General features: G+C 43.4%; 1 protein-coding gene across 1 annotated transcript; it reads left to right on the top strand.

Annotated features, from left to right (window-relative positions):
* Positions 1–8,908: 8,908 nt before the first annotated feature.
* On the top strand, positions 8,909–40,308 carry LARP6 (La ribonucleoprotein 6, translational regulator). Its single transcript, XM_019662387.1, has 3 exons — positions 8,909–9,406; positions 30,408–30,618; positions 34,259–40,308. The coding sequence occupies exons 1-3, from the start codon at positions 9,207–9,209 to the stop codon at positions 35,324–35,326; spliced, it is 1,479 nt and encodes a 492-aa protein (XP_019517932.1). The 5' UTR covers positions 8,909–9,206; the 3' UTR covers positions 35,327–40,308.
* Positions 40,309–69,392: the final 29,084 nt, after the last annotated feature.

The following is a 69,392-nucleotide window of genomic DNA, read 5'->3' as shown; positions in this document are numbered from 1 at the left end:
CCATGGAGGCAATATAACCTAATAATATTAGGTGATTAGGGGTATGCAGATTACCAACCATGGTTGCAGTCTTACTGTTTAAAAATTTCTTATCTGGACATTCAGAAAATAGATGCTGAATTCAACTTTATACATTCAATTCTGAAATACTTCGACATCATTCAATTATTTCTCCATTCAATAAATATTTAATAAATACTTGATATGTACGAGGCCTATGGGGGATACAGTGGGATTAAAGTAATGAGAAAGACAGACATATCCCTTCCCTCATGGAGTTCATTATTATTGGGAAATTTAGACATTAAACAGAGTAAAAAATACAAGTATGATGGGTGTTGCAAAAGGGTAACCACAGGAAGCTATGAAAGTATTTCTCGATCAAGTGCAGCTATATAATATTGGGTAACTATTTGTTTTAGGGTTTTACCCTGTGCCTTGCAACTATACAAGCAAATATCCAATTCGGTGCTTCCTTTCCTTGAGGGTAACCAGCTCATCCTAGTCTGTCCAGGACTTTTTGGGTTTTGCACTAAAAGTCTCCTGTCAGAGAAAGCCCTCAATCCTGAGGAAACCAGGATGGGTTGGTTAAACTTCTTGCCTCAGGGAAAGTTTGGAGCAGAGTTCTTTGGCTTTTATTCTCAAATCCTGAGTCTTTTAGGAAAGCTGACATGAATCCTTAAAAAAAGTCAACATCATGAAACAACAACAACCTAAAAAAGAGGAGGAAATGTTCTAGATTAAAATAGACGAGGGAGATATAAAGAGAACTGCAATGTGTGACTCTTAGTTGGATCCCAGTTTTTGTTTTTAAGCATTAAAAATGATTGGAATAGAACATTTGAGGGGAATTTGAATATGAACTATATATTAGATGATTTTGTGGAACTACAGATAACATTGTTAGCTGTGGCCATGCTGTTGTGGTTAGTGGGCAAATACCCTTATTTTTAGAAGACTTAGGCTAGAGAACTTAGAGGTAAGGAAACAATGATGGAAAAATTTAAAAAATTTTTTAATCCAATAGCATGTATAAGGATGCTCATTTTATTATTGTTTCAACATTTTTATATCCATGAAAATAAAATTTGGGGAAAGAAGTCAGCAACCATGGAGTGGAATAGGGTTTGAAATGAAAGCAACCTCTCCCTAAACCAGAAAATGATTCCTCCAGAATGAAAGCAAGAGAAGAAAGGAGGAAAATGACTGCACGTCAGTGGTGTTGACTCCGGCACAGAAAGCCTAGCAAAGATCTGCATGCCCCAAACTTGGCATTGGAGCAGCAAGCTTGGCATTGGAACAGCCAAGAAGCCCCGGACTGATGATATGGACATCACGGTAGATAGAGTCCTGGGTAAACAGATAACTGGTGACCAGGTGCCTGGAATTTTGATCCAAGTCCAAGTTACGGGTTGAACCCAAACTAAAACTGAGATTCAGTTTCCATCACACCAAAGAGTTACATTGTCTCTACAGCTGAGTTTATGGACTTCATTTAATATCCTATACATTAAATTGGTCCACCAGAAAGGTCTACCTGAGTAAGTGACATTTGGGCTGAAAACCTAGAAGATTTGTAGGAGTTGGCCAGGTGAAAGGGGGGAGAATTAGCATTTTAAGCATCGGAAACAGCCTGTTTAAAGGATAGGAAGCTAAAGAGAATGGTGTCTTGGCGTAAACTGAGAGAATTTCCACATGGCTGGAGCAGAGAGAATGAGGGCCAGGGTGACATGAGATGAGCGAGGAAAGGTGGCCAGTGGCCAGATGTGCTAGACCTTCCAAAGTGAGCAAAGGAAATGCCCCTTACCCCCCTGACCCCCTCCCCTCAGGAACTCTAGGTCCTTCCCTCTCAATACCCTGCCCCATCCCAGTGCCCATGCCTCAGGGCCCCTCCAAGGTTTTGGTCTGGGCTACAGATTAGCAGTTACTCTAATTAGGCTCCAAGTTTTTCCTGCAAAAGGGATGATAAATGAAAAGAAGCTGAACCTTCTGAGTCTGTTACCCATGTTTTAGGGGTCCCTCCACCGGCCCCCTCTCACCCACTAATTCCATTAATACCTGATCCTAGTTGCCACCCCCTATACACTCCCCAGGTATCAGTGGGCATTCCCTGGGTGTCTCACATGTGTTCGCAGACAAGTCTCGCTAGTCTTCACCTGGTGCTTGCAGGTTGTCCCTCCTCTGCTGTCACACCACCTCTCTGCTAGACAGTGCCCTGTCGTTTGGGCACAGCTGTGTCCACCAGGAACCTCAGGCTCCCCCTGCAGCTGAGCAGGAGCACATGGGGTGCCAAAGCTGTGAGCTGTTGTTCTGTGCAGTGATGAGAATGCCTCTCCCTTGGTGTGTATGCTCAATTAGTGGGGTCCCAAACTCATAATCCTTCTGCCTAGATAGTTTATGTGGGTTATAGGGACACACTTCTTTCAGTTTTACTGTGCACACTTCCAGCTTTCCCTGAGACTCAGATATATAACCACAGGACATAAACAGGGCTTGGGCATTGGAGCTTTGGCCCATGTATCAGACACTAAGCTGTCCCTCAAATCACTCCTCCTTTCTGACACTGGAGGCTTTGTTAGTGAGTCGGGCTGGTGGTGCCTGGCTGCTTCTTCCCCGGGGTGACTCTTCTTCTGGGAGGAGCTTCAATGCCTCCTGTAGAGATCTCTGGGCTGCTCACTGGTTCTCCAAATGTGCTAGACCCATCTGAACCCCAGCAGAGGCCATAGCTTAGGCTCTTGGAACTCACATGTTTTGTCTGACTCCCAGTAGCTCAGGATGCTGGAGAAAGGGACAGGGTCTTGTTTGCTCCTTGCAGCCCTGAAAAGTGGCATGGTCCCAGCACATAGGAGGTGCTCAACTTATCATATTTTTACTGAAAGACCATCCCATACCCTAGGTCACTGGTCACCAAGCTTCAGCTTGATGGAAATCACTTAGGATGTTGTTAAAACTCAGATTTCTAGGCCCCATCCCCAGGGATCTGATTCGTTAGGTCCAAGGACCCAGAAGACTGTGTTTCAATAAGATGCCAGGCAATTCTGATACACATGGTTCTTGAATCTCCTTTTGCCTCTATCTCAGGCAGGCCTGACCCATGGACACTATTAGCCTGTGAGCTCCTTTGTGAGAATTAAAAATAGGCCCCCTTCCCCTTCTAGTTGCACCAAGTCCAAGGCCAGGGCAAGGACTTGGTGAGCAGAGTTTAAGCTGTGATTTCAGACCCCATCCCCTTTGCTAAGGAACCTTGTGTGTGCACACCCTCCATAACTGCTTGCAGCAGCCTGGTCTAAAGCCTGTCCTGTTAAGGGATGGTGCAGCTGAGAAACTCATCTTTAAGTCACCCAATCTCAGTAAATTCCAGGAAAACTGTGCTGGTTACTAGCTCCTGGATATCAGGTGAGGCAGTAACCAGTCTCCAGATCTCTTGGGAGGGGTCTGGAGAATATGAGCTTGAAATATCTAACCTTTCAAAGGTTCTTAACCCTTGCCACATGTTGAAATCACTTTGGAAGCTTTGAAAGACTCTGATGCCTGGGTTTTACCCCCAGAGCTTAATTGAGTTGGGGTGCAGCCTGGGCATCAGAATATTTAAAAGCTCCCAGGTGATTCTAGTGTGCAGACTCTCTGACCAAATCCAGCCCTCACCCTGATCAGAAGCATGAGCTGCTGCTGTGTTTCTTCCTAGGGATTGGAGGACCAGGGTGGGCTCACCTTTCTGACTGGAGAATGTAGCTGGCTCTCTTGTTCTGTGCGGTCCAGCTTCGTGCAAGTTCTTCCTGCTTTTCCTCGGTAAATGAACGAGAACCTTTGTGTGTGCTTCCTGGCATTTCTGCCAGTCACCTTTACCCCGGCAGTGTCTGAACATTCCCCTATACCTAGCCCTCCACTCCCTTCCCTCCCCACAAATGAAATCCAACTATTTTAACATCATACTCCCCTTTGGTTTGATAAAGTAGTCTTCCACAAGGCATAAGTGGCAGGCAACGCTTAAATACTCTCTCTGAAGTATGTGCCAGCACAATCCGTTAATATACCACAAAGAAGTTAATGTTATAATAGCAACGTGTTGTTTTCAGATGGTGGGAACTCAACTTGGGATATTGTTGCTTTTCTGGTGGAAGGGAACCTCAAACTTAGGGGCATGGGAAACAGTAGCTGAGAGCCTTTTCGGAAGTCCCCGCTGTTTTTGCCACTTGCAACAATGGTTGACTTCCGTTAATAATGCTGGTGATGCTATTCTTGCAAAAGGGTTAGAAGAAGGAATACAGAATCTAATTTTCCTATTAGAACACAAGTTCCTAGAAAGACCATATTCTATTCCTTTTTTATCTTGCATCATTCTTACCACATAATTGGTGTACTTTCATCATGTAATGAATGTTATTGAGTTGTCAAATTTTAAAAATTCAAATTCAGCACTAATTTACTGAGTGGCTACTTAGTCCTGGGCCCTGAACTAGGTGCTTCCATATGTTATTTCTTTTCTTTCTTTTTTTTTTAAGTTTATTGGGGTGACAACAGTTAGTAAAGTTACATAGGTTTTCACATGTACTATTTTGTAATACATCATCTATATATCACATTGTGTGTTCACCACCCAGAGTCAGTCAGTTCTCCTTTCATCACCATATATTTAACCCCTTTTACCCTCATCTACCACTCCCCTTCCTCCTTACCCTCTGATAACCACTAAACTATTGTCTCTATATGTTATTTCATTCAATCTTAACTAAATCCTCAGGTGTTAGTTAAGATACAGGTCAAGCTACTATAAGAAAGACATCTCAAGATATAGGATTAAACAAGGTGTGAGCTTCTTTTTTTCCCAGATGATGGACCACTAAACAAATCCAAAGCTTGTTTATTGGCTCTTCCAACTTTAACATGTGGCTTCCATCTTTGGCTCCAACTTGCCTGCTCTAGCCAACAGGTAGAGGAAAAAGGCCAGGGAAGCACATCCACATTTTTAGATGCACAACCCAGGAAACATTTTACTCACGTCTTATTGGCCAGAATTTAATCACATGGTTATAACAATATGCAAAGTGTGCTGGGAAATGTAATCTCTAATTAGATGGATATGTATTCATCTAAAACTGGGGATCAATATTATTAAACAAGGGAAAATATATATTGATGGACAAGTCTCATAAAACACCTCATGCCTATGAATGAGTATCTTAATTTTTATTGAAGCTGGAAATGAACTCTAGGAAGATGCTGATTTGCTGCTCTGTTTTGTCAATGTATTCAGAATTAAGTTGGCTCTGAAAGGCTACCTCAACTTATGAGAGGTTTGGCATATAGAAGAAAAACAACAACAAAAACCAATTTCTTAATTGCCAATGGAGGAAAACACATATCAGTAACTAGAATGTTTGTGTTCCCCATTCAGGCTAAGATTTTCCCAGAATGTAGTTGCTTAGAACACCACATCACAGTATATACTAGCATATACTAAGCATCTAATCTGGGCCAGGTACCGTGCTAGACATTTTCCACTAATGATCTAATTTGATCTATATCCCCAACTTGATGAGGTAAGTATTATTTGGACCATTTTACAGATAAGAAAACTAAACAGCAGAGAGGTTATATAGCTAAGATATGGCAAGGCTGGTGTCTGAACCCAGGTCTATTTGATACCAGAGCAAGTGCTTTTTCCGCTATGCTCTACTGCTTTTGTGGGAGTTTTTCTAGTAAGCTTCAAGATATCCTTGGTGATATTTACACTGCCTTTGCCTCTTTGTACAGATTTCTGCTATAGCATTTGCTGCAGTAGACAGTCTTATGGTTGAAGTCTATCTTTTCCAGGCTCCATCCATCTCCTCATGTCTTAGTCATTTTACAAAATTGAGGCCAGCACAGGGCCCGGCATTTGTTACATGATTAAACAAGTGATTAAATGAGTAAGTAAATTCCCCTTTCACCTGCAGTTAAACCAGACTCTTTACTGAACCCCTACCCCATATCATCAATTCTTGCCTTCAACATTTAGCCCACTCCAAATTTTATCACATTAATATCTTATTCTAAATTCTTGATTTCCAACTCTAATTCCAGGGACATTCAAATATATTGCCAACTGATTCTGAAACAACATTTTATACACTGGAAAGATCTTCTATGGTTGATTTTTACTTCAACCTAACCTCAGTCTATCTTGATGCCTTGTCAATGTGTTAGTTTTGTTTCATCCTCAGAATTGATGAAAAAAAAAAACCTATTTCCCATTTCAAGTTTACTAAAAAAATGAGCCCTCAAGATTCTGGGGAAAGGGAGTGATGCCAGCTCCAAACTGAGGTCATGATTTTGTTAAAGAAGATGTTGCTAATCATCTCAATGCTGATGCAAACTCCCTGCAATGATGCTCAACACAGCCTGGGTGGGTCTGGTCTCATTCTCCAGCCACAGCTCTGTGAAGGAAGGAGCTGGAGACCAGAAGGAGCCCTTTAAAAGGCCTGGTTCCTTCACCAGTGACACAAATGATGGAGTATGTAAGTAGAACTAATCAAATCAAATCAAATGTGAAGTTGTCTTAAAAATTCCATGCAAATTTTGCATTTGATCACAGTATATTCCAAGTTGTTAAATATACATATTCATATAAAATATAAAAAGTATAAAAGTACATACGAGGTGTGATAAAAAGCTATGGTGAATGCTGCTGCTGAGTGCCGTTCAAAAGAAAGGCAGGAATCTTCAATATGGGAAGCGGCATGTCGAACCTTAGTAACTGTGTGACAAGTTTCAACTTGTTGGGTGCAGTCAGTCGGGTGTGAGCTACAGTTGAGAGAAGGTGTATTCTAAAGTGTGCCATAAATCATGGATCATGAACAATGCTAAAATTTTGCTTCAAAGTGCAAAAAAGTGCTAAAGAAACACACAAAATGTTTAAATTAGTTAATGGCGATGCTGCAGTGACCATGATCTGGTGACTTCTGGCTCTTCCCAAAAGTCAAAATGACCATGAAAGAAAAACGTTTTGAATAGATTTAGAACACTGAGGCAGCTATGACAGCACAACTAAAGACACTCACAAAAGAGGACTTCCAGAACTGCTTCAGAAAGTGGCAAGAATGATGGGATTGAGTGTGTTTGAAGCAAGGGGGAGTATTTTGAGGATTAATGGCCACATGTCTTTTACAATAATAATTTCTTAAAATTTAAAAATATTCACTGTATTTTTTTTTATCACACCTCATGTGGAGCCCTGGAGAAAGGGGTTTGCTCTCTTGGGGGTACCCATTCCCTAACAGGAGGTACTCAGGGCTGGGTGATGTCTGACATCCTCTCTAGATCCAAGGTTCTTTTATGAAGAGTCAGGAATAAGTAATGTCAGAATCAATACAGGCAAATATATTTGAATCTAAGAGCATATAAACGATTTTTATTTTTCAAAACCCTAACCAAACAAAACCCTTCTTCAGACCAGATTCATTCGCCAACTGGTCGTTCTCAAGCTATGAGGGCTTAGGAATCTATATTTTCAGAAAAGTCCTCAGGGAACTCTTACGATCAGGCAATTGGAAGCCCCGAGATAGCATAGGCATGAATTCTTCATAAACTTTAAAACCTGTTACAAATGTGAGCCATTATTGTGGGTAAGGATTATAATCCCTCTTGTCTTTGCCACACAAGATGGTTTAAATGAAAGAATGTGTGTTGCTTTGTGACGTTCAGGAACTAAAGTGCTCAGATCTGCCGTCATGGAGGGGGCTGCAAATCTCTCTCCTCTCGATCCTTGCAGGGGTGGACCAGGTAACTAGAGGTTCTATAAACTCTATAGCCCTGGAGAGAGGCACAGATGGCTTGGAAAAGATCCTCTCCACTTCTTCCGTCTTCCTTCAGTAGTTCAGACCCAGGGCCGTGAGCTATCCTCATGCAGAACATCAAGCGCCTCTCTCTCTTTCTTCATTTATTCATTCGTAGGCCTCTTCTGTCAAAAGACAGATCTGACAAAGAAATGGTCACAGATTCCAGTCAAACCTTAATAAGAAGGGCTGTCCCTCCTGCATCCCTGGGTCTCTCCTGGCCCCAGCCCAGACACCCAGGGCCCCGTGTGTGGTGTTGTTTTACTAGGCCACTGCTTTCCAAGAGAGCCCATTTCTTGAACCTCTCCTGACTTGCTTCCCTATATCAAATGCATTGGTCCAGGGTTTTGTTCTTTTGGAGTCCTAGTGTGGCGAATTAATATGATAAATTATGTTTAAGGCACTAAAGTAAGAGTTTCCTGAAAGCAGATTCAGGCTTTATTCATTTCTATGCCTCTGTCCCTAGTTCTGAGTCACATTTGAAGGGTTGAGATGGAACTAATTAAAACTAAATGTGGAAAGGTGGCAGGGCTTTCCAACATACTGGCATTTCAATAGCTCCCTTTATTCATTCAACAAGTGTTTGAATGCTTACTATGTGCAGGGTATATTCTAAGAAGCAATATAGGGCAGTGGCTTTCAAACTTGAGTAAACTTCAGCATCACTCAGAGGGCTTGTTAAAAGGCAAAGTTCTGAATCCTAGATTCTGATTCAGGAGGTCTGGCTGGGTCCTGGGAATTGGCTTTTCTAAACAGTTCCTAAGTAAGGCTGATGTTGCTGATCTGGGAGCCACACTTTGAGAACCATTGGTATAGGGCATGGCAGAGACCAAGTCCCGGACCTCGCAGGACGCAGTCTTGGGTGGTTACACCAAAGAGACGAACCGTGGAGCTGTCAGTCATCTTGGCAGGTCAGCGGAAAAGGCATTTCAAGAGGCACCTAAGCCCCCTAAGCTCTGTCTGAGCCTGCCATCCCCTTAGTCATCTACAAACTGAGAGGTCCGATGTGCTGCGCCCCTCCACTCCCCGGGGCAGCGGTTTAGGGAGCGGGCGGGAGGCCGGGGCCCTGACTCCTCCCCTCCGGTTCGGGCCCCGCGAGCGGAGGGCGCGCACGGGAAGGCTCCGGGGTCCAGGGGATCGTTCGGGACAGGCGCCTGGGGGAGGAAAGCAGAGGAAGTTGCCCTCCCTCTTTGCGGCCCCGCCTACGCTGGCTCTCTGCTGGCGGCCGGGGCGGTGGCGGCTGCGGCTGCGGCGCGGGGCGGGGCGGGGCTCCGCGACCCCCGTCCCTCCCGGCCGCCTCCGCTCCCTCGGTCGCAGACGCAGCCGCCCGCCTGGCTCGGCCTCGCGGCGCGGGGGTTCGGCGCCACCGCAGTCCCGGCCGGCCCGCGAGCCATGGCCCAGCCCGGCGAGGAGGCTCTGCCCGGGCCTGAGACTGCGGTGCAGATCCGCGTCGCCATCCAGGAGGCCGAGGACACGGAGGAGCTGGAGGACGAGGAGGAGGGCGCGGAGGCGCAGCGCGTGGGGGACCCGGCTCGGTATCTCAGCCCGGGCTGGGGCAGCGCCAGCGAGGAGGAGCCGAGCCGCGGGCACAGGTAGGCGCGGCAGCGCGCCGGGGCCGAGTGGGAGTCGCCGACCCCGGAGTCCAGGCGAACGGGAGCTCGGGGACGAGAACTCAGCGGGCGGAGGGCTTTGAGGCAGCCCCGCCGCCGGGTCACCGCTCAGGGCGGTCGCACGGTGTCAGAACCGGCTTGTGTCGGTCGTTGGTGATCCAGTCTGCAGCTTTGTAACCCGACCAAGGGGCTGGCGGTGGGGTTCTGAGGGGCCTGGACGTGGACATGCTCCGGGACCCGGGAGGAAGCCCTTCCTGGGCCATCCTCGTCCTGTCCTCCCCAGGAGAAGCCCCTCCTGTGAGCTCACCCGAAGACCCTCCAAAAGCACAGCCCAGCTCGGGCTCTTCACCTCCGAGGCTGCTCCCCCCAGAAATCACCCCCCGGGAGAGGTCTCACCTAGACCTCACTGCCCTTTCTACTTATCCAAATGGCTTCGCTCAGTCTCTGGGTGGGGGCAGGCCAGGCACAGCTGACAGTTGCTGCTGGGGGATCCCAGGAGGGGTGATTTCATGGTGTAAAGACTCTCCTTGCCCTGACTTGGAATCAGTTCCAGGCTTGCTGCCTGCATCCTCCCCTGCTGGGGGATTCCCATTTTCAAGCAGCCTTCTCCATCCAGTTTCTAGGTTTGCATCATCAGCTTGCTGCCTTGGCCTTGGGTTCCTGGATGATGGGTTGACTGGAGCTGGTATGGCACAAGAAGTCACCTGCCTCACCTTGCCTCTGGGCTTTGAGCTTGGTCATCAGCTGGAGATTTTAGTCTGTGTCCACTGAGGCCCAGGCCTTTCAGGACTATGTTTTGTTTCTGCTGTTGAAAGGAGATACAGTATGGATTATACATGGGGATGAGAGTAGGGCAATGGCAGAACTTGCAAATTCTGGGAAAGGCCAATAGGCACGTATGAAGAGCCCTGTTCTGGGACCCTGCACATGCTTTTAGCTGTCTGGGCTCTGCAGGATTATTCTGTGGCAGACATATATCCTCTTCATTGGGAGAATACGCAACTCAGGGCATAAGGAGACTGGGGCCAGAGCCATTCCCCATCACTGGCTGACACTTTCCCAATGGAAAGGGTCTGGCTTTAGGGACCCAGAGATTCAGGGCAGTTCAGTGGAGGCAGAGGTATTCCAGGAGGAAAATCCGGCTCAACAGTTTAGACTAAGAAAGCTGGGCCACAGCAGATGACACGAGATATATTAGCACTTTATATACTGAAAAACCTCATTCATTCATTCAGCTCTACCAAATATTGAGAGTATATAAATAATGAATCCATAGTCACTGACATCTCACAGTCTTGAGGAGAAGGCAGCCAGGAGAAAGCAGCCACTTAGATAATTTCAGAGGTCATGTATAATAGCCTCAAGTGGTTTATGCTTCTGACTTTTTCTTTTTTTTGCCTGTAACTGACAAAAAGCTGTCCCCTGTCCTGGAGGCTAAGTTTTGAAACTGTACCATTACCAGGGATTAAAGCTCTACTTATTTCTTGGGCCTGGAAAGATCCCTTATGAGATCTAGGAGAACGTGATCCTTGGTTCCGGTAGGCCTCTTGTCCTCACCACCCCTGCACCCCACTCTTTCCCTCCAGAGCCACCCTTCTTTCTCAGTTCCAGTGGTTTTGAGTCTCATGGAGCATTCAGTCTGAAGCATTTCCTACTGTCCACTGGCATAGAGTTGACCCCAGAAAATCCCTGGGGCTCTTTAGGGTAGTGGAGCCAACACAGTCCAGAGGGCAGACATCCAGAGCACAAGGAGATCCAGCCAAGAACAGGATTCACAATGTCCCCTGTTTGGGCCCAGCCTGGCACGGGTGCAGCCACCATCCTGAGTGAACACTTCTGGGCTCCCAGAACCTGCAGGAGAAGAATGCCCAGGTTTCTAAATCTGCTGGGTGAGCATGGCGCCCACCCACATCATCCCCTCAGCCCATTGCTTCTTTCCCTGGCTGTCCTACCAGTTCATACTCCCACAGAACCGAGCCCCGCTAGGTCCCTGAACACAGGGTGCAGTTTGTGTCCACATGCCTTTGCACTTGAACTTCTGAGTCCCTCTGACTGACTGATTGCTAGTCACCTGAAAACTTCACTGCCTCTTCCCCACCACCCCCTTCCTACGCCAAAGCTGCATTTGTTTCCTCTCCGTTGTGTTGCTGTAGCCTTCTGTCCATTTTATACCTAGCACTTACCCACAATTGTAATTCTAGAGGTCTGTGTGCTTCACCAATGTATGAACCCCGGGAATTCGGGGTCTGCATTGCCCTTTTCTCATTGTATCCTCAGCACCCGGCACGTAGTGGGTGCTGTATAAATATTTGTCGAATGAATGCATGTCTCTATCATCACACTCACTCCATGGAGTTAAAATATCTGTGTTTCTCCTCCACTAGACTGTGAAATCCTTGAAGGCGGCAATCTTGCCTAAATCCTTTCTATATCTCCAGTACCCAGCCCAATACCTGGTTTATACCTGGGGGAAAGGGATAAATGGAAATAAGAAAAAATCGTTGTAACCTCCAAATGTCCATTAGTCTTCTCACATCTTGTTCACTAAAAAGGTGTCTTTCTTTTCAGTCTTACCCTTTCAACATAAAAATTTCAAACATAACATGTGAAAGAGTAGTACTGTTAGCATTCAAATTAGATTCAACAATTGTTAATATTTTGCCATATTTGTTTGATGGACATATAATGTGTATGGTTTTCCCTGAACCATTTGAAAGTATCTTGTACGTAAGACACCCTAAGTACTTCATTTTGTAATACTTCATTCATGTTGACATTCTCCTATAAAACCGTAACTCTATTATTGCAATTTAAAAAATTAACAATAATGTCCTTAAATAATCCGATAGCCAAGTCCCACATTCAGGTTTCTCACAATTGTCCTGTACTGTGTTTTACAACTAATTCTTTTCCCCCATAAACCAGAATCCAATCCAGGTAGAGGCATTTGCCTGTTGTATCTCTTTAGAATCTTTTAATCTAGAACATTACCTTTTTTTTAATGCTTTGCTATCTTGGAACTAAGAAGCCAGATGTCTTTTTTTTTAAGATTTTTTAAATTGGGGAATTGTGGGGGAGGGGAAGAGCGTTGGGGAATTGGGGAAGGGGAACAGACAAGTTGCTGTCCTTTTGTTCTTCAGTCTAATTGTGGAGGACACTGTTTCACTGGCCGATGTTGATATTGTGATCATTGCGCTCTTCCCGACTGAGGCAGTCGGTCGCCGACCATTGGACGGCCGCTCATGGTGGCTCATGGCAGCTCATGGTAGCCCAGCTTCAGGTCGAGCTGTTGTTCACCATCTTAGCTGCAGAGGGCACAGCATCACTGGCCCATGTTAGAACCAAACCGGTGGCCCTGCTGCTCAGAACTTACACTTCCAAGCCAATTCTTAACCAACTGAGCCACTCAGCTGGCCCAAGAAGCCAGATGTCTTATTGGATGTTACACACAGTTTGAGTTGATCTGGTTATGTTCTTATCATCTAGTTTACCTTATTCCTTTGTCCCTGTTTAGAGCTACAGGCTTGATTAGATTTAGATTAAACATTTTCTCATGAGCACTTCATTGGTGATGCCAGGAACTTTTCATTGCATCACCTGAGGCAGCATCCACCATTAGTGATGTTAAATTTGACCCCTTGATTAAGGTGATCTTACCATTGCAATTAGCAAGTAATATGTGTGGGCTTCTTGTGAATATTCTTTCACCAGCAACCTTTCCCATAATTGTTTTAGCATCTGCTGATGATCTTTGCTTGAGTCAGTTCATTGGGGATTCCAAATAGGTGGTTTTGTAATTTTATCATTCTTTGTATGTTTATTAGCTGGCATTCCTCTATAAAAGAGAGCTTTGCCTCATCAACAAGAGTTCCTCCTAATGAGGCAAGTGGAAATGGTTAATTATTTTCCCTTTCTTTGAGTACTTCCTTGCTTTCTGATACTAGATATTCTAGGCCTAATTTGTACGTTTCCTACTTCAGTCATGAGATCTAGCCATTTCCACAGAAATCCCTGTTTTTTTCAAATACTAGTGGGAAGGTATTTAGAAACCAAGACCTGGAATTAAGGGTGCTGATTTCTACTGGGGTATCATTTCTTTTAGGCCCTTTCAATAGACAGAGCTAAGAAATATGTTTTCTAAAAAAAAAATTATGTTGATAATTCCAATAAAAATTTAATATTATAGGGCTTTTGTTTTACTTCTTTTATTTTTCACACTGGAAATATTGATTCCTAATAACATGAACTTATTTACTTGTTTGCTTTGTCTTAGAATGTATAAAAATTACTATAATACTAAATATTAGTACAAATAATAAAACCACTGAGCACACCTGCTTTTCATTTAACAAACAGAACCATCTAAGTTTCTTTCTCTCCATGATGTTTAGAACATTGCACAAGCTATCATTTCCCTGTTCTGGATGATGATAATGAAAGCCTCCATTTATCAATGCCAGTTTTGTGCCATACATGGAACTAAGTACTTTGTATACTTTACCTGTGCTCCACACCATGAACCATTCTTTAGATGGGCAGAGACAGCTGCTAGTTGTACTCCTTCTCCAGACTTTAGGAAATACACCAGAATGTCATGTCAGAAGACAGGTCACCATCTCTGTCATAAATATGTAATGGGCCACACAGAACACAGGATGTGGCCTCTTACTAGTGCATCCAAATGTAGTTGTTCCCAAGATGTTTCTTCCAAAGTTGGAAACATACTTGTATATGTTTTCTGTCTCTATGGAGAACATTTATCTTTTGAATATGCCCTCATATTTTTATATTGCATTATCAGTTTGGTTGCCTTTTTGAACCTTTACAGAGTCATTATCTTTTCCTAGCAGCGAGGCAAAAGAAACTTCACATAGATTCTGGTACTCTAGTGTTTTTCATAAGTGGTATTTTCTCTTTTCTGTTCAATATCCTTCTTGTTGCTGTCCAGCATTTTCCTGGTCTTGGTGGCCAAAGCATCATATTAGGCCATCTGCAAGGATAGGTGAATCCAAGAAACCTTTCCTGTGTTGAAAGTCACAGCAGGGAGCTAGCTCATTACTCCACCATGTCAGCCTGGGCATTTTCCTTCTGTAAGGTGTTATTTGAATAACCACTCAATGAACATATGTGTATCCAGATTAGCTTGAGATTTTATGAGAAAAGCAGCCTTGGAGATTTTATGCTGCACTTGTTTCTCCAAATTATTTACAAATAAGATAAATATTTCAACACTGGTCTGTGGAGCTCAGTCAACAGTTTTGAAATATGGCTCCTTATTTACACCCTTTGTCTCCATTTCTAGCAGGTTTACAGCTATAACAGAACTCATCACCGCTCTACACTTGCAATGCTTTATTTAAAATGAAGTAATAATGTACATGTAAAAGTTAAATGTAAAACTTTTCAAAGCCCTCTTGAAAGGCCACTAACAAAACATACCTTCTGTCTCAAAGAATCCTGAGAGGTGTAATTTTTTTCCCTGCGGAAATGATTCACTTTACATTGGTGACACTTTTTAAATTCCTACAGTGTGCCAGGCTCTAGATTGGTGCTAGAATGAAAGAAAACAGTATGAATCCTACTGTCCAGGCACTTAGGGTTCAGGGCACTAAAGAGACGTGCACACAAGTAGTTCCAATACAAGTATAGACAAGTAATTCCAATACAAGTAAGGCACAGAATAGAAGAGGCTTAACTCAAAATACAACTGGAGTGGGATGGGGGCGAGGGGAGGTGGCAGGAGGTGTGAAGACAGAACCCTAGAAGGCTCTGGATGGGAACTATGCAAAGGAAGCAAGAGTGGAAAGGGGATGCTAATATCTGAGAGATAATTTCAGCTCTTCCTTTAGAACAATTGCCCAGCCTGTCTGCCTGACAATGAAAAGTAGCAGCCAACCTACTGTTTACTTCCAAGGGGAAGAAGAAGAAACAAGATTATTTTCTAAAGGAGGTGAATGAACTACCTGCAATGTAAAGCCTCCTCCATATAACGCCCCTACTTATTGATCCCCTGCCTGTTCACTCTGAAGTGAAGCCTGCCAGTTGGCGGGCTATATACACCCATGTATATAGACCCACCTAGGAAGAAAACCAGTAGGAGTATACAGCTGCAGAGGGAACCCACATGACCCACCAGGAAAAAGCAACCCAGACTTCCATTCTTCAAAATGAATAGCTGTGGAGGCTAACGCCCCACTTCTTAAGTGTGGGCTGTGTAGAGTGACTTCCTTCCAAAGTATACAGTATGGAAAGGGAGAAGAAGGAGTCACTTTACAGTGGAGGCAGACTACCTCAGCCAGGTGAGCAGGGTCACGTCCACAGTAATCACTCATGTTGATAGTATGGGCCCTTGGTATGAGGTGATGAGAATGGAAATTTACTTCCGTTGTCCTCCCCAAAACCCATATCCCCAGTCTAAACATGAGAAAAATACCAGATGAATCCCAAATGAGGGGTATTCTACTACATACCTGAGTAGTTCCCTTCAGCACTGCCAAGGCCATCAAAAACAAGTAAAGTCTGAGAAAGGATCACAGCCAAGAGGAGCCTGGGGAGACATGATGACTAAATGTAATATGTCATCCTGGATGGGATCCTGAAACAGAAAAAGGACATTAGGTCAAAATTAAGAAAACCTGAATAAAGTATAGATTTTAGCTAATAATAATGTATCAGTGTTTATTAAATTATTGTGCTAATGTAAGCTATTAATAATAGAAGAAGCCTTGTGTGGGGTATATGAGAACTCTGTAGTATTTTCACAATTTTTCTGTAAATCTAAAACTATTCTAAAATAAGTTTATTTTTTAAAATGCTTATAAAGAAAAGGATGAATTTTTTTACCAGTCACATGAAGAGAATCAATGACATGAACGTTAAATGGAAGAAGTGACCCCAGAGAATACAGAGGTGACACTGTTGGAAACAAAAAGACTGAAAATATATAGTCTAGTTAGTACCCTGAGAGACAATTTAAAATATCGCATTCACAAAGCAAGAGCCAGATGCTATTAAAAAGGAACAATCTGAAGAAATAGAATAGTTTTCAGAGAAAAAATAAATACTACTTACTGAAATTAAAAAATTCACTAGGAAAGGTTTGAAGATAATGTCAAAGACATCTCTTACCATGTAAATCAAAGACAAATGGGAAGACAGGCTATATGAGAGAAAAGATAGGAGACATAGAGGATCAGTCAAGGTGGTTAGTCAACTAGTAGGACTTTAAGACAGAAATGTCATCTTAGCAAATGCCTTCACCCTGCAGTAAGCAGTGTTTAAATAGCCATAAAGATACATGCAACTGATTGACTTTCACTATCTATCTATAGACAAAACATGGAAATTTAGTTACAGAATAGAACGTAAATATTATGAACCATTACAAAATGAAATAAAGGTAGATCTAATAGAATCTGGAAGGTCGGAAGTGGAAGAAGAGGCGAAGGAAAAGATAGGGTATTGATATGCATATCCTATATAGGAGGAATTGAGAAACAGTATTTAATGTTGATGGAATGAGAAACAGAATTTTAGTTGTATTATTTAAAAACACAATTAGAAGGCTAATAGAAAAACCAAAAATAATGTAAAGTTTTAAAACTTGGAAGAAGAGTTTTGGGGAATGAATGACCCCAAATCGGCATATAGTAGGACATGAATACAGTCTAAAATGGGCAAAGAGAAATAGAGCTATAAACATATTTTATAGATGATAAAGCAACTCTCATAGAACTAAATGGTTGAATAGAGGTTACCTCTAGGGAGGAAAGGTGGAACAGGGAATTGTTTTCTTTATAATTTTTCTTCTCTACTATTTTATTTTAGTTTTTGCTATGGAAATGTATTGCTTTAATTTTGAAGATTCATTTTTGATGAGCTATTAATATGTCCAAGGGATAAGTAAATGAGAACAGTTGGAATGGGAAAGAGAACAGATGGGAGACACTGCAGAATAAAATCAACACTTTTTAACTGACTTGATAACTGACTTGATGTGGGCCTGAAAGATGCATCTTAGGTTTTGAGCCTAAGTACAGAGATGAGTGAATAGGAAAAGAAGTTGGGGCAGTTTGAGAAGGATGGTATATGGTTTTTACAGGACTGTTGTAATTGACAAAAAGTGGCCAATATTTATGTTTAAAGGATATAAAATTCTTTAATGTCTGTAAAGGATACAGGGTCTGTTTTGTTCAAAGACTGTTGTGTAAACCAGGAAACAGTGCAGCATGCTCCCAGATACAAAATAGGCTTTCCTGCTCTTCCAAGATTCCCGTTTGGAGATGCACAGTTGCCTCTGACATCCCCCATGCAGAGGGAGGAGTCCCCGGGGTGCAAGAAGCTCACCTCTGCACTCACAGAGAGGTGTTAGATCACCTCCCCAGAGCTGCCCACCTGTTCTAGAACCTCTGGCTATCTGGCCTATCTGTTCACTGGGTGCAAATAACTGATACACCCAACTTACCACCCAACACGTTATGTACTGTTGACTGTGAGACTGTGAAAGGAAGATGAACTTCCCAGATAGAATGTCTCTTGGTAGGTCAGTCTCTGCAGAAGCTGATAGTTTGATTCTGGACATAATTGAATTGGAAGTAGTATCATACTATCCAAGTGGAAACATCAGGCAGGCACAGGGCACTTAGTAATTGAGGACTAGAGCTCAGGAATGAGAAAAGGATGAAGGGGTGAGAGAGGAGAGGCAGATTTGAATTGGATGAGCTAGCCAGGGGCTGAAGTGTAGAGGTTGCCGGGGGATAGAGTCAAGGAGAGATTCTTGGGAAATACCTACATTTAGAAATGGGAGAAGACAGAGGAGACAGAAAGGGCAGTTAAATGGGAAGAAGAATCAGAAAAGAACAAGGCATATAATCCCAGGGGGAACAGTATCAAGCAGAAGGCGGTCAGCTGTGTCGCATTCTGCATCGGGGGCAAGAGAACCAAGATGGAAAAAAAGCACCTGGATTTGGCAATTGGGATCTTTGGTGGATATCCAAACACAGAACAAGCTTGGGGAGTAGGAGGGTAGGGCACAGGGGAGGGCTGCGCAAGTCTGATTGGATGAACTTCACTTTCTCAATCAAGTCTGAAATAGAATCATCTGCAGGGAGTAGGGTCTTCCCATGGCAGATCTTGGGAAGAGCAGGAGGCGCTGGAATTAGCACTGGAGGGTTGAAAAATTACATCTCCTTCCTTCCATTATGTTTTATTTGTTTACAAGTACAGTTTTTATAATAGCATCAACCGCTCTAGTTTGGGAGTAGGACGAACTGATCTGTGGGTCCCTTCAATGGTCTGGTCCCCTCTGATATAATAGCCACTTGTAGTAAGTTAGGCCAGTTTGCTAATACCCGAGCCCACCCCAAATTCTTCATTGGTCATTATTACGCACCTCACCACATCCTCTGCTTTTATTGTCATCCTTCTCAGCTGGGCTCAGAATTTCCTGTGCATTTGTAGTTATTTTATCTGGTGTATCAGCCTGTTTTCACTATTTAGGGTATAAAATTTCTCTAATTGAAATTTTTTGTCCATCTTTTTTTTTATTAGTTTCAGGTGTACAAAACAATGTAATGGTTAGACATTTACACCCCTCACCAAGTGATAACCCCACTTCCAGTCTCCTACCCTTCGACATCATATAGAGCTGTTACAGTACCATTGACTATATTCCCTATGCTGTACTTTACATCCTTTGACTAATATATATATATATATGTATATATATATAGATATTTATATATTTATATATTTACTGGGGATGCCAAAAAAATGTATACACATTTTAAGAGATGTTATCTATGCTCAAGCAGTTGTTCGCTGTAATCAGAAGTATGAATGCTGATGGGAACCACTTTGAACACCTCTTGTAATTGCAGAAGTCAAACGTGACTTGTATTCATCTTTTGTTAACAGTATATATTAAGTATTACAAATAATACAGTTTTTTCCTTTCTTAAAATGTGTATACATTTTTTGGCACCTTCTGTGTGTGTGTGTGTGTGTGTGTGTGTATGTATATATATATATTTAATTATATTTGACATTCAATATTATTTTATATCAGTTTCAGCAGTGATTAGGCATTTATATAATTTATGAAGTGATTCCCCCCAACTCCAGCACCCATCTGACACCATACATAGTCTTTGCAACATTATTGATTATATTCTCCATACTGCAAATCACATCCCTGTGACTATTTTGTGACTGCCAATTTGTACTTCCTAATCCCTTCACCTTTCTCACCCATCCCCCAGCCCCTTTTCCATCTAGCAACCATTGGTTTTTTTCTCTGTATCTGAGTTTATTTCTGCTTTGTTTGTTCATTTATTCTGTTCTTTAGATTCCACATGTACGTGAGATCATATGGTATTTGTCTTTCTCCGTCTGACTTATTTCACTGAGCATAATATCCTGTAGGTCCATCCATGTGTTGCAAATGCTATGATTTCATTTTTATGGCCAAGTAATACTCCATTGTATATATATACCACAATTTCTTTATTCAGTCATCTGTTGATGGGCATTTTGGTTGTTTCCATATCTTGGTTATTGTGAACAGTGCTTCAGTAAACATAGGGGTGCATATATTTTTTTGAATTAGTGTTTTGGATTTCTTTAGATAAATACCCAGGAGTAGAATTGCTGGGTCGTAAGGTAGTTTTATTTTTAATTTTTTGAGGAACTTCTCCATACTGTTATCCTTATTGGCTGCACCAATTTGCAATTCCACCAACAGTGCACAAGGGTTCCCTTTTCTCCACAACCTTGCTAACACTTGTTTGTTGATTTATTGATGATGGTCATTCTGACAGGAGTGAGGTGTTATCTCATTGTGGCTTTAATTTGCATTTCTCTGATGATTAGTGATGTTGAACATCTTTTCATATGTCTATTGGCCATCTTTTCATATGTCTGGAGAAATGTCCGTTCAGGTCCTCTGCCCATTTTGTAATTGGATTATTTGATTTGTTGGTGTTAAGTTGTATGAGTCCTTTATAAATTTTGGATATTAACCCCTTATCAGATATATCACTGGCAAATATCTCTCCCATTCAGTAGGATGTTTTTTCATCTTATTGATAGTTTGCTTTGCTGTGAAAAAACTTTTTAGTTTGATGTAGTCCCATTTGTTTATTTTTTCTTTTGTTTCCCTTGCCCAAAGAAATATATCAGTAAATATATACGAAGGGTATTGTCTGAGAGTTTACTGCCTATGTTTTCTTCTAGGAGTTTTATGGTTTCAGGTCTTACATTTAAGTCTTTAATCCATTTTGAGTTTATTCTTGTATATGGCATAAGAAGGTGATCTAGTTTCATTTTATTGCATGTACCTGTCCAGTTTCCCCAGCACCATTTATTGAGTAGACTGTCTTTACCTCAGTGTAAATTCTTGCTTCCTTTGTCATAGATTAAATGACCATATAGGCGTGGATTTATTTATGGCTGTCTATTCTGTTCCATTGATCTATGTGTCTGTTTTATGCCAATACCATGCTGTTTTGATTACTATGGCCTTGTAGTAGTTTGATATCAGGTAGCGTAATACCTCAAACTTTGTTCTTCTTTCTCAGGATTGCCATGGCTATTCAGAATTTTTTATGGTTCCATATAAATTTTAGGATTGTTTCTTCTAGTTCTGTGAAAATTGCCATTGGTATTTTAATAGGGATTGCATTGAATCTATATATTGTTTTGGGTAGTATGGCCATTTTTACTATATTAATTCTATCCATGAGCATGGTATATGTTTCTATTTATTTATATCTTCTTTAACTTCTCTCTTCAATGTCTTATAATTTTCTGAGAATGGGTCTTTTACTTCCTTGGTTAAATTTATTCCTAAATTTTTTGGTTTTTTTGATGCAATTGTAAATGGAATTGTTTTCTTAATTTCTTGATTGGTAGTTCATGATTGGTGTGTAAAAATGCAACCGATTCCTGAATATTAATTTTTTATCCTGCTACTTTACTAAATTCATTTATCAGTTCTAATAATTTTCTTGGTGGAATCTTTGGAATTCTCCATATATCTCCATAATTTCATCTGCAAAGAATGACAATTTTACTTCTTTCTTTCCAATATGGATACCTTTAATTTCTTTTGCTTGTCTGATTGCTGTGCCTAGGACTTCCAGTACTATGTTGAATAAAAGTGGTGAAAGTGGATATTCTTGTCTTGTTCCTGATCTTAAGGGGAATGCTTTAAAATTTTCCCCATTAAGTATAATATTAGCTGTGGATTTGTCATATGGCCTTTATTATGTTGAGATATGTTCCATCTATTCCCACTCTGCTGAGTTTTTATCATAAATGCATGCTGGATTTTGTCAAATGCATTTTCCACATCTATTGATACGACCATATGATTTTTATGTTTCATTTTGTTAATGTGGTGTATCACATTAATTGATTTGTGGATATCAAACCAACCTTGCATACTAAGAATGAATCCCACTTGATCATGGTGTATGATATTTTTAATATATTGCTGAATTCAGTTTGCTAATATTTTGTTGAGGATTTTTGCATCTATGTTCATCAGAAATATCAGCCTATAGTTTTCTTTTTTTGTAATGTCTTTGTCTGGTTTTGGAATCAGGGTAATAAAATGGTGGCCTCATAAAATGAGCTCGGGAGCCTTTCTTTCTCTTGGAATTTGTTGAAATATTTTGAGGAGAATAGGTGTTAATTTTTTTTTTGTATGTTTGGTAAAATTCACCTGTGAAGCCATCTAGTCCAGGACTTTTGTTTGTTGGGAGCTTGTTGATTACTAATTTGGTTTCATTGGTAGTAATTGGTCTGTTCAGATTTTCGGTTTCATCTTGATTCAGCCTTGGAAGGTTTTATGCTTTTAGCAATTTGTCCATTTCTTCCAGATTGTCCAATTTGTTGGTGTATAGATGGTTGTAGTACTTTCTTTAAATTTTTTGTATTTCTGTGGTGTCATTGTCACTTCTCCTCTTTCATTTCTGATTTTATTTATTTGGGTCCTCTCTTTTTTTCTTGATGAGTTTGGTTAAAGGTTTGTCAGTTTTGCTTATCTTTTCAAAAAAACAGCTCTCGATGTCATTGATCTTGTGTATTGTTTTTTAGTCTCTATTTCATTTATGTCTACTCTGATCTTTAGTATTTCCTTCCTTGTATTCACTTTGGGCTTTGTTGGCTGTTCTTTTTCCAGTTCCCTTAGGTGTAAAGTTAGACTGTTTATTTGAGACTTTTCTTGTTTCTTTAAGTTAGCCTGCATTGATATACATTTCCCTCTTGCGACTGCTTTCGCTGTGTCCCATAGATTTTGGGTCATTGTGTTTTCATTTTCGCTTGTCTCAGGTATCTTTTGATTCCTCCTTGATCTTATTGTTGACTCATTCATTTTTATTAGAATGTTGTTTCACCTCCATGTGTTTGTTTTATGTGTTTTTCAGCATTTTTCTTGTAATTGATATCTGGTTTCATACCATGTGGTCAGAGAGGACACTTGATATGATGATTTCAGTGTTCTTAAATTTATTGAGACTTATTTTGTGGCCTATCATATGGAAAATGTTCCATGTGCACATGAAAAGAATGTATATTCTGCTGTTTTGGGGTAAAATTCTTGAAGAATATCAATTAAATACATCTGATCTAGTGTGACATTTAAGGCTGCTGTTTCTGTGTTTATTTTCTGTCTGGAGGATCTGTCCATTGTTGTTAGTGGGGTGTTGAAGTCCCCTACTGTGATTTGTTACTGTTGTTCTCTGCCTTTATTCGGTCAATATTTGCTTTATATATTTAGATGCTCCTATGTTGGATGGATAAATATTTACTAGGGTGATTGCGTTTTGTCTGATCCCTTTATAATTATGTAATGTCCTTCTTTGTCTCTTACTATGGTCTTCATTTTAAAGTCTACTTTATCCAATGTAAGTATTGCTACTCCAGCTTTTTTCTCGTTTTCTTTTTGTGAAATACCTTTTTCCATCAATTTACTTTCAGTCTGTATGTGTCTTTCAATCTGAGGTTGGTCTCTTGTAGACAGCATATATGTGGGTCTTATTTTCTTACCCATTCAGCTACCCTATATCTTTTGACGGGAGCATTTAATCCATTTACATTTAAAGTGATTATTGATAGGTACATAGTTATTGCCGTTTTATTATTCATATTTTTTTATCTTCATTTGTTTTCTCCTTTCTTCTGCTTAAAGGAGTCCTTTTAACATTTCTTGTAGTACTGGCTTGGTGGTAATGAATTCCTTTAGCTCTTTCATGTCTGGGAAGCTCATTATCTCTCCTTCAATTTTAAATGATAGGCTTGCTGGATAGAGTAGTTTTGGTTGTAGGTCCTTCCTTTGCATTACTTTGAATATTTCCTGCTGCTCCCTTCTGGCCTGAGAAGTTTCTTTTGAGAAATCAGTTGAGTCTTATGGGAGCTCACTTGTAAGTAACTAGTTGTCTTTCTCTTGCTGCTTTTAGGATTCTCTCTTTGTCTTTAACCTTTGCCATTTTAATTATGATGTGCCTTGGTGTGGGCCTCTTTGGGTTCATCTTGTTTGGGACTATCTGCAGTTTCTTGATTTATATGCCTATTTCCTTTACCAGGATAGGGAAGTTTTCAGTCATTATTTTTTCAAATAGGTTCTCGATCCCTTGCTCCCTCTCTCCTCCTTCTGGTACTCCTGTGATGTAAATGTTGTTACAATTGATATTGTCCCACAGGTTCCTTAAACTAAGTATTTTTTTTATTCTTTTTGTTGTTCCAATTGGGTGTTTTCTACTACCTTGTCTTCTAAATTGCTGATTCAATCCTGTGCTCCATCTAATCTACTGTTGATTCATTCTAGTGTATGCTTCATCTCAGTTATTGTATTCTTTATTTCTGGCTGGTTCTTTTTTATGGTTTCTGTGTTTTGTTTTGTTTTGTTTTGTTGAAGATTTTTATTGGGGAATTGGGGGAAGGGGAACAGAAAAGTTGCTGTCCTTTTGTTCTTCAGTCTAGTTGTGGAGGACGTTGCTTCACTGGCCCAAGTTGGCACCATCATTGCGCTCTTCCCGGGTGAGGCAGATCAGTCGCCGGCTTCTGGACCGCTGCTCACTGCGGCTGCTGGCCGCTCACGCTGGCTGCTGGCTACACACGGTAGCCCATGGCAACCCACTGCAGCAGGGGCTGCAGCCTACGCTGTCGCCGGCGACTCATGGCAGCCCAGCTCCAGGTTGAGCTGTTGTTCAGCATCTTAGCTGTAGAGGGCAGTGTCACTGGCCCCCATGTGGGATCCGAACCGGGGTCCTTTGGCATCCCAAGCCAGCTCTTAACCACCGCGCCACTTGGCCAGCCCTCTGTGTTCTTCTTTATACTTATTATCTCTTTGTTGAAGTTCTCACTAATTTCCTTAAGCATTCTTACAACCACTGTTTTAAACTCTATCTCTGGCTGGTTGGTTGCCTCCATTTCATTTAGTTCTATTTCTGGAGGTTTCTCCTGTTCTTTCATTGGGGACATGTTTCTTTGTTTCCTCATTCTGGCTGCCTCTGTGTGTTTGCTACTCTGTATTAAGTAGATCTCCTATGTCTCTCAGTCTTTGCTGGGTGGCCTTATGTAGTATATGTCCTATGTGGCCCAATGGCACGGTCTCCCTAATATCTTGTGCATGTGTTCCAGGAGTGTCTCTTGAGTGTGTTGTATGTGTTCTTCTGTTGTAGTTGAGCCTTAATTGTTTTTGGCGCATCAGTTGGTGGGATTGACTCCCACACTGACTGACTGAGAAGATTGGCTACATCCACAGTGTATGAGCTGCCATGTGGGAGCTGACCCATCAGAGGAGGATTTGCCCCCATGGGCTCTTTTGCATTTTGAGACTACCCTTTTAGTGTACCGCTTATGGGGCTAACCAGGTAGTGCTCTGGTGTTGTCTGATGCTGGCCTCTAGATTTGTTATTTCTGGTGTTCCTTGGGAGAGGCTCCTGTGCAGGCCAATTTTAGCCTTGTCTGTAACCAGCCCGTGGCTACCTGGTAGGAGCCACAAAGCTATATGTGGTTGGCTGCTGGACATGGAGGCGTATGGGGGTCTCTTCAATGTGAACCAAGGCCAGCTGCCACCAGTATTGGGCCTGAGGCAGCTTAGGAGAGGGCCCAGAGCCCCCTAGGCCTATTGCCAGCTGCTGGCTCAGTCGTTGAAAGAGCCTCCTTAGGTGCACGGACCAGGTTGGTTGACCCAGTGTCGAGAGTGCCCTTGGCTATGCAGTACTAGCTGGGTGGTGTGGGCTTCAATGGAGTCATGAGATGTGACCAGTAGTTTTTACAAAGTGAATGCAGTTTTGATTCTTGCACCAGTGCTGGGCCTGTGACCACTTTGCAAAAATGCCCTGAGAACACTGTGGACAGCCACTGCTCGCCTCAGGCCCGCAGGTCCCTGAGAACTGCCCAAGAGAATCTGTTGCCCACATTTTGGGTCACTGCCCACCACCAAAAGTTCTCTAGCTGCCACAGGCCATCCACTGTTGTAAAAGGCTTCCACAGCTTGTGGGGAGAGGCCTTCTGCTCAATAGTCATGAGTGTCCCAGATGATTCAGTACTAGTTGTGCAGGGCAGGGACCCAGGGCATCACTAAGGTAGTATGCACATGCAGATTTTATCAGACCAATGAGGTCTCAGATTTCGTCTTCTGAGGGAGGGTTCAACGTAGAAAAGATGGCGCCCTCCTATAAACTACACATGAGTAAGGCTCTACACAGGGATAATGGCTCCGGTCCCTCCAGCCCTCACCCTGAAGTCACACAACTCAGTCTTTCCCTGTATGTCTCTAGCACCTCTTAAATTGCTGTCCTGCTACCAGAGACCAGGTGAGTGTTTGCAGGCAAGTGAGTCTGTGTGCAAGCTCTTTAAGAGGACTTCTGGGTTTCCAGCCACGTTCTGTCTCACTGGGACAGGCAGACAAAGTCCTTGCTGATTTTCACTGCCAGATGTGGGAACTCCTCTTCCCAGTACAGGACCCCTGGGCTGAGGAGCCCAGTGTGGGACTGGGACCCCTCCCTCTTCCAGGGGGACCTCCACCACCAAGGTGTCCCTCCTGATGTTCAGCCACTATCTGTGGGTTTTCTTTCGGTCAGCTCCTTTCACGTCTCCACCCCTCCTACTGGTCTCGATATGGCCTCTTCTTTTTATCCTCAGTTATAGGGGTTCTGTTCAGCTAGTCTTCAGATGATTCTTGAGCTTGATTGTTCTATAATGTATTTGTAATTTGGGTGTGATCCTGGAACTTAGTAGGAGTAGCATTTACCTAACCTGCCATCATGGACCTTCTCCCACTCTGTGTCTTTTGATTGAAACATTTAATCCATTTATACTTAAAGTAATTGTTGACAGGGCCGGCTGACTGGCGCATTGGTTAAGAGCTGGCTTGGGACGCCAGAGGGCCCTGGTTCGGATCCCACATTTGAGGGCCAGTGACACTGCCCTCTGCAGCTAAGATGCTGAACAACAGCTCAACCTGGAGCTGGGCTGCCGTGAGTCACCAGCGACAGCGTAGGCTGCAACCCCTGCTGCAGTGGGTTGCCATGGGCTACCGTGTGTAGCCAGCAGCCAGCGTGAGCGACCAGCAGCCACTGTGAGCGGCCTCCAGAAGCTGGCGACTGATCTGCCTCGCCCGGGAAGAGCACAATGATGGTGCCAACTTGGGCCAGTGAAGCGACGTCCTCCACAACTAGACTGAAGAACAAAAGGACAGCAACTTGTCTGTTCCCCTTCCCCCAATTCCCCAGCACTGTTCCCATCCCTCCAATTCCCCAATAAAAATCTTTAAAAAATAAAATAAATAAATTGTTGAGAGATATGCAGTTATTGCCATTTTATTATTCATATTTTTAATCTTTTTTTTTCATCTTAAGTCCCTCTAAGATTCCTTGTAATACTGGTTTGGTAGTGATGAGCTCCTTTAGATTTTTCTTGTCTGGGAAACTCTTTATCTATCCTTTAATTCTAAATGATAGCTTTACTAGGTAGAGTAGTCTTGGTTGTAGGTCCTTGCTTTTCATCACTTTAAATATTTTGTGCCAGTCCCTTCTGGCCTGCAAAGTTGAGAAATCAACTGATAGTCTTTTGAGAGCTCCCTTATAGGTAACTAACTGATTTTCTCTTGCTGCTTTTAAGATTCTTTCTTTGTTTTTAACCTTTGACATTTTAATTATAATGTGTCTTGGTGTGGGCCTCTTTGGGTTCATCTTGTTTGGGACTCTGTGCTTTCTGGGCTTGTGTATCTATTTCCTTTGCCAGGTTAGGGAAGTTTTCAGTCATTATTTCTTCAAATAGGTTTTCAATTCTTTGCTCTCTCTCTCTCTTCTCCTTCTGGCACCCCAGTGATGTGAATGATGGTGTGCTTGATGTTGTTCCAGAGGCCCCTTAAACTCTCCTTATATTTTTGGATTCATTTTTCTTTTAGCTGTTCTGTTTGGGTGTTTCCTGCTACCTTATCTTCTGAATTGCTGATTCAGCCCTCTGCTTCTCTAATCTGTTGATTCTCTCTAATGTAGTCTTCATTTCAGATATTGTATTCTTTATTTCCAACTGGTTCTTTTTTGTTTACTGTTTCCATTTTTATGTTTCCTATCTCTTGTTGAAGTTCTCCCTGAGATCATTGAGCAACACTTATAAACAGTGTTTTGAATTCTGCATCTGGTATATTGTTTGTTTCCATTTGGTTTAGTTATTTTTTATGGAATTTGTTCTGTTCTTGTATTTGGGACATGTTTTTTTGTCTCCCCATTTTGGCTGCCTTCCTGTGTTTGTCTCTATGTATTAGGTTGGACTGCTATGTTTCCAGGTCTTAGTAGAGCGGCCTTATGTAGAAGGTGTCCTTTGGGACTCAGTCATGCAGTTTCCATGGTTACCTGAGCCACACACTCCAGGTGTGTCACTTGTGTGGGTTGTTTGTGCCCTCCTGTTGTAGTTGAGCCTAGTTTGCTGTTTGCACGTCACTGGGAGGGATTGGTCTGCAGGCTGATTGGTTGTGAGGTTGTGATTGGTTGTGACAACAGTGGAAGAGCTGTGATGCAGGAGCTGACCCTACACAGCAGGATTTGCTTTAGCAGGGCTCTGGTGCCTGCCCAGTCTGCCCTTTGGATGTGTCGTCCCTGGAGGTGGACGGGTGATGCTTTGGCTGGGTTCAAAGCTGCCCACTGAGTGTGACAGCCCTGGGGCCACCTGGGAGGGACCCCACTGCAGGCTAAGTTTATCTATGTTGTAGCATGGGTCAGAATTTTTTTCATTGAGGCTGAAATATATTTCGCTGTATGTATATACCACATCTTGTTTATCCATTTATTCATTCTCGGACCCTTGAGTTGCTTCTACCTTCTGGCTATGGGGATAATGCTGCTGTGAACTTTCTGAGCCTTTGGGGAGCCAGGCAAATTCTCCCAACAGAGTAGAAGCATACTGATGTTTTAGGTGGACTAGAAGCAGTGATCTAGATGTTTCTCTACTCAGAACATGTTAATGGAAGCTCTGGGTCTGATGGGCATGTTATTAGACATCAAGCTGCCACATAGGAAAACAGCTATTTCTTTTTCCTAGGAGTAATTTTTAACCAATCTTTTTTTTTGAATAATAAACAGTACTTGTATAATACATAATTTAATTTGAGAATTAAGTATACAAGAGAGAACTCAGCTTTGATAACTTCTAATAATGATGTCGATTTTGATGTGGATAATCATAAATTCCCTAAATATTTATGCTTTTGAAGTTTTTATGATCTCTTTGTGAAAGATTGGCCTTCCTAAAGCTTTGCCCAGAATTTCTTTGGCTTGTTTTCATGTCCTATTATTCTCAGGGAGGGGACATCCATCTAGGTGGAGCTGCTGGTGGGAGTGCATTTTATTCAGAAGACCATGGTGAAGAGGATTGTTTCCAGATTCCATGGCAGGGTCCCAGCCAAACCTGGAATGTATTATTTGTACCAGCTTTAGAGACAGAAAAGTTGAGTTTGAATCCTAGGTCTGCCTCTTATGAGTGAGAAAATGAATGTATCTGTCACTTACTGAGCTCCAAGGGTATGCCAGGCACTTTTCCGGATATTCCGTGTATTAACTCATTTAATATTCACAGCAGTCCTATCAAGAGAGAGACTACCATGACTTCCAGTTTATAAATAATGGAACTGAGGTGTGGCAGTGGAGTTCCTTTCCTCAGTTGATCCCGTTAATAAATGGTGGTGTCAGTATTCGAATCCAGGTTATCTAACTCTAGAATTGGGACTCTTAGTTGCCTCACTAAACTGTCTTCTAGAAATCAGGATATACAGAGTTGAGTGGGGAAGGGAGAACAATAGTGTATATGAAAATCATCCTACCAGTGTCAGAGCATCATGTAAATGTTGGTAGAGAGTGTTGTTATTTTAGTGATTCTCCCTCCTTGTTAAAGACGAAAGCTTGATATTTTAGCTCTTTGGAGGCAAAACCTATCCTCTTATGGTCATGCGATCACCACCTCTGAGGAGTCCAGCTCAGGTGTGACCCAGGGCAGATTCCTGGGACCCGCTGTAACAAAGTACCACAAACTGGAGGGCCTAGAACAACAGAAATTTATTGCCTTACAGTTCTGGAGGCCAGAGGTTCTGGAAATCAAGCTGTGAGCAGGGACGTGCTCCCTCTCAAGGTGCTAGGGAAGGATCTGTTCTAGTTCTGTCCCCTAACTTCTGGTGGTTTGCTGGCAATCTTTGATGTTCCTTGACTACTGTATCACTCCATCTCTGCCTTCATCGTCACATGGCGTTCTCCCTGTGTGCCTGTGTCTCCAGATTTCTCCTTTTAAAGACACCCATCATGTTGGATTAGGGCCCACCCTACTCTGGTATGACTTCATCTTTAACTAATGACATCTGTAAGATTCTGTTTCCAAAAAGGATCATATTCTGAGGTGGGGGAGGGTTGTTACTTTAACATACGTATCCTGGCAGGTGGAAACAATTCAGCACATAACACCCAGTGTCTCCCTCTGGTCTCAGTGGTGCCACAACAAGTGGGGGCGAGAATGAGCGTGAGGACCTGGAGCAGGAGTGGAAGCCCCCGGATGAGGAGTTAATCAAGAAACTGGTAGATCAGATCGAGTTCTACTTTTCTGATGAAAACCTGGAGAAGGACGCCTTCCTGCTAAAGCACGTGAGGAGGAACAAGTTAGGATATGTGAGCGTCAAGCTACTCACATCCTTCAAAAAGGTGAGGTTTCATTCTCAGAAGCGACCTCAAGGGTGTTTTGAGTTGTGGGTATAAATACTTTTCACCCCCTTGAAACCTAATGACTCATTATTTTTTACTTCCTCTGAGGCCTGAAGAAGAGAAAAATTATCAAGAGAAGTGATTTAGGATTGTTATTTGGAATAGTGTCCCACACTATTAAAAGGGTCCTGGGTGTTGGGACAGATCTCAGCTGGCAGCAGTAATGAAATGACATGGCTTATTCGTAGTAAAGTTCAGGCACTCATGGCAGGTGAGTGGGTGGCCAGGAGGAATCTGTGCCTGGACAGGGGGACTCAGTGGCCTTGTGAGACACCTACCAGACCTAGCATGATAGGAAAGCCAAGCTTTTCATTTGTCAAGTTCAATAAATAAAAGGAGGAAGGCATGCTCAGAACTCTCGAGATGAGCCTGCTCCAAGATGACCTCAGTCTTTGTTTTGCTGTGTTATGTCAACCTCCTCATCTGTAGATGAGATATGAGATATCTAATGATTGCTGCCATCTGGGTATCAGGCCACATGTCCCTGCTGTTTACACATCCAGCAACTGGACTGTGTTTGTCCTGCTTCTCCAAGAGCTGACAGGCCCGCTGGTGTAAGAACTCTGTGTCTCTCTCGGGGGAAGTGTGCCTACTAGGATGGAAAAGCACTACGCGGCCTTTTGCATCACGAGATGTGTAATGAATGGGGCCTGGCTAAGTTGCCTGTCCACTTTGTCAGGGAGCACTAAGGAGAGCTGTTCTCCCAGAGCTCTTCCCTGCCTTGCCTCCTGGTAACTCTGCCCTCTTCCATTGCTCTCTTCATTCAGTCGTCAAACATATTCATCCTGTATGCTGAGTACTATGTTAGGCACAGGATCTATTAAATGAACTTGGCATTTCCCCTGTCCTTGTAAAGTCCAGTGAAGGAGAGAGATCAGTATGACCATAGACAGTACCACAAAAGAAAGAATAAAGTACTGTTGGGGGTGAGTTGATCGGAGCAACTAACCCTGCCTGGAGAATTGAGAAGTATCCCCAGAAGTGGTGATGTTGAAGTAGGGTCTTGGGGGATGAGTAGGAGTTTTCAAGGTATAGGAGAGGAGAAGGGACATTTCGTGTTGTAAAGGAAAAACGTACTCTTCCTCCTGTGCATCTCCTTTACTCTCACACTACTGCTATAATCATACTTCTGACACCAGATATGAGGGAGAGGAGGTTCTCACACCAAGCAATTCTGTGACACCAGCTGGGAGTCCTACAATTTAACTCAATTCTGATGCTATCTACCTGGAGATAGTGTCGAATCCCAGAAGTTAAGGACTCACTCCTGAAACAATGCTCCCCATTTCAGATGCCAATTGCAAGTAGTTGGTCCCCAGGTTACCCACAACTTCTGTCCAACTTGGCTACAAATTGGAGGTTTTGACCTCCTCCCTTTGGATTTGATTATTGGCTAGACTAGTTCGTAGAACTCAGGGAAACACTTAACATTTACCAGTTTGTTAAAGGACATGGTAAAGGATGCAGGTGAACAGCCAGATGAAGAGCTACACAGGATGAGGTCTGGAAGGGTCCTGAGTGCAGGGACTTCTGTCTCAGTGGAGTTGGGACATGTCACCCGCTGGGTAGGTGGATGTGTTCACCCTTCTGGAAGCTTCCCAAACCCCTTACTATTGGGACTTCATGGAGCTTTCGCACATAGGCATGATCAATTATTAACTCCAGTTCCTGCCCCTCTCCCTCTCTGGAGGATGGGGGGAGGGGCTGAAAATTCTAACCTTCTAATCATGGCTTTGTCTTTCTGGTAACCAGCCCCCATCCAGGAGCCCACCTAGAGTCACCTCATTAGAACAAAAGATGTTCCTAGTGCTGTTATCCCTTAGGAAATTGTAAAGGTTTCAGGGGTTCAGGAGTGGGGACAAAGACCAAATATATATATTTCTTACTATAAATCACAATGTCACACATGTGCAGAGAACAGTGAGCAAGCCCTCCTATGAAGTGTTTGTGGGGGACCCAGATTGAAGCAGTTAGTGGAATCATCCCACCCCAGGGACCCTAAGCATCTCCCAATTTTCTTTCCTTTTTAAGTTGCCACTTATGGTTCCATTTAGGCGGGGTCTTCTCTGCTGAACCCTGGTTGCAGAGTGGACACAGACTCCCCAACACCTCTAAAATGAGAGCAAAGACCATTTTCCTCTTAAAGTGTTTCCTGCTAATCGTAGTAGAAAACCTATATGACAAAGGTAATAAACGGGAATTACAGAGTTTCTGAAATTCTCACAAAGTTCTTCTAGTAATTACACGAACCCCATGGCGCCCTGGTTCCTCTTCTTGGGTGGTACCTAACACTCATAAAGATTCACAGACACAGGCCTGGGACACTCAGACTGTGGCGGAGATTGCACGGTGGACCTTGCTCCTGGCTCTGGAGGGGTGCTGGAGAGCCTGCTGCTCTCTGAACTGGATGTGGTTGTCCATCAGCTTCCCCTGCCCACTGATTAAGGCAGCACTGGCCTCCCCCAGTCACCTTTTGCTCAGGCTTCAGGCTTAGAGGGTCTCTTCCCCTCTCCTGAGTGCTCCCTCCCTGGTGGGTTTTGTTCTGCTTGGCTTTCCCACAAGCTGGCACTGACCTGCAGTCATCATCTCCATCCTGTCCACATCCCTAATTGATTCCATCCACCTGAACCTGAAGTCTGATCCTTTGCTTGGACCCGCTTCCTCTGCCCTTAACCTGTGTCCTGGTGATCTGCCCATGGAATCTGTGTGTATGACTTGGGGTCCCCATGCCCTAAGCCCAAATCTGGGGCATTTCACCTAGAGGCCACAGGCTAGAGTGGACAGTGCCCTGTCTCCAGGAGCCTGCCTGTACTACTAATAGCTCTGCCAAGGTGCCCTCCATGCCGCCTTCCCTTCTCGAGTCCCGGGAAGTTCCTGTTTTGGTCTCAGGGTTCCTCTGCAGAGCCACTGCTTTGGCCTGGCCTCAGAGGCCTCGGGGTGATCTCACCATTCCTGGCCCAGGCTACCCACCCCACCCACCTCCACTGTGTCTTTGGGATGACTCATTCTCCCTGGCATTCCCTTCACTGGAAGTGGGCCTCTTGAAAATTACTGTTTTATGATATAAATATAGCTTTCACGTACTGCAACATTGATACACACTATTTCCGCTAAGGGAGGAGGGGGACTATTTCATCATTCTCCATGAGGTCCAGGTTGAATTTAATTCCAAGTTGAAACAGTCCACATCATTCCCAGGAGATATTGCAGTGAAATAAGAAAGATCACTTGAGAAGATCTTTCTCTGTATTAAATGCATAAATACTACTTCAGAGAACCTGAGAATCTGAGTCCTGTCAAATGATAGAATGTAGTATTTGCAATAATGACAGCTCCTAATATTTACTGAGTACTCACTGTGAGCTAGACACTGTAATGAGTTACGTGTGTGTGCGTGTGTGTGTCTGTCTGTCTGTCTGTCTGTCTGGATATATATATTGTATATATATATATATATATACCAGGTATTAGTCTAGATCTCAGTGTTCCAGGGGTAAGGAAAGGAGGGAGGGAGATTACGGAGGACACGTGGTGGACAAGGAGATGAGGTACCATTTCCGGTTTGCTTTGTGTTCTTCAGGTAAAACACCTCACACGGGACTGGAGAACCACAGCATATGCCTTGAAGTACTCAGGGACCCTCGAGTTGAATGAGGACCACCGGAAGGTGAGAAGGACCACGCCCGTCCCGCTTTTCCCCAATGAGAACCTCCCCAGCAAGATGCTTCTGGTCTATGATTTCTACCTGTCCCCCAAGCTGTGGGCCCTGGGCACCCCGCCAAAGAATGGCAGGGTGCAGGAGAAGGTGATGGAACACCTGCTCAAGCTCTTCGGGACCTTTGGCGTCATCTCATCAGTGCGGATCCTCAAACCCGGGAGAGAGCTGCCCCCTGATATCCGGAGGATCAGCAGCCGGTACAGTCAGGTGGGGACTCAGGAGTGTGCCATTGTCGAGTTTGAGGAGGTGGAAGCAGCCATCAAAGCCCATGAGTTCATGATCGTGGAATCTCAGGGCAAGGAGAACATGAAAGCGGTCCTGATTGGCCTGAAGCCACCCAAAAAGAAACCCCCCAAAGACAAGAACCAGGACGAGGAGCCCACTGCAGGCCTCCACCTGAACAAGTCCCCGAACAAGAGAGTTGAGGAGCTTCAATACATGGGCGATGAGTCCTCCGCTAACAGCTCCTCCGACCCTGAGAGCAATCCCACGTCCCCTATGGCTGGCCGGCGGCATACGGTCACCAGCAAGCTCAGCCCTTCTGGCCACCAGAATCTCTTTCTGAGCCCGAATGCCTCCCCGTGCTCAAGTCCTTGGAGCAGCCCCTTGGCTCAACGCAAAGGCGTTTCCCGAAAATCCCCACTGGCCGAGGAAGGTCGGCTGAACTCCAGCACCAGCCCTGAGATCCTTCGCAAGTGCACGGATTATTCCTCTGACAGCAGCATCACTCCCTCTGGCAGCCCCTGGGTTCGGAGGCGCCGCCAAGCAGAGATGGGGACGCAGGAGAAGAGCCCCAGAGCGAGTCCCCTGCTCTCTCGGAAGATGCAGACTGCAGATGGGTTACCTGTGGGGGTGCTGAGGTTGCCCAGAGGCCCTGACAACACCAGAGGGTTCCATGGTGGACACGAGAGGGGCAGGGCCCAGGTATAAACACCTTTGATTTTTAATGCCAGCTCCATTGAAAACCACCTGTTTTCAAGCTCCTGAGAAATACCTGGCATGGCATAGAATGAAATAAGTCCCCTTTGAAAGATTTTGTATACATGTAGACCTCTTAATTTATATATTTGTAATGTATATAAATTGTCTGGTACACCCCGGGTATGACCATCTTCTAGAATATTGGTTCCTCCCAGCATGACCGTTGTTTTGATGCCGCCTGGCGTGTGTGAATTTCAGGGCTCTGTATGGCTGTGGGACGGAGGCTCCTCAGGGAATGTCTGGCAGGGGGTTTCTTCTTTGGCAGGGTTCTTTCCTCCAGTGACAGGGCTGTCCTCGGTTGCCATGCAGGTGCTGCCTGAGAGCCCAGGGGAGTTCTCGTACAATGGCAACTAGTTACGCCGGTAGCATGGTTGCTACCAAATATATGTTTCCTGTCAAGTGAATAAATAATAAAACACCCAACGGGGAGTGCCAGCTCTGAAGTCATAGGCTGTGCCTGACAAAAGTCTGCCTGTCTGACAGGCTGTAGTTACTGTGTAATGAGGCCCTGAAGAGTGTAACAGGGACACATGTCTTGAATGTGCCCGGGGGAAGCCCTGGGGTTCCCAGCAGCCTGAGGGGTTGCCAGAATGTGTGCAGATGTGAGAGCACCGCAGCTCTCATCACAACGAATCCTGCCCAGTGAGGCAGCTTAGTCTAGACCAAGGTCTCTAGATGTGGTTCCCCTGGACTAGCAGCATTGACATCACCTGAGAACTTGTTAGAAATGCAAATTCTCAGGCTCTGCCTCAGGCCCGCTAAATCAGAAACTCTGAGAGAGGGGCCTGGAATCTGGATTTTAACAAGCCCCACCTCACCCCAGTAATTCTGATGCACTCTGGAGTTTGAGAGCCACTATTATGGAAAAAAGGTGTAGGACTGGAGGTCAGTGTGGCGCCCACTTCCCACCCCCCACTTAATAGTTCTGTGTGTGACCTTCGGACAGGTACTAGCCTCTCTCAACCTCGTGGTATCCCTGCACAGTGCTTCGTCTTGATGTCAGTGTCTGAAATGCAGTTGGCCCTCCATAAATGGTAGCTCTTTGTCCTTGGGTTGCTGTCCATATCACTGGAAACTGCCTTGGTGTCGCAGAAAGAGCACTGGCCGGATTCCAGTGTTGGCTTATCCACTTGTTATTTGAAGGGGATTTTAGGCAAGTCACATTCAATAGAATTTGTTAATAATTTATTGAATAGTGATTAGATACCAGCGAATATGCTAAGAGTTTTCCATGCATTATCTCATTTAATTCTCCCAGCAACCACAGGAGAAAGGTTCAGATATTATCTCTATTTCATACTGCAAGAAACACTTTATGTGTGTACCTTGCAGATGAACCCGAGCTCTAAAGCCCTGGCCACACCTTCAACGGGGGCATAGGCTTCCTGTTTGTTAGCATAGCAGGCCTTTCTTGAACAGCTTGACTGGGAAACTCAGCCGACAGCGTTTTTACAGATGTTTCGTGATTCTTAATGAAAACCAGCTCTCTCTCCACATTGGAACACAAAGCCCGCTGGACATCTCCACTTGAGGTGCTGACAGCATCTTCAGACTCTACACACATCCAAAGCCTGCCCCCCTCCAACCCCACCTCCCACACACACATGTGCACCTGCTCCTTCTGACTTCCCATCTCACCCAGGGACCTCACCATCTTCCATGTCCCCCAGACTGGAAAAGAAACTGCATGGCCTGTGTGAAGAATGCAGGTTCTTGAGTTTGACAGCCTGGGTTCAAATCCTAGTGACCTTTGAAAAAGCAATGGCTTAGCCTTTCTGTGCCTCAGTTTCCTCTCTCATAAAAGGTGGATGATACTATTCCTACCTCACATGATTTGTCATAATTAAATGAGTTAATACCTGTAAAATGCATAGTACCTTGCACATGGAAAACACTCAAAGAACGTAAGCATCTCATATTTATATCATTTTCCACATTCAGAGCTGTGGGTTCTAGCCCTGAAAGGTTGCTTACATGCTCCCCCACTCCCCACATACTTACGTCCTTATATCCACCTCTCAAGGCCTCCCTGTCTCCAATCCTCCCTGTTAACCTCCCTTATAATGCCTCCAAACCCATCTTACTAGAGTTCTGTTCGCATAACTTCCTTACTTAAAAAATAAAATGTTGGCTGCCCCTTCCCTCAACACGGAATAAGGGGCAAACTGCCCACTCCTTTGCCCGCTGTGCATCCTGAGGAGAAGGCCCTCTGGACGTTAGTGGGGTTGATCCAGAAACATGTCCATGCCTGTGTCTCGTTTACCATTGCATCACTCCAGGGTGTGTCTCGGTTGAAAAAGGCTCTGTTTGGTTTCTGCCACACACGACTGAAACACATGAGAAAGAACTTTTTGAAGACACATTGGTCACCGATTATTTTTAACTACTTCCCCTAAAATGTGAACTTGCCTTTTCCGATAGTATTCAGCTGCGTGTTCTATCCTTGTGAGTTGTAAACATGATGGAAAAGTACCCAGAAACAAACGGCAACTCTCTAGGAGGAAAAGACTGAAACCGGAGGGAAAGTTGACTTCTTGTTCCCGGCAGTGACTTCAGTCCTGGTGGGCGCCCATTCCCTTAGTGGAAACGTAATGCCGTAGGCCACCGCCTGAGTACTTCGTTCACATGAAGTGTCCCTCAGGATGATGGGCATGTTGACGGGTCAGTCCTTTGTATGCTGTCAATGGAACGGGGCCGTGCCAGTCACTCATTGCTCTGGGAGCTGGAACAAATGAGGTGGTGAGTCGTGTCTGGAATGTATGCAGCCCAACGAGTGAACTAAGCTATTACTTTCCCTTGAACCTATTTCTAGTTGAGTAGCTAGCTGTTTGCACCACACCCCGCATTTGGAATCAGCTGTGAGATGAGCAGAAGCAAGCGAGACGTGTCCTGTACATAGTATATGTCTAATTAAATTCCACAAGCCTTCTATACCTTAGGAAAAAGAAACAGTGCACTGAAATGCTTTGGATGAAAGATGTATCCTAAGTGATCCTTGCCCTTATCTGTAACTGGAATGTGCAGTAGGTTCAGGCCTGCTTTCTCACCACTGTGGTTATAGTTAACCCACCTTCAAAGATGAATTTGGGAAGGTCAATTCATTATGCTTGTCAGATGGTACTTCTGGAGGAGAATTCCTCCCGTGGGTTTGCTCTCTCAGCGCCCTCTAGTGTTCAAACTAGGACATAGCCCTCCCTCTCTAAATGGATCATAGCCCTGCATAGATAGAGTCCAGCTTACACTTTGACTCTTGGCAAATCAGAAAGACCCTAGTTCAAATGCCAGCCTTGCTACTTGCCGAACTAGGAGACTTGTCTTACCTCTCTAGGCTTCAGTTTCCTCATCTGTAAAATGAGGATGATAATACCTGCAACATGAGTGTTGTTGTAAGGATTAAAGGGGATAATACTTCACACCATCCCAGCTTTAAAAAATTGCTCCAAAAAACTTATCGTCACTAAAACGTTCAGCCATAAATTCATCCTAAGTAAGAAGGATGGGAAAGACTTATCTGGAACACTGATCACTTTGCATTATAGTCAATTGTTTATGCATCATATCTTTGCTGGTTTATGAACCACGAGGTAAGGACCATGAAGTTCACTGCATTTAATTAAGTCTGGCCCGTGGCTGGAGCTCAGGAAGTATTTGTTGAATGAATACTGAATAAAAGCTTGTTTTCCTCAGCCTTAAAAATAGTGTACAGTGTATTATACAATTAGTATTTCCAAACATCCGTGCAGACCTGTTTCCAGATTGCAAGGACGCTACAATTCAGCACTCTTTGTTGTGAAACACTCTGGCCCTGGGATGTACCTGGGAGTGCCTGCATGTTCCATCACACGCTATGGAAAAGCATGTTCTGCATGATTAAGTCTAGAATGGGAACTCTTGAACTCTGAACCCCCGAGGAACCTGAAAAGGAGCATGAGTACCTAGGACAGGTGAGAGGAGCTTAGGAATGGAGGCCATGTCAGGATCAAGAGACCCCTGAAGCTGCCTCTCGTGTGTGTAAACAGAGGATGATGGTCCCATCCTGAAGTACCTGGAATACACTCTGAAGGGCCAACCCAATTATTCAAGTGCCCAGATGAATTCAGTTGCACACATGTACTTAAGTAATATGTCATCTCAAGTGGCCATAGGGCAGACTTCAGAGAAAGAACAGAGAGCAACTGTTATGAACATGCATAAATATTTTCTTTATCCAAAAGTTATTCTTCTAACACCACAAACCCACAATCAAGAAAAGAAATGACACAGGCAAGTAGATTTGTTCTGTTTTTAAACACAAGAAATATCATGTGAGAAATTTCAACTGTTTTTACTTTTAAAGAGTTAAATTTTGGAACAGAGACTTGCTTATTATGAGTTGCACAGCCTCTAAAAGTTGGAGAAGCTGACTTTGACATTGAGAACTAATTAGAAGCTGGTAATTGCAAATTTATAGAGTGCAACATCTGTTTTTTGTTTAGCATAGCCTTATAACAATGTAAGAAAGATGGAGTCTATAAAACCCCAAAGTACTCTGAAATTAACAACTTCACAGGAGAACTTAACAGTAGGTCAAATGAAATTGCTGGGCTTTGTAGTCTTTACAGATTGGCAAATAATCAGATTTCGGGACTATGAAATGATTGTGAAGAACTCCTAGGGGGTGTATTTAGTGTCTGCATCCATTAAAATCTTACTGACCATCCAAGGAAAAAAGAGCTAGGAAACCTATGTGAAGCGCCGGGTTCCTTTTGAGAAAGAAAGTGAGGCTATACTGAGTTCCTATTCTTTAAATCATATAAAAAATAAAATATCCACCAACTATAACATGTAACTCGTTTGAGACATCATATTAGATGTAAGATGCTGATAAAATTCATTGTTTTGAACTGTTTTCATTGCTGGGAATAAAGGAGTGAGCAAGACTCAGATACATACATCCTGTACTCATTTTTATTCTGGGAGGGGGCAGGTAATACACCAATAAACAAGATAATTTCAGGTACTAATTTAGGAAAAAATAAAACAATGTAATGGTGTGGAAAATTATACCAGGTGGGGGTGAAAGGTTTTTTTATTTATTTTTAATTTTATAATAAAAAATGTCAAGCAAATGCAAAAGTAGAGAGTATAAGAAACTTTAATAAGTTCCCCCCAGATTCAACAATTATGCATTTTTCCCACATTTACTTCATTTGGAACTTTTCCTTTCTTCTTTTTTTTTTTCCTAAATATTTTTAGGGCAAAGTTTCTGGATTTAATTGCTAAAATATTTAAAAACATCCCTTGCTTCATTCATTTCATCCTTACATACTTCAGTATGCATCTCTAGTAACTGAGGGCCAGAGAAGTATTTCTAAAACTTTTGCTTAAATTTGTAATTCCTAAAAATTATAGGTTATATAAAAATATAACATAACTAAACATTTTAATAATTATAGTTAAATAATATAAATTGTATAACATACAGTTATAAAATTATAAATTATAAAAGAATGACTAAACATTATAAAACAACATTAAAAATAAAATTATATAAACAGCCAAATTCTAATCACCTGAACTTAGTAACTGTTTCAACTTAGGTGCTTTTTCCTCCATCTTTAAAAACAAAACAAAACTTTTTTTTTTATTACAATAGAACGTACTGTTGAAAAGTACACATATCATAAGGGTATGACTTGGTAAATAAAGCATCATAGAGTAAAACACATCTGTGTTTACTACCTATGGTAGCTGGGACTCCAGGATTGTGGGTTTTTTTGGTAATTTATTTATTGAAGAAACTTATCATCATCCTGCAATTTCCCACATGCTGAATTCATTCAAAATTTTTTCTATCCCTGTCTTTCCTGCAAAATGGTCATTAGATCTAGACTCTAGACCAGGGTCAAGATTAAAAATAGTGCCGAGTCATAATGGCAAGGAAAAAAACAGTATTACTGCTGATCCTGTCTTTATTTAAAATGTTGATATTTTTTATCATGAATTTTTTGCATTAATTTTGATTTTTTTTAAATATTGCATTAAAATGTTATCTCGATCACTGAGTTTTTTGGCATCCCCTAACTACAGGCATCATCCCTGGCTAGAGGCTTGGTCCATCTCAGGTTCAATTTTTTGCCAAGACTGCTACTACTTCACAGTTGACTGTGTATCTCTCTTGCATCATATTAAGAGGGACTTGCCTGACTGCCTCTCTCTTTTTTTTTTAAGATTTTATTGGGGAATTGGGGAGATGGGAACAGCACTGGGGAATTGAGGAAGGGAAACAGACAAGTTGCTGTCCTTTTGTTCTTCAGTCTAGTTGTGGAGGACGTCACTTCACTAGCCCATGTTGGTATTGTGATCATTGCGCTCTTCCCAGCTGAGGCAGATTGGTCGCCGGTCCTTCGAAAACTGCTCACGCTGGCTGCTGACCACTCACGGTAGCTTACGGCAGCCCGCTGCAGCCCCACTGCAGCCTATGCTGTCACTGGTGACTCAATGGCAGCCCTCTCTTTTTCAACGTTAAGCATGGTCAATGGAGGATGTCAGCTCTGACCACAACTGTTCCATATTGTACCGGAAATGCTAGCAAGTGTAATTAGACAAGATATAAAAGGCATTCAGAATGGAAAGGAAGAAATAAAACTGGTTACTATCACGGCTGAGATGTAAAAAAAATCCCGAGAATCTACTAAAAAAAAGCTTCTAGAACGAAGTGTATATAGCAAGGTCATGGAATAAGTCAACTTACAAATATCAATCATTTTTCTATATAAATGAACAATTGGAAACTGAAATTCAAAAAAATTACCATTTATAATAGCTCCAAAAAGAATATGATATACTTAGCTATAACTTTAACAAAATATGTACAGGGTCTACATGCTGAAAATTACAAAACGCTGATGAAACAAATCAAAGAAGACCTAAATAAACAAGGGGACTTACTCTGTTCATGTATTAGAAGATTTATTATAGTTAAAATGTCAAACTTACCCAATTGATCTGTAGATTAAAGGCAATTCCAAGGGAATCCCACTATGATTCTTTGTAGGTAAAGACAAGCTGATTATAAAATTTATATGTACAAGTCCAGGAACTAGAATACTTAAAATAATTTTGAAAAAGAAGAACAAGTTGCAAGACTCACACTACTTGATTTTAATATATACTGTAAAATAAAACTACAGTGATCAAAACAGTATGGTATGGACTAAAAAATAGACACATAGATAAGTGGAACTGCATAGAGACTCCAGAAATAAATCCATAAAATATGGTCAAATTTAAAGAGCTTTGTTGAGGTAAAATTGACTTACAACAAATCATACAAATTTAAAGGGTACAATTTGATAAATTTTGGCATATGTATACATCTGTAAAACCATCACCTCAATCAAGATAATGAACATATCCATTATCCCCGAAAGTTTCCTTGCATCTTTTAGTAATCCATTCTTCCTATCCCTCTCCACCTACCTACTTTATCTCCTGGCAATCACTGATCTGCTTTCAATCATTTATGTTTACACTTCTTGAAATTTAATATTAATGGAATCATGCAGAATGTACTGTTTTGTCTGACTTCCTGAACTCGACAATTATTTTGAGAATCATCCATGTTGTAGCATGTATCCATAGTTCATTTTTTTTATTGCTGTGGGGTAGTCCATTGTATCCATTTTGTTTATCTGTTCACGTATTGATGGACATTCAGGTTGTATCCCATTAGGGCTATTACAAATAAAGCTGCCATGAACATTCGTGTATGAGTTTTTGGACATGTGTATGGACTTATGTTTTCTATTTCTCTTGGGTAAATATCTAGGAGTAGAATGGCTGGATGAAGTGGTAATTATGTGTTTAACTTTTAAAGAAACTGACAAACTCTTTTCAAACTGTTTACACCATTTTACATTCCCACCAGCAGTGTCTGAGAGTTTCAGCTCTGTCACATCTTCACCAACACTTAATTTTAGCCAGTCTAAAAGGTGTGTGGTGATAACTCATTGTGGTTTTAATTTGCTTTTTTTTTTTAATTTGAAGATCTTTTCCTGATGTTGAAGACCTTTCCAAGTGCTTATTTGCCATCCATATATCTTCTTTTATGAAGTGTCTGTTCAAAATTTTGACAAAGGTATGAGAGCAGTTCAACAGATTGTCTTTTCAACAGATGGTGGTAGAACAATTGAAAATTCATATGCAAAGTTTGAAGCTCAACCTATACCTCACATCAAATACAAAAATTAAATAAAAATGAATCCCAGACCTAAATGTAAAATTAAAAACTATAATACTCAGATTAAAAAATAAGAGAAAATCTTCATGCTCTTGGATCACAAGAGCATATAAAGAACTCTCCCAACTCAACAGTAAGAAAGCAAACAACCTATGTTTTTTAATGGGCAATGGACTTGAACAAACATCTCCCCAAAGAAGATATACAGATGGCAAATAAACATATGAACAGTTGTTCACATCATTAGTCATCAGGGAAATTCAAATTAAAAGCCAGAATGAGATATTATTACAATTATATACCTACTAGAATGACTAATATAAATGATGCTGATAATATGAAGTGCTGATAAGGATGTGGCGCAACTGGAACTCTTGTACATGTCTGGTGGGAATGCACTGTTGTATAGGACAGGCTCTCTGGAGAACAGTTTGATATTTTCTTACAAATTTAAACATATACTTGCCATTTGACCCAGCAATCTCATCTGTAGGGATTTATTATAGAGAAGTGAAAACATTTATGCTCACACAAAAACTTATACACTAATGTTTAATAGCAGCATTATGAATAATTGCCGCCAACTGGAAACTATTAAAATATTCTTCCATGAGTAAATGGATGAAAAACTGTGGTCCATCCATACAATGGAATACTACTCAGCAATGAAAAGGAATGGGCTATTGCTACACACAACAATATGGATGAATCTCAAATGCATTATGCTACATGAAAGAAACCAGTCTTAAAAGATTACATGCTGTGTTATTCACTTCATGTGACAGTTTGGAAAGACAAAACTATAGGAACAGATCCGTGGTTGCGAGGGGGTGGGAGCAGGAAGAGATTATAAAGGAGCAGTATGAGGGATTTCTTTTGGGAACTGGAATCATTCTGTGTCCTGTTTTTGGTGGTGATTACAAGGATCTATGCATGTGTAAACCCTCGTAGAGCTGCACAACAACAAAAGGGAAGCTGATGTATGTAAATTTTTTGAAAGTAATAAAAAAAGATTGATGGGTGGTTTCAGGTGTTTGTGCAGCCTGCTCTATCCTTGTCAGTCCCCTAAACCTGAAATACTTGGTGAATAAACCCAAGGCCAGTGTGGCTGGAGCTAAGAGCTGGGGAAGACCCAGTGAGGTCAGGTAGAAGGGTAGGGCAAGCCCAGGTATATACAGCCCTAGAGACAGTTGGAAAGGAATCTGTGCTTCTTAAAAATCATTCTGGGGGCCGGCCGAGTGGCGTGTTGGTTAAGAGCTGGCTTGGGACGCCAGCTCTGAGCAGCAGGGCCCCGGTTCAGATCCCACATGCGGGCCAGTGACACTGCGCCCTCTACAGCTAAGATGGTGAACAACAGCTCGACCTGGAGCTGGGCTGCCGTGAGTCGCCGGTGACGGCGTAGGCTGCAGTGGGGCTGGCTGGCAGCAGGCATGCACTTTCGTGAGCTGCCCTGAGCCACCGTGAGCGGCCGTCTAATGGCCGGTGAGCGACTGCCTCACCCAGGAAAAGCACAATGATAATACCAACTTGGGCAAGTGAAGCGACGTCCTCCACCTAGACTGAAGAACAAAAGGACAGCAACTCGTCTGTTCCCCTTCCCCCAATTCCCCAACGCTGTTCCCCTCCCCCAATTCCCCAATAAAATCTTAAAAAAAAAGAAAAAAGAAAAAGATTGTTCTGGCTCCTATGTGGAGAATGGATGTATAACTGAATTATGGGAAAAGGGCCTTTTTATTTATTAAAGAAAATGATTAAAGAGAAAAGTAATCATACCTTGAGAAGAGAGGTCCAAATAATTGTAACATTTAACTGGGGCGGAGGACAGGAAGGGAAAGGAAACCAGTTTACTTTGACAATGCGGTGTGGTCTTGTGGTTAGAATTCCCTTGTCTGGCTAACTCCAGTGATGAAGGGACAGTGCTTTTTTTCCAGTGTGTTTTCCTGGCCTTCTGCCTCAGAATAAACACACATGGTGTCTCCAAGCTTTGCAGAGGGTCCCAGGCACAGGGTGACCTGCTCCAGACCACAAAGCTTTCCTGCCAGCTTCCTTCAGCCCATAGTTCGGGTCCTGTTGCTATAAACACAGCTCTCAGGCAGCCCATGCAAGTTCAGACACCTCCTGGAGCTACCTCCTATGTCATCCCTATTTCTCAGGGACAAGTAGGGGTTCAGCCACGGAGCACAGAGCATAATGGGAAGGACTAGCCCCTTGGACCTGGAAAATGAGGGTGGTCAAGGTTGGGAGGCCCATGAGTCACCACTTGAGGTGGCTTCTCATTTAACACAGAAAAGAGATACTTGGGTGCCAGTATAGATCTGTATTTTGCCAGACCCCCTGATCAGCAGCAAAAATGCCAACCCAAACCCCCAAGTCTGGTTGACAAAATGGCATTAATTCTGGAAAAAGGAAAGAGAGAGGAAGAGACAGAGAGAGAGAGAGGGAGAGAGAGAGAGTGTATGTGTTAAGCCTGAGTTCTAAGAATCATTGATGCCTCCCAAGGGGGCATTTCATTTGGTTCCTGAGATGTTTTTGTTCCTGCTTCATTTCTTCTCTTCAAAGCCCTGATCACCTTGGTCTTGGTCCTGGGCAAATGACTCCTCAAAGAAAGGGCTAGGCCTGCCCTCATTGGAATCACTTAGCATGGGTACTACAGCCAAGCTCTGTGGCTCAATTTCAAGTTCCCTTTTAAATGGAAACCATTTGATACACTTTGCCCATGCAGTTCTAAAGTCTTTGAGTACACTGAAAACAAAGGGGAGAGTGCTGGCTCAGATACTTAACTCCCTGCCTACACAAACAGTGGTAATTACTAAAAACAAAACACTACAAAAATAGATAGGAAAAACAGAAAATAAAACTTACCTTTAATTGTCAACAGAAAACCCAATAAAAGAGGATTGGTTGGTGCATTTCCCAGAATATCCCACATGTTGCCTTCATGTGTTCACTATCATCAATATTTGAATGACCAGGATCAAGATGACACCTGGGAAACCAGGAAACAAAAACAAGACCTAAGCTGGGAGTCAAGGAAGGTACAGTCAAGCCATGGCTCTCAGGTCAAATAGCTCTGTAGCTTTAGGGACATCAGTGACCTTTGCCTTTCTCAGGGTCTCAGTTTCCTCATGTGGAAAATAGAGGGCTACGACTTGGCCTATGTCTCCCAAACCTGTTATACCTGGAAATTTTTCATACTGCTTAGACTCTCCAAATTTTACCTCTGGTCTTAAATTTTTCACCTTCTCTTTACCACATATGTCTTCATAGTTATGGGACGTCTCTGCTTGAATACCCTACTGCTACCACAAACTAATTTAGTAAAAGTCATACCTCTAGATCAGCCCTCTCATTTACCCGCCTTTCTCTTTCACCCTTTATCTCAGTAACAAAAGAATATATGGTGTAACCTAAATGACAGCTTTTCCTTCCTTCTTAAGGGTCGCCTCCGTCTATATTTGGGAGGGAAGTGGGGGTTGTCACCCTCCTCCAGTATGTGAGTTTTCCTGAACTCTGTCCTTATGAATCTTGTTCTCCTTCTAGTAGCTCTGGGTTCTGTGTGAGCCACGTTGCTACAGTAGGTAGAGAGAGAGAAATGAGCAGAAGGAGAAATCTAGCCCTGGTTAGAAAGCCCCTTGCTGCAGCTCCTACTTGGGTCAAGACCCCTTGCAGCTGCCTAGCAGGATTCCAGGCTTACACACACACCTAAGGGATGTGTTTACACGTGCCCTTAAATTAAAGGGGTGTGTTTAAACATAGCCCTATATCAAAGAGATGCATTAGAAGAAAAGAAGACATCCTGCTTATCAGGGAACACATCTTGTTTGTCAGGACCATCAATACCTTACTAGCCCAACAGGATTCCCGGTTTTCACATACCCCAAGGGGATGTGTTTACATATGCCCTAAAACCAAGGGGCGTGTTTACACAAGCCCCTAAATCAAAGAAATGCATTGCTAAATGCCAGAGGACTGGGCACCTCAGGGGGAGGAAAGAGAAGGGAGAGGGGAAGGCAATTCTACCCAGAGAAATAAAAGCTTTCATGCAATGTCACGTGGGGCTGCACCCCCCTGTCTTGGGTCAGTCCCCCCGCCCCCGGATGTCTCAGAGTGTACTGTCTTTTACTAATAAATTTCTGGCTGTTTTATTCTGCGCAAAATTCTGTCCCTTGATTAAAGTATTTCCTTCAAGAAGACTAGAACCGAGGTTTCAACATCATTTCCTGTCTCTGGTCCACAGGGGGCAGGCTGGCTCAACACCCTGCTGCTTCCTGAGTCTGTGTGCAGGGGAAGGCAGGTGAACGCGGGCGTGTCTTTGTTCTTTACAAAATTATCACATAAATGCGAATAAATGTATCAGACTTTATTAAAGGTTGAAAAAATAAAACTACAACAAATAAGAGAAAAATTTAAACAGCCACCAGTACCATTTTTCTTGGAAAACATCCAAGATGTAGAAAAACATCCAAGAAATGAAACATTTCACAGGAGGAACTTCTTTAGGTGGGTGGTCTCCAAAACCTAATCATGTTCCCTTGACCTTGTATCTGCTTCCTTTTGGAGAGACAGCCTCTCTCTTCAATGGGCATACCCTCCTGTATTTGAGAAACTCCTCCTCCCACCTATAGGGACTGATCTGTCACCGAAGGATCTCCCACCCCCCACCCAATTCCCAGAAGCTGATTTAGCCAAGTCTTAGTTACTCCATCCAGAATGGCTCAGCAAATGGTCCAAGACGAATTTGGGCTCTCCAAGTCCTTCAGAGCCAGATAAGCTGTGGAGGATGTGGGGTCCCCAGATCTGGTCATCTTTAAGATGTCCACCAATGTGAACTAAAAATGGAGCTCTATGGTCTTCCAAATATCCACGGACTAATGGTGCGCGCGCACACACACACCACTACCAATGACAAACATTAATTTCCAGGATTGCATAGATTCAGTTTAGAACTTGAAGGAAAAAACAAAACAAACTTTATTCCCCCTAACTTCCCATACTTTGCAAGGCTGCCCCTTGGAGTTTTACTTTACGTTCTCTTGGTGACCAGAATATGTTCATGTGCTCAGCTCTTCCCCCACCTATTCTACTTTCAGACTGTGCTCCCTTAGTCTGAACAATAAGAAAGGTGGCCTATTGGTCATATACCCTTTAACAGTAGCTTGTGGAGCTTCTCAAAGACCCCCGGAAACTTGGAGAATATTCCTTGTAATGTGAGAGACAGATAAAATTCTTAGGTGATGGGGCCATGCTGCTCCCCAATTTCTGTATGAGTGTGGGGAGTGGGGAGAGGTATGTGACAATGAGGAATAAATCTAGTTACAATAGTAATAAAAAGGGAGATGTCTGACCCATGCTTACCAATTTTTACAGCACCTCTCAATCCTGACTGCACATTAGAATCACCTGGAGAGCTTTAAAAATACCAATGCCTTACCCCTGAATTATGAAATCAGAATTTCTGTGGGTGAGTTCTGGGCATCACTGTTTTTAAAAGTCTGTAGGTGATTCTAACGTGCAGCCAGGGCTGAGAGCCACTGATGTGTAAGGATGGAACATTACCACAGCTGGAAAAGGTCACATTTTGCTGCACCTAAAATGAATTCTGCAGCCCCAGGCAGCCTTATTCCATCAGGTTCCTTCAGCATCCAAGATTGTTGGGGAAATCTCAAATAGAGTGGGGAGTGAAGCTATTGGATTCCTATGACGCAGGCTGCGGAAGGTCTGGAATGGCAGTTACCACCAATTTCAGAGGCAGATTCCCACCACCTAAGCAGGTTCTTATTTTTAATGTAAAGATATGATTTCGATTAGCATCCAGCGCCTGATGCAGAGTGGACCCTCAACAAATACAGTATTCGTTGAAATAATGACTAACGACCCGAGCATAAATCGGCAGTTACTTTATTCTACCACGAGATGGCGACATACCAAATATCACTATAGAACAGTCACCCCCGCCAAAACGAAAAGAAATGAATAGTTGAACCAGGAGATAAAAGATGTAACATAGGTGGTTTTTTGGTTTTGGGATTTTTAAAAAATCTTTACCCTTTTATATAAGTGAATCAACAAAATTGAAAGTGGTTAAAAATAAAGTGAGACCTATAACTCATCTCTCTCCTAGATGGTCAAGCCATTTGGTTGACATCTGTGTCACGGTGTCTCAGGAAAGTAGGCCAGGGCTGAAAACTAAGCTCTTTTATATATAAGGACAATAAGTGGTACCTATTTGGTTGCTGTGCCAATAAATCATCTGCCAAGAAACATATTTCTAAGTGACGCTGGTCCCTAGCTCTCCCTATCCACAATAGGGAGTTTGGGGGAACTGATCTTGGAAACACAGATAGAGTCAGTTATTAATATAATGAAACCTCTGAGAACATGCCCTTGTAAATAAAGCTGGCCTTGGTCCCAGGGAAGGTGGGTGAGATTTCTTGTCTATGTGTTGGGTCCTAGGAGAGGAGGCAGAGTGACATCTCCTGAGCAGTTTCTGATTGATAAGATGACATCTAGGCCTATGGCCCTGGTGTTTAAAGAGACTGCATTACCCCAGGGAATCAGAGGTCCCACCCTGTCTTGGCTGCATGCTGCCTCTGGGACACTGAACACAGGGAGATCAATCATTGCCAGAGTGGCAAAGTACCTACCTGACCATCTATTCCTGCAGCACCTGAGCTGTCCCTAAGGCCAGTCACTTGATTCTGGCAGGCGAGGAGGAGGAGGAGAAACAGGCACACAGGGTGGGGACAGGTTGGGCTGATCTCGATCAAAGTCGTCCTGAGCCACTTAGAGAGGGGGATGAGGGTTAATCAGATCTAGGATTAATAACTATTCAGCCTCTAAGCTCTGGACAAGATGCTTTCCATCGTGACGTCCTTTACTCCATTAATAGGTAGTGACTTGGGACCAACCCCAGATCTGCTCTGTTGGATCCTGAGACTCTTGGACTGCTGGATGCTGCGGAAGAGGAAATCATAAATTCAGTCTTCAGTGCCTCTGAGCCATCCTCTGCTGTGTCTTTAGAAAGCATCCTGTCTCTTCCCCAGGGTAGCTATTTCAGATCTTCACCACTACTCCCTAATTCCATCCTTACATCAACTCCCCTCTCAACAGATGGCTTTGCCTCCTAGTTCCCAGAGAATATTGAGACCACCTGGCATGAAATCCCTCAACTTCCAGGCTCCCTCCTACAGACTTATATTTATGTCTGCCACCCCCCCCATCCTCCGGCCAGTGTCAGGGAACAGAGGTGTCCCACCCATACAGAGATTAGAGGTTCCTCACTTGTGTCCTAGATTCCACAGCTTTCAACCCTTCCCAGTTTTCCTCTGGGTCTTCGCTCTACTAACTTTTATCTCTCTTTCTGGCTCGTTCCATGTACAAACTCCCTCATCATCAAACATGAAACCGAACAAAACAAAACTCTTCCTTAAGCCACTGTGAGACCTAGGGTAGCATATTTTCAAGCTTCTCAGTTGTCCCAGGCCTAAGGGCTCAGCTTCAGATATGGGGCAGGTATAGAGATACAGGGGGATGAAGAAGAGATAGAAACCCCTTCCCCTCTTCTCTCTAGTTAGTGGTCAGCTACCACTCAGAAGTGGAGCAGTGAAAGTAAACCCGGGGCCCCAGCCGCAGCCTGCTGTGCGAATGTGACAAAGACCTTGAGATTGAGACGTTGACACCGGAGCTGGCATCAGAGGCTTCCGCAGGCTGCTGAGACTGTGGGCAGTGAGAGTCTCTGTCCCAGGTTGACCTGGTTCTCACCTCCCGCCAAATTGCACCTTCAGTCTCCAAGACCAAGGCCAGAGTGGAAACGAGCCATGTAAGAAGCCTGTCCTTTCTGAAGATGAAATGCTGGCAGGAGCAGCAGCGGAAATAGCACTTACGGGTGAGGGGTGGACAATGTCCGGGCCAAGGTCAGAGTGGGCAGCTGCGTGGGCGTGTGCAGCCTGTAGATGAAATGAGTGACCGGGGGGAACCTGGATTAATGTTCATGTCACTCTGTGTTCAAACAGTAGAGAATCGCCACACGCAGAATCTAGCCCGGGAAACCTTCCAGACTGGCCTTGGCCATCACAGCCACGGCCCTCCCACAGGCCACGGATGTCCCTCTCTGCAGCTGCTGTTACAATGCACTGACTCAAAGGCCCCCTGGGTGCCTACTCTTCGATTTTCCTAATCATTACAACAAAACAGCATTGCTTGAGCTCATCCCACATGTCCAGCAATCTGCTAAATATTCTCCATGTATGATCTCATTTCATTTAATCATTGCCAACTCCATAAAGTAAGTTTTATGATCTCCATCTCGCAGGAGAAACAAAGATTTAGCAGAAGTCAAGTCATCATCCAAGTCATCACATCAGCTAGTGAGCGATGGAGCCAGAATTTGAGCTCTGATCCGTTTGCCTCCATGCCCTCTTGGTTCTACTGCCCATATACGTCTGACAAGTATATGAGTGTTTCCCAACACACTCAGGAGCAAGAAAAGTCCCAGTACTAATGTGACAAGCCCTCACTTGCCAGGGTCAGCAGTACGGCCAGTAGCAGTTATTGCTGAGAATCTTCTGTCTTAGCACAGTCTTCCTAAAAAACAAGAGGCAAAACTTATACTATGCTAAAGCTTAATGGGAAAAGAGAGTTAGTCCCAGGGCAGTGATAGTGAGAAGGAGGGGAAGTGAGGCTGGTCACAATTTACCCCGCGGGGCGTTTACTCCCTCATACTTTTCAGTGTACCTGGGCCCTCTGGGCAGCTTTGGGGCCAGTCTCAGTGGTTCCTGTTCAGGTTCCACATGGGAGCTGGAGCTGTTTCAGCTCCTCCTATCAGAGTGGGCATAATAAAGGTCATGCCAAAGCCCAGTGCTCACCACCAGGGTGGCTGAGATAGCCTGTGTATTAGGAGGTAGGTGACAGTGGCAGCAGAGGCCTTCCATTGAAGAGGACCAGGAACAGAGCATGGTGGGGAAGCAAGTGGTCTCAAGCATATCTGACTTTTCATTTCTTTCAAGATCAAGTCCAAGTTCCTTAGCATGGCACCCAAGACTCCCCCCAGGGTGGCCTCAGCTACTTTTCCAACCTAGTCCACGGCACTCCCACCCCTCACTTTCAGGGCCACCATTAGCCCATGGAGCTCCTGTATATGAATGAGAAAAAGGCACCACCCACCCTGTGGGCTCTGGGTTTAGCGGGCAGTACAATGTTTTGGTGTAAATTATAAAAATAAAGCACTTTTTCTTCCTGGTCACTGTTTATGCCAGGGTGCACAGCTGGATTTCAGTGTCCCCCTTGGCCACCCATGCACAGAAGCCTGGCCAAACACAACAAATCCCAGATGAAGAAACAGGCCCAGAAAGGCGAAGCTCTTGCCCAGGGTCACACAGGTCCAGACCCAGGACTCAGTTTCTGACTGGAGTTTAGTTTCTGCCTCCCACTTCACCCCCAGGGCCCAGGTGGGCAGCCAAGAGACTACCCTTCTCCCATCTCAAACAGAAATTGTTCTTGTTTTCCAGGTATGTCTGGTACTGACTCTGTGTTCCAACCTGTTCCAGTGCCCAAGGCTGTACCCCAGCATTCCCTTCCCCACCCCCATGACCTGCAGAGAATGAGCCACTGGGTCCTTTGCCAGTGACCTTATGGGGAACTGCTGCCTGCTGACTTCCTGTTTTTATATTCTTTCTTCCAATGCTTGTTTTTTCTACTTTGTTGTTCTTTGGTCATTTTGGGTTCTCCTCCCTAGTCCACCCTACAAAAACGAAACTTGATTTTTTGTAATTATTTTAAACCCATGTTTAGATAAGGAGATGTCTTTTTTCCATTTGAGTGTTGTTTCTCCTTCTCTTTCTCTCCCTCCTCATTCCTCATGGTTTATTTCCAAAATGATAGTCTTCAGGTTCCACAGCGTGGAGAAACAAACTCAAAAGCTGTGTCTGCAAATGCCATGTGAATTCAGCATTCTGTGTCTATGAGAAATTTCGGTCTGTTGGGTGCTGAGTAGATGGAGGGGAAGAAACCTGCAGCCTCCACACCGTGATACTCTAGGCTCCCTAAGACAAAAGACACAGTCCCCACTTAAAAACCACGTGGGCTTTCCACTTCTTCAGGGTCAAGTCCAAATCCCTTAGTATGCATCAAAGACCTTCCAAAGGGTGGCCCATTGTAACTTTCTAATCAAGTTCACTGTTATTCCATCTGCTTTTACCTCCCTCCACCCTACTTCCACTGTTCCAGCCACGCTACACTTCTTATGTGTCTGGGAAACACCATACTCCCTGTGCCACCCTACTTCTATTCTACACTGCGGTTCTTCTGCTGGAATCCACTTTCTTTTTTTTGCCTCGGGAACTCTTACTGGTGAATAACTTGCATGTTCCCTTCTCAGCAATGCCGTCACAGACTCCTGCAAGTTGAATGTTACTCCTGCTTCTGTGTTCCTTTGCATTTTCTTCCTCAGTGTAAATACAGGGTATTTATATTTACTCTTAATAGTTAAGAACCTCGCTTATACACTCTCTTCGGTGGGATTTGATTCACTTTTTCCTCCGTTTGTATTAATCTAGTCTCCTTCTCCCTTACTGGATCAGTCATGTGCATTTACATTTATTTGCTTTATAGGTTTTTATCTCTGGGATAAATGGCTTTCTCTCCTATTTTGTGTATACACAGTGCTCGTGTGTGTGTGCGTGTGTCATATGTACGAATATTTGGCAATTGTAGTATATTATCAGACCACTAGGGCCTGAGAGGCAAGTTTTGTGTGGGGTGGTGAGAACTGAAAAGGTTGGCCACTCACAGTGTTGACCTCCCATGGGAGGCTGTGGATCACTTAACAGGAAGCCAGAACCCAGGGCAAGCGGGAAAAAAAAATGTGTGTTGTGTCTTCAGGGCAGTGTTTATCAAAATATAGTTTGTAAACCAACTGCATCAGAATCACCTGGGGGCTTTTTAAAAATTCAAGTTCCATGGTCCCAACTTAAGCCTATGAATCCAAGTTTCCGGAGCCAATCCCAGGAGTCTGCACTTTAATAAACCACCAGGAGATTCTTCTGCACCGGAGTTTGAGAGCCACTGATCCGGGGGCTTTGGGAGCTGGAGTTCATGCCACTGAAACTGTGCTTGTCAAGGTCACTAGTTGTCTAACCTCCTGAATGTCTAATTTTGTGGCTTCTTTTCCAGCCTCATTCATATGCTCTCTTCGATGGTATGTGACCCACCAGAGCATTGAAACGCTACACTCCCTCACCCTCTATGACATCCCCTGTTCCGGTTCATATCCTGACTCTTTAATCATTCATTTCCGTACTCCCTACCTGGCTCTTCTTCCAAATGTCCCTCCCTCTTGTGTCTTCTCTTAGGTCCTGACGTTGGTCCTGTCCTTGACATTCCCCACCAGACCTATGGCTTCCACCACCACATGCGGATGCTGATGGTGTCTAAGGTGATGTTTCCTGTACAGATGCTCCTTTGTCCCTTATCCCATACATACAGCTCCTTCCTGGAGATCTCCACCGGGATGGTCTCAGGCATCCCAAATTATACATTTCTAAAACTGTACTGTATCTCTTCCTCTTATATTTCTTATCTTTGTGGGAGGCACCCACTAAGACACTGAACATGACACCCGAGGGTCATCCACTTCTGTCACTTACTAGCTATGTCACCTTGGACAAGTTACTTATCACCTTAAACCTCCACTTCCTCACCTGAAATGTGAACGTAATGACAGGACCAGTCTTAATGGGTCGTGAGGAGTAAATGAATTTGGATATATAAAGGGCTTAGAATAGTACCTAACATGGCAGAAATGCTCAATAAAGCCAGCTATTAACAATTATGATGATGACACTAATAAATAATTATTATTGGGTTGTCGGAAAAGTCATGACATATTTTTTCTGTGTTTTTAGTTGCAATAATGCATCCTGACTTTTCCGATAACCCAATAGTTAACCATCATTTTCTTATCCCTGTCTCCTCCTTCTCTCTCATTGCCCAACCAATAGGCAGTCATAATCCATTTTCTCTCTTTAACATGCCTTTTCTCTGATATCTGTTCCTTCTTCTCTATAACTTCTGCTCAATCTTAGTCAGAGTATCCTTATTTCTTCCCTGGACTTTTTAGGACTGGTTTCCCACCTAGACGTCTGTCTCCTTTCTCACTTTTGAGACTCCTTAAAGGCAGGGCCCATGTCTTATTTCTTTTTGTGTCCCCCCAGCACCAACTGGGTGCATAATTAAATATTTACAGAATAAATAGGTGAAATGATGGATGGATGGATAGATGGATGGATGGATGGATGGGTGGGTGGGTGGTGGATGGGCGGATGGACAAATCAATGCACTATGTGGAAATCTTTGGAGTCAAGGTGGTAATGGACAGTTAGGAACTTGCAAAAGCAAACTCTAATTTAGGTGGAATCCCCAGAAGGTGCGTCTGAACAGAAAAGTAACAACGGCCTAATCGATTATATTAATGTATCTGAGGAAGCATGTCTCCCAGAAGGAATGGGGTCTGCAGAGATATTAGAAGACAAATCAATGTCCATAAGTAGTCAGTGCACCTCCCGTTCTTCTCAAGGGAGAGAGGCACTAGACCTGAGGTCAGTGGTTTTCTCATCACTGGAGAGAGGGCACGGTTGTCAGACAGAGATATTTTATGTGCCTTTCCTGACTCAAGTGAGATATTCTCTCTGAACCTTCCCACTTATTTTTTTTTAATTACATCCTCTTCATGGGACTGGGCTTTTTAAAGGACTAGTTAAGTCTGGGGAGCAAATAAAAATTGTGGTATCCTTAGCAAGTCCTCACATTTTATTTTGTTATTGGTATCTCATGAATGTGGTTCTTCTAGGCCTGTTCCCAAGAGCCCAGTCAGCTCTTGATACACCAACAACCCTGAGTTTCTGGACCTATACAGCTGAGGACCAGATCTGTGATTATAGCAAACCCACTTGTGCATGGCCCCAGGCAAGCCTGGGTAACCAACTAGAGTCCTGAGTTGTGGGTCTCCTCAGTCACAGAACTGTTCTCCAGTGATATAAAAAATGTCTAGTTGAGTTCACTTGAGGAGTTCTGCCTTCAATACCACCATTTCTGGGAAGTGTTACTTAACTCATTGGAAAATCCTCTCACCACTGGCCCACTTAACATTTAATTTTGATGATTCTGCTTTCCTTATTCATTGACCTCTGTTTGGTAATATGGAGTAATGATGGTAAATATAAGGCAGACAGATTGCCACTATCCCTGCCTAGGCTCTTTACATTACTAATGAATGATGGCTTTCTTTTCCATCAACTTGGCCTTCAAATTCTTTTCAAAATATTCTTCCAGGAAGACACTACCAATCAATTAAACTCGATAGATGAGATGTAACATATTTATCATTACTAGTCTAGAGTAATCTATATATTTAAAAAAATAAGAAATAGTATTTCAATTATCTATTACTGTACAGCATGTCAACCCAAAATTCAGTGGCTTAAAATTACAATTATATTTTCTCATGATTCTGTGAGTCACCGACTTTGGCTGTGCTCAGCTGAATGATTCTTCTGCTGATTTGATCGGGCTGCAGTGAGCTGGTGGCTTGAGGGGACTGGGGGATCTAAAATGGCGTCTCTCACATGACTGGTAGTTGGAGCTGGTTGTTGACTGGACCACGTGTCTCCAGCAGGCTGACCCAGGCTTCTACCTCTGGCTTGCTTATTCCAAAGTGCTTTTCAAGCCCCTGTTAACGTCCCATTGGCCAAAGCAAATTATGTGACCAAGCCCAGGGCCAGTGTGGAAAGGGCTACACAAGGACATGGATGCAAAGAGTCATGATTCACTGGGGGCCATTTATGTAACAATAGACTCTGGGTCGGTGGCATTTCATTGATCAGAAACTTACTGAGTACTTTGAGCTAGATACTGTGCCTGACACTGAGGATAAAATGGCAAAGGAACTGGGAAGAACTTTGAAGACTGGAAAGGCTCTGAATAGGTGCAAAGAGGGAAGAATTGAAACCACTATCTGAATTATTGGATGAAATAATCTGTGTGTGTGTGTGTGTGTGTGTGTGTGTGTTTGTGTACAAGCAAGAAGGAAGAAGGGAATTATTTAGATAACGTCTACTACTCTGCACTTCATATAGACTTGTGCAGCCCAGATTGAATGAATAACTCTATTGTGATCCACTGTGATATGTCCCTTAAAGCTTTTTTTTCAGACTCTAAAAAATTTAAAACAATCACGTAAGTGTATTTTTCATGACCACAAAGAGCTACTTGAGATTTTTTTTCCTCCTAGAAACCTGGCCAACTCTGAGGCCAAAGCCCATGTTTGCTAACTCTGATATTTCCTCCCTCCTGGATTCCTGCCATCCACAGCTACTCCAGTCCACAGAGAAAGTTCAGAGGCCAAATACTTATGGTCCAAACAGCCTCTCCAGCAGTGATGGAAGAGAGACAACTCCACTTATGAAAACAAACAATCATTCCTTCCATTTACACAGCTCTTGAGCCTTCTTTTCAAAGCATATTCATGTCCTTTCTCTTGTAACATCATCTCCCAAAACCTTTGAGGTGGTCAGGGCAGGTGACAGATGGGGAAACTGAGGCTCGGAGAGGAAAAGTGACTTTCTCAATGAGTGACAAGGCTGAAAGTAGAGCTCCGGCTTCCTGACTTCAGATCTTGGCTTGTCCAGTAGATCACACTGCCATAAACAGAGCTGCATGCTGTCGCCAATCTTAGGAAGTCTGCTTTGCAAACCCTTCTGTGGTTTTCTACAATACTTCACACCTTACAATTTCACTAATACCCATTTTAAACTTGCTTTACTTTGCATCCACATGGACAGAATGAGGGGAAAACATCAACTATTTCCCGGGTGCTGACTTCTAAATCTTCTGTTGCCTGGAAAAAATAGTGGATTCTCTTTGAAGTTCCAACTTCCAGCCCATAAATGATCCAGCCAGCATCCTCCTGATGGTAAACAGAGGCCCACCCAGAGCCAATTTCACTGTGAGTTCTTACCGTACCCCCTCAAAACAACACATGATACAGGAGAACATTGAAAGTTAACATCAAGAGAAGGTTCCCCGGAGAGGGGAACGCAATCTGGGGAAGTTCGATATACGGGCAATAGCAGACGCCTTGCCTCCATGTTGCTGGAAGGCTCAGGGTGAGATACAGGCCTGCTTCTACTACACCAATAACTTCCTTCTTCCCCAGCTCATCTTCCTGAGAGAGTTGATGTCCTGTATCACTACCCTGGAGCACAAGAACCCATTGGCAAGCTGGGACTGGAGCAACTGTCCTAACTATTATAGTTTAGGTCATAGGGAGTGAGAAATGGTGGATTCCACTTCTATCCCATTCCTTGCTCATAGCAATCTTTCTGGTTGAGAATGGAAGTGGCTGAGAGTCCTCGTTAGCATAACCTTTGAGGCAGCTATCACCACTTGGTTAGGGCAGCATGCTGAGTGAAATCTCTGCCAACCCTGTAGTCCCTGGTGACCCAAAGACCTTGCAGAAAGGAGGCAGAAGTGCAGGCTTATCCAGGTATGCATGCGGCAGACATTCCCGGTTCCTGGAGGCCCCTACCTTCTAGGCTTTAAAAGCAAGGCCAACTATAAACAAGAGCTTGTAGCTACAGGCGAGGTGGCTGAACGTGTTTGACGCTGGCATCAGAACCTCAAAACTCGCCTTGGAGCTTTTCCATTACATTAACATAGGATCCGTTATTGGCAACTCATCTGAAAGATTCAGAAAACTTTACAGAAGAGTATCAGAAGTTACAAAAGAAACGCTCTGAACCATGTTACTAAACAAATTTATCCAATGAGTGGGGAAAAGAGCAGAGCAGCTAAAGCAGAAAGGGACAGTGGAGCTCGCCTGGCTTGGGGCCTCGGGGTAACGCATGAAGGAGCGGGACCCGCTTAGGAAGCATCTTCCTCAGAGCCACACAGCATGTGTGCAGAGCCGGAGCCCAGTCTCCTCACTCCCGGGCCGACGCTCTCTACTTCACTGCACACACCCGCGTGCTTCTACACCCCCACTATATTCCTCTATAAATCTGTTGCCTGCCCCAGCACACCTTCCTCACCCAGCCACCTCCCACCTTGGGGGAAGATTATTAGTATACAGATCCAACCACCAGGTGGCTCAATTTAAATTATACCAGAAGGCGTGGTGGGGCATGATGGGTGGGAGGAATCATTCCCTGCTTCCTAATAGGACAATTTGTGTTTCTGTTCCGCAGCCTTTGGATTGTTCTCCAAGTCCCCTCAGGGCAGAGATGTTAAGTGAGACGTAGGCCCTGTGTAATAATGGGCCAAGAAATTCCTATAGAACTTTAAAAAACGTTCATATCCCAATTCATTTGTGGCCAGGGGGAGAAAAAAAGGTGTAGAGATGCACTCATTGTCCAAGCATACTACAGGCAGGTACACACCAACAGGGCTGATGCATGTAACACACATCCCAGGAGTAGCCCTGACCTGAGGGTCTAGGACAATGTGGTTCTCAACCTGTGGGTCGTGACCCCTTTGGGGGTCGAACGACCCTTTCACAGGGGTCGCCTAAGACCATCAGAAAACAAAAAGATATTTACATTATGATTCATAACAGTAACAAAATTACAGTTATAGAGTAGCTACGAAAATAATTTTATGGTTGGGGGTCACCACAACATGAGGAACTGTATTAAGGGGTTGCGGCATTAGGAAGGTTGAGAAACGCTGGTCTAGGAGATGGGTAACTCCCATAGATGACTTTGAATTAAGAGCCCTTGGTCTTACAAGAAGTTTTATTATAGGGCTGGCCAAGTGGCACGTTGGTTAGGAGCTGGCTTGGGATGCCAGCTCTGAGCAGCAGGGCCCCAGTTCGGATCCCACATGCGAGCCAATGACGCTGCGCCCTCTACAGCTAAGATGATGAACAACAGCTTGACCTGGAGCTGGGCTGCCGTGAGTCACCAGCGACGGCATAGGCTGCAGTGGGGCTGGCCGGCAGCTGGCGTGTGCTTCCTTGAGCTGCCATGAGCCACCATGAGCAGCCATCCAATGGCTGGCAAGCGACTCCCTAACCCGGGAAGAGCACAATATTCACACTACCAACATGGGCCAGTGAAGTGAGGTCCTCCACAACTAGACTGAAGAACAAAAGAACAGCAACTTGTCTGTTCCCCTTCCCCAATTCCCCAAAGCTGTTCCTCTCTGTCAATTCCCAATTAAAAAAAAAAAAAAAGAACTTGTATTATAATTACGGCCCCCGTTTTCACAGCTGGTGTTGCCAACTGTCAGAGGAAACTGGCTAGTCCCTTCTTCCTGTTGTACAGTGCAAACAGCACTACACCTGAGCCAGGAAGCCTGGTTTCTGGCTCTGGGTTGTCCATTCCCCTGCCCCACCTTTCATTGTTTGTGTAATATACCCTAGGCCAGTCTCTGGGTTTCATTTTCCTAACATAAACATCAAGAAGCTGCAAGCAATTTGACTTCTGGGAATGTATCCCAAAAAAAAGCATTCAGAATTTGTGCAAATATTTAGCTGCATGAATGTTCATTGCAACATTATCAACAGAGAAGAAGTTGCAATAACCTGTGTCTAGCAACAGTGAACTGGTTAAATAAACTTACTACTTCAAGTAATAAGGTAGTATGCAGGCATTATGTTGAGAAACCTACAGCCACAGAAAATGTCAGGTAAAAGAAGGAAAGAAATTACAACAGTATATACCAGATTAATCCATTTTTGTTTGAAAAAAGTACATTTGTGTGTGTATATATATATATATATATATATATATATGTGTGTATGTATAATGTGTATTATATTATGTATAATGTGTTATGTTATGTATAATAACACAAATACTATATATATATAGATAGATAGATAGATTTACTTAGGGAGGTATTCTAATTATCTAACATGGTGTTAATAGTGTACAAATATATTTTTTTAAATTATAGAAAAATAAAGACCTATATTTACCTAGAAAGTTATTCTAATAATCTAACATGGTGTTTACAGTAGGTGAGATTATGAATATTTTGCCATTTATTCTTTTTACTTATCTATGTTTCCTAGTTTTTCTATAATGAACAGTGGTGCTTTTTCATAAGAAAAATCAATAAAAGAAACTTTATTTTGAAAAATGTGGGGTTGATTATGATTATTGAAGTTCAATCACGCTCAAGAACTCTGTAAGAAAAAACTGCTGTCTCCGGAATAGCGGTGGGCTGGCAAGAGGGCGGAAGTCACGCCCGGGGTGAGCGCAGGGGCAGAGCTCCTCTCTTTGACTTGGGCCGTGTGTGCTAGTAAATATTTTCTCTGCCCAGCTCATGCTTTGGCCTGGACTTACTCATCTCTAGCTTTCTGGCCTCGTTTTCACTCACTCTTCAGACATCATTTAAAAGGAATTTCTGTCTAACCGCAGCGCTCACATGAAGAATCCTACTAAAACCTTATTTTAACTAGGTTTAGACAGACAGATGACTTAAATTAGCTCCTCCGGCCTCTCAGAGGACTCGAATGTTCTTGCTTCCACTTCTCCCTCCTCTCCTCTGAATACTGATTTTCCTTTCTGTTTATCTTTCCCCTCAGACCCGCCCAAGGAAAGCTCTCTCACCCCGCTCAACATGAGGAGAAGTTTGCGTGGGCTTCAACATTCACTTGGGAACGCCTTGATGGGCTGTTATTTTTCCTTTTATGTTTAAGGTCCCCTGGGGCTCCCTTGACCCTTGTGGGCTGGTTACACTGGACTCCAGTCTGGACTCCACTGCATATGTCTATAGGAGTGCAGCAGGGCAGGGGTGGTGGGAAATGGGGGTGGGGGGCTTTTCCACATTTTTAAAGATAATATAAGATCATGGTTAAGACTAATATGGAAATATGTTAGAGGAAGACCGATTGTGAGACAGATGGAGAAAAGTGGCTCCCACTACCCCACCAGCCAATGGTGGAACTCTGCTGTCCCCAACCTTGCCATGACATATGCCACCCCAGTTCAGCTCTTGACCACCCCTCTGCCTGTAACAACTAGGTTCTCCCTGCGGTTTCCTGAGAGTTCCCGGGGCCTTAGTTCCCACAGAGTCCCTCTGCTCCCAGCATCTACAGTCTTTCTTGCATTGTGTCTTTGTTTAACTGATAACAACTCAGAGGCTAACCTCAGCCCTCCATTTGTTTCCCAGCAGCACTTCCACATCATGAGCTGGGTAAGGCCCCATGCCTGGCCTTCTGGGCAAATGCTTGAACTCCCTTCCCCCTACCACACACTGTCTTGCTGACATTTAGGACCTCCATTTCTTATCCCCACATCCCTTCCCTCTCCTGTTTCTAATGCTCAGTAGACTCACCCCTTCCTCTGAAGCCTGGGCACCTGTTCCTCTCCCTTTAGCCCTTACTCAACCCTGAACACCTACCATCTGTCAGGCAAATCCTTCTTGCTCAGCATTACTTCAAAGGTGAAGGTGGGCCTCCCACTTCCCATCATCCTCCTGGGTCCCCCAATCTGAGTCCCCGGGGAGCTCTTGATGCAGACTTCTGCTTTACACTAGCACTTTGAATCATATTTGGTTCTCTCTCCTCTGGGTAAACCTTGAGGATGGTGAGGGCCAGGACACAGTCTTCTATGTCTGTTTCCAACTCCACTTATTACTTATTTCTTTAACATGAGTTTGAACAGACGTTGATTGAATTTGTGCTGGGTGACACTGGAGGTAAGACTGAGTAACTTCTAATAGTGGACTGGATTGTAGATTTGTGCCTTCAACCAAGAGGAAAGCCAGAAAAAGCCTGCATTGAGCAAAAGGGAATTCATCTGAGATAAGTGGGGTGTGGGTGTGGTATGGGCAGGAGCACCATACTATGTGTCTCTTCTCAAAGGGGAGAAGCCTTCCCTAGGGCCCACCCTATCTTACTCCTTGTCCTTCATTCAACACCATTTATCCAGCATCGAATATACACACACACACACACACACACACACACACACACACACACACACCCTCAGGTCCTTGCTAATTTAGCAATGCTAAATGGGGAAACTGAGGCAGAGTCAAGCAGCTTGCCCAAGGTCCCCCAGCTAGTTAGTGGAAGAGCAGGAAGACAAATATGACTCTCACCCTTCACCTTGATGCTGGATGTTTGAAATGAAAGGAAGAACTCCAAGTTGTTTCCCTGGTTTTGTCTAACCTGCAGTCTGCTGGGAATCTGATCTCCCAGCCACTAGAGTCTGCCAGCCCTTAGAACAACAGAGAAAAGCAGCACAGCACACCCCGCAGTCTTTAGTAGGGGCACCTGTCCATTGGTGCCTGGGCTCGACTGACTCCTGTTGGTGGCACACGGGCTGGGCATTTGTAGGGACAAGGGAGTCTACCTCCAGTTCTCAGGACAAGCAATGCAGTGATGCTTGGCCAGGGTTTTTGGAAGTGGTGTTAGCACTCAAAAGCACAACCCAGGTTTAGGTTCCTGAGACTTCATAGGCAGCAGCCCTCCGGGATTTAAATTTAATGACAAGCACAGCAGATCGCCTTCTGCCTAGGTCATCTTGGCAGGCTACTGAGCTGCACCATTTCATCAGGGCCACTGGGTGTGGGGGGTGGGGTGGGAGTCCCCCGATAATTGTCCTGATACAGTCTCCTGTACTGTGGGCTTTCTTAAATTTTTGTCTTTGGTTATATAAATAACATGTAATTTGGAAAATGCAGAAAGCCATAAAGGAGAAAATAAATAACATTTGTAATGCTTTCACTAACTGGTTTTATTGTTAATATTTTGTCCAAGGTTGTTTCTTTGTATAGGGATCATATTTTTATTCTGATAATAATAAAAGCTTATCACTAAAAATAAATGAATATGAGCAATAAAGAATCCCAGCATTCAGAAATACCACTGCTAACATTTTGGCGTATTTCTTTTCAATATTTTTCTATTCACATCTTGTTTACAAGTTAAAAATCACACCATACAATCAATTTTGCATCTCACTTTCTCCATTTACCATTTTGCAAAATAAGCAGTCTCCAAGTTGTTATTTCACACTCTTTAAGACTATTTGTTAACAATATTTTACTGTTACAGTAAACTTTGACTTACTTAACCATTCCTCTATTCTGGACATTTAGGCTGCTTCTATTTTTTTTTTTTTGCAATTACAAATTATACAACTTGATGGTGAACATCTTTATGTCTGAATTTTTAATGACATTTAGAATCACTTCCTTAACGTAGCTTTCTGGAAGGAGGATTATAAGATAAAAGGCTATGGATATTTTTAAACATTGCAATCCCTCCTGCCAAAATGTTTTCCAAAGGAGCTGGGTCATCTTACACAATCTCCCTTCAGCAGTGTACAGGAGTGAAGAGGAAGCCTTTTTTTTTTAATTGGGGAATTGGGGATATGGGAACGGTGCTGGGGAATTGGGGGAAGGGGAACAGACAAGTTGCTGACATTTTGTTCTTCAATCTAGTTGTGGAGGATGTCGCTTCACTCGCCCAAGTTGACACCATCATTGCACTCTTCCTGGCCGAGGCAGATCAGTTGCCGGCTTCTGGACGGCCGCTCACTGCAGCTGCTGGCCGCTCACACTGGCTGCTGGCTACACACAACAGCCCATGGCAACCACTGCAGCAGGGGTTGCAGCCTATGCCGTCGCTGGCAACTCAGGGCAGCCCAGTTCCAGGTTGAGCTGTTGTTCAGCATCTTAGCTCTGGAGGGCAGTGTCACTGGCCCTCATATATGGGATCCAAACCAGGGCCCTCTGGCGTCCCAAGCCAGTTCTTAACCATCGCGCCACTCAGCAGGCCCAAGAGGAAGCATTTTTGATGGGAGCAAAACAAAGTTCAAAGAAAGACAGACAGAAATGGGACTCACTGGCAGATTTTAGCCTAGGGAAAGATCGGAACTGGAGAGAGTGAAGTATCACCTCTTTAACAGAGAGAACAACTTTAAAAAACGGATGATATGAATGAGAACCTGTCAGGGCTTTTTCCAGATCAAAAGGAGAAGTCATCTGCTTTTCCTCTGCTCACCTCCTGGGGCAACTTCCTGTCTACTTCTGCTAGGTCAGAGGGCCAAGCAGTGGCACCAACCAGCTCCCCTGGGGACAGGTGGCTTTTCCCATCACAGGCACCATCCAGAAAGCAGATGCATGCCAGTAGGAAGAGACCTTAAAGATTCTTTGTTCCAATCCTCATTTTATCAGATCAAAGCCTAGAAAAATGAAGCGACTTGCCCAAGAAGTGATTCAGAACTATTATAGTTTGTGGCAAATCTTGACTGAGATCCACATCTCCATTCACATTTGATGACAAAAACCATTGCACTTCATTTTGAAGGCACAGTCCTTGTGTACGTGATTCCTTGTACACATGTATCCTTATACACATTTCCTTAATTAAGTTTTGAGGACATGGTTGATGTTACATGGCTGATCATAGTGCTTAGAAGGTATTTTGAAAAATCTGATAAAATAAGTTTCAGAGTTTCTTGACATATGGTACACATTATTAGGGTGGATGGTTTCTCAAGTCTTTGTTAATTTTCTGGATGCTCTTAAAGGAAGTCAACCTGAGGTCTCCATCCACCTGTGCTCCAATTCATCTGTGTACCTTCTGCTCTTGAAAAAATTATGACCCATCATGGAGAGAAATGTCACCTGCAGGTTTGTGTCTTGTGGCCTTTCTCTTTTCATATCCATTTAAACACCTAAAATGGATTGTGCTTTGGATATGACCCTACTGTTAAGAACTTATTATTCAAGGCTGAATTCAAATCCTATCTCTTTTAGGAAAGAAAAAAAAAATCCTTTGACCTGCCTAGGCTAAAGTGTTCACTTTCTTTTCTAAATTTCAGCTGTCTATTCCAGTGAATTACCTTATTTGAGTACAATAATTCTTTTTAACTTTAAGAAGCTTTCACAGAATCCACATCACAATAATTGTTCTTATTTTAAAAAAGATTTTATTGGGGAATTGGGGGAGGGGAACAGCACTTGGGAATCGGGGGAAGGGGAACAGACAAATTGCTGTCCTTTTGTTCTTCAGTCTCATTGTGGAGGACATCACTTCACTGGCCCATGATGGTATCATCATTGCGCTCTTCCCAGGTGAGGCAGATCGGTTGCCGGCCTCTGGACGGCTGCTCTCAGTGGCTCTTGGCAGCTCACATCAGCTGCTGGCCGCTCGCGCTGGCTGCCGGCCACACATGGTAGCTTATGGCAGCCCACTGCAGCTTCACTGCAGCCTACGCTGTTGCCAGAGATTCACGGCAACCCAGCTCCAGGTCAAGCTGTTGTTCACCATTTTAGCTGTAGAGGGCAGTGTCACTGGCCCTCATGTGGGATCCGAACCAGGGCCCTGATGCTCAGAGTCCACATCCCAAGCCAGCTCTTAACCAATGTGCCACTCAGCCAGCCCAATAATTGTTCTTTTAGCACCTATTTTAAAAGTTCATGATGACCAAAGGATAGCATGAAATCCTAGGCTTTTAAGTGGCTATATGTTTTGTCAATCACAATATACATTTCAAAAATATGTATATGTACCTTCTGGGATTAACTGAGTCATCTTACAGATATAAAGATCTGTGATGCTTAGTACAGCTCATGGACTACAAGGGATCCAAGGTCCAAAGTTTGGGAACCACTGGCCTAATGCATTTATTTACAATGAATCACAGGGCAAGGGACATTGTTTGTATTGTCTCTTAACTCTTCAGATTGGACTATATCCCTCATTTAGACTGAATCCTTCCTGAGCACAAGAACTTCCACTTACATGCCTTTGTACATCCACCGTGCTAATGGACCAATCAATTAAGGACCATAAATTGAGCACTAATGATGTGCATGACACTGAACTTGACTCTGTGGGAGATACAAAGTATAAGATCTAGTTCCTACCCTTGAGAGCTCATAGGGTGGTTATAGAGATATAGCAAGTGGGTGGATTTGCCTGTAAATCTATAGGCAATAAATGGATTAATGAATTAAGTCTCTGAGAGCAAGGTTTGAGAAGTAAAGTAATGATTTACTGGCTAAACCCTACAGGTTACAGGATTAATTACAAAATTAGTTTAACAGGCACTAAATGCTACAAGTACAAAAAGGGAGTTTGAGTGTGCAGGTGATCAGGAGAGCTCTATAGAGTAGAACTTTGAGTATGAACTTGAAAGATGATTAGGACTTGCTGCTTTCTTCAGGCCTGGAAAGTGCTCGGAGAATAATTGAATGAATGCATGTGTAAGAAAAGTGCTTTGAGTCATCTGTTCCTAGATAGGTACAAAGTGGAGCCCTTCTTCTTTTAAAGAATATTTTTTTCTGAAACATACAGAAGTCAATCTGTTGAAGGGAGCAGTAGATGAAGAGGTGCTTTCCTAGTTCCTTGCAGGAGACTCTGAGTCCCATAATCTCTTAGACTATCATTACTGTGGTCCAGAGATCATTAAGATCAACCTTTCCTAGGTGAGAGTATTGAAGTTCCAATGGCGAAGTGGCTTATCCAGGATCACAACAACTGTTAGTAGCAGACCTGGAACTTGACTTTGGGATGCTGAACTTTAAGCCTAGTGTTCTTGCCACTCTACCTGTCCACCCCGGAATCCCCTCTCTTTTACTGAATTTGTCAAAACAGTTTGTCTACAATAAGTTTGCCTGATTCTGATCCTTCCCACCACCTTCTTATTCTAGTCACTATGCTAGACTGACCTTTCTTCTCTTACTATATACAAATGCCTTAATTAAAAATTAGAAGCAACTGCTGGGCTCGTGGCAATGCTTCAAAGAGACTGTGTATTGCCCCCCCACTGTGCCAAAACCATCCTTGTAGAAGAAAAACTGTTAATTATAAAATCCAAACCATTACTTTGTGGGTTCTGGGGATCTCATGGGCGCTGGTAGGTAATGGGGGAAGTCCTAGAGGGGCCCTGTCCACTGCCCTTAGTTTTCACCCACAGCAGATAGCTGCCCCATCTGGACTACAAACCAAATAAGCTGGGACCCTTCCCGGGAAGCTCTTACCATTTGGTGAATATTTGGGCTGCCTGGATGATCTGAAGAGTAGGTGGGTGGGCACTGGGATACACAGACATACCTTCTGGCCAAGGATGCTCAAGGCTCAGAAACCTGAAAGGCAAATACCCTCAAGAAATTACCCCCCACCTCCGGCCCCCTGGGCATCTGTGAGCTGAAGTCAAGCTACTGGTTTAGCCTGTTCCATTGTGAAGTAACTGGCAAGTTGTTTGCTAAGAGGTCTTTCCAAATGTGTATTTGTCTTATCTCAGTGATAACTTTCTTTATCATTATCAAAGACTCCTGGGCCTTCATGCTTTCTCTTTCTGGACCTCCCCCAACAAAGCCTTGCTCTCAGAGCCTTAGTTCATTAACCCCTTCACTCAGTGCCTATCTGTTGTGCAATGTTAGTAGGCTGTAGTCACTGCTTAAAATCAGGTGCTGTGACTTCCACCTGATTCCACTGCTCACTAGCTGTGTGACTTGGGCAAGGCATTCACTTTTCAGGTCCCTCTCCCGGTTCCTCTGGCCCAATCTCCCCAGCTATAAAGTGGGGGCTGTATGAAATGACCCCCTTTCATTCTATCTGTATAATTTAGGGTCAAGTTAGGAGACAGAACCCACCCAGTTCTTGGAACAGGGGATGTTTAATATAAAAAATAATTAACTAATAACAGAGAACTAGCTTCTAAGGGGTGAAGTGAACTCAGAAGAATATTGTAATAGTAGATAGAGGGAGCCACTGAATACCCAAGGAAGGGACAAATTTGGAGATTTCCCACCCCAAAGACCTTACAACTGTAA

This window comes from Hipposideros armiger, unplaced genomic scaffold (assembly GCF_001890085.2).
Source record: "Hipposideros armiger isolate ML-2016 unplaced genomic scaffold, ASM189008v1 scaffold_373, whole genome shotgun sequence".
In the NCBI taxonomy this organism is placed as follows: domain Eukaryota; kingdom Metazoa; phylum Chordata; class Mammalia; order Chiroptera; family Hipposideridae; genus Hipposideros; species Hipposideros armiger.
Note: the sequence above shows the minus strand (reverse complement) of the source record. Positions and strands in the feature narration are given on the sequence as shown.

Bases quoted from the DNA above. Each gene is read 5' to 3' on its own strand.
- LARP6 (XM_019662387.1), top strand. From the start codon at position 9,207: ATGGCCCAGCCCGGCGAGGAGGCTCTGCCCGGGCCTGAGACTGCGGTG. The intron at 9,407-30,407 runs GTAGGCGCGGCA...CTCTGGTCTCAG, and splicing joins GAGCCGAGCCGCGGGCACAG to TGGTGCCACAACAAGTGGGG. The intron at 30,619-34,258 runs GTGAGGTTTCAT...TGTGTTCTTCAG, and splicing joins TACTCACATCCTTCAAAAAG to GTAAAACACCTCACACGGGA.